General features: G+C 42.5%; 5 protein-coding genes across 5 annotated transcripts in view; all 5 read left to right on the forward strand.

Annotated features, from left to right (window-relative positions):
- The window catches only part of LOC144326813 (vomeronasal type-2 receptor 26-like), a 5,263-nt gene extending 1,172 nt beyond the window's left edge, over positions 1-4,091 (forward strand). Inside the window, exons 2-5 of the mRNA XM_077923652.1 lie at positions 1-102; positions 1,325-1,552; positions 2,236-2,362; positions 3,181-4,091. The exon at positions 1-102 is cut by the window's left edge and continues 705 nt beyond it. Coding sequence (XP_077779778.1) covers positions 1-102; positions 1,325-1,552; positions 2,236-2,362; positions 3,181-4,091 — 1,368 coding nt within the window. The remainder of the gene's footprint in view (positions 103-1,324; positions 1,553-2,235; positions 2,363-3,180) is intronic.
- Positions 4,092-8,456: 4,365 nt separating this feature from the next.
- LOC144326814 (vomeronasal type-2 receptor 26-like) lies at positions 8,457-17,184 on the forward strand. The gene is made up of 6 exons (XM_077923653.1): positions 8,457-8,668; positions 9,056-9,347; positions 9,628-10,437; positions 13,368-13,595; positions 15,555-15,681; positions 16,286-17,184. The coding sequence occupies exons 1-6, from the start codon at positions 8,457-8,459 to the stop codon at positions 17,182-17,184; spliced, it is 2,568 nt and encodes an 855-aa protein (XP_077779779.1).
- A 6,722-nt stretch (positions 17,185-23,906) lies between these two features.
- On the forward strand, positions 23,907-28,362 carry LOC144326815 (vomeronasal type-2 receptor 26-like). The gene is made up of 4 exons (XM_077923654.1): positions 23,907-24,368; positions 25,596-25,823; positions 26,507-26,633; positions 27,452-28,362. The coding sequence occupies exons 1-4, from the start codon at positions 23,907-23,909 to the stop codon at positions 28,360-28,362; spliced, it is 1,728 nt and encodes a 575-aa protein (XP_077779780.1).
- Positions 28,363-32,540: 4,178 nt separating this feature from the next.
- LOC144326816 (vomeronasal type-2 receptor 26-like) lies at positions 32,541-43,664 on the forward strand. Its single transcript, XM_077923655.1, has 6 exons — positions 32,541-32,752; positions 33,140-33,431; positions 33,712-34,521; positions 40,558-40,707; positions 42,048-42,174; positions 42,766-43,664. The coding sequence occupies exons 1-6, from the start codon at positions 32,541-32,543 to the stop codon at positions 43,662-43,664; spliced, it is 2,490 nt and encodes an 829-aa protein (XP_077779781.1).
- Positions 43,665-50,708: 7,044 nt separating this feature from the next.
- Positions 50,709-59,683, forward strand: LOC144326817 (vomeronasal type-2 receptor 26-like). Its single transcript, XM_077923656.1, has 4 exons — positions 50,709-50,893; positions 51,281-51,572; positions 51,880-51,961; positions 58,785-59,683. Exons 1-4 carry the CDS (start codon positions 50,709-50,711, stop codon positions 59,681-59,683), a joined length of 1,458 nt encoding a protein of 485 aa, XP_077779782.1.
- Positions 59,684-66,953: the final 7,270 nt, after the last annotated feature.

Consider the following 66,953-nt stretch of genomic DNA (forward strand, 5'->3'; position numbering starts at 1 on the left):
GTTGCACATGCCTTAAATTATGCCTATTCATCTAGATCAAAGTGGATGGTGATGGGAGGTGGAAGAGACTGGTTGGAACATCAAAGGCTGCAGCCATGGCAGGTAATTCTTTCCCCATTTTTTCACACCGAAATTCATTGTCCCAGCCAGGTTTTTGGTGTTTTTTAACAAAATGTGTGATGTTCTGTTGTGTTTTTGTATATTGTGTTGGAAGTTGCGGCAACCCAGTCCGATAGGCAAGGTACAATAAAATAAAATAAATAAAATAAAATAAAATAAAACAAAATAAAATACTACTAATAACTACAATAATAAATTCCAACTGCACAAGTTCCCCATCTCAACATACATAGAAAATAAAAGCCAAATGAATGGAAAGAATTGTTTCTGCTTACTTACACCCTTTATCAGTAGGAGTTACTGGTTGACATCTACTATGCAAGCCTGGACAGTGTGTTGGGAGGTCCTGGGCCGCCTAGAGCACAAGAATACCCCCCTCAGCCTCATTGGTATGGGCCAAAGGAAAGGAAAACAATATGTTGGGCACTAGGATGGATGCAGGAGTTGGCGGAAGGAGGAACACAAGATGCCCCCTAACCTGCTTTGGGACTCCAGATTTGTGTAGGGTTTACTCCTGAGCCTTTTCCTCTCCTGAAGATGCCTTACAGGGCAGCAGTTATGGGTTGTTCCTCAGGGTTTACTCCTGAAACCTTTCTCACAAATGTGCATGGCTGCAAGGCTGCATCCAAGCTTCCCTTCTCCTAGAAGGGCTGGCTTCAGGGGTGTCTTACCCATAGAGGAAAGTGATGTGGGGCACCAGGGCGTCAAGGAAGAGGTGGAGGTTGTTTGGGCCTCCCGGCATCAGCTCGCTCCCCTCACCTGTCTCGCTGCAGCAAATCCACTTTTGTGAGGCTTCTGGCAGAGGTCAAAGTTTTGTCAGAAGACCCCCACACTTTCTGGTGGTTCCTCCTTGCTGCCCACAGAGAGATCCAGCCTTCTCAGCTGGAGTTGGACCCTTCTCCTCTCTTCCTCTGTCCCTGCTGAGTCTTGAAGATGCCCATCAACAGTTAGTAGCACCTAGAAAACAGACTGCACAGGCACAAGGGATCCTGGCCATAGGATTCTACACTTGGTTGAGATGTGCTCTCTTTTCATTTTTATCTCAGCATTTATATATTGACATTTGTCAAAAGCTGCCAGGCCAGCTTACAATACAGTAAAACAAAACAAAACAGTTTTAAAAAATGATACCAAACAACTGAATATAGTATAAAACACAATACAGAATACAGGCAGGATATCTGGTGTTTCCCTGTCACTGCAGCTTCACCCTTTCTTAAGAGAAATCCAGTTTTCAAATGGCTCAATCGATGGAATGCATTTGGATGAAAATGGGAAGCTGCCAGCCGAGTTTGATATTGAGAACTGGGTGATGTTTCCCAATAAGTCTCGTGTCAGAGTGAAAATAGGGAGTATACAGAGAAGGGCATCCGTTGACATGAACTTCACCATTAGCCCAGAAGCCATTGTGTGGCCAAAACGGTTTAACCAGGTAAGGGACACTTGATTCCATGTGACATTCCTTAAGCTGCGAATATTTTTGAATAATACATCTGAGGCTTCAATTGCAATCCTTTGGACACTTAACAGGGAGTAAATCTCATTGGATATGGTGCAGGGGTTGGAACTGACAGCTCAGGGGGCCTTCATTGCCTAAAATGACTATGTGATGCAGATGGGATTTTATATCCATGGAGGAAATATATGCTTTCGTGTGCATGCAGACTTCAGCTTATACCCAGAACAAACTTAGTTGGTCTCTGAGGTGCTTCTGGACAATTTTTTTTTATTTTTTTTATTTATTTCGACTGCGTCAGACCAACACAGCTACCTACCTGAATCTATAATCATTTTTTTAGGCTACCATCTTCAGTAGCTGGTATGTTTTATTGCCTGTTTAATTGCTGTTGTTTTGTTGCTGCTGTTGTTCAGAGATTGTTACTGTATCTTTTGCCTTAAATATACTTATCTGGGATATGAATGTTGAAGGAAACACACCAAAGACATTTCCCTGCCATGTTGTTCTGCAAGAGAAGCGCTCTTGTGAACAAAGGGTTCAGAGCCAGTGGAACCAGAGATCCAGTTGGTTTGTTTCCAAACTCTATGAATAACCTCTATAGACCCAAAAACTCCTAACACTTTCCCCTTGATGTTCCTTTTTCCCTTTATGGCTAGACTGTGCCTTTCTCCAGGTGTACCAAAATCTGTCTGCCTGGATACACCAAAGTGGTTCAAGAAGGAAAGCCAATTTGCTGCTATTCTTGTGCTCCATGTGCAGAAGGGACAATCTCTACTTCTGAAGGTGGGTGACTCCAAGTTAGAAGGAGAATAGGAATAGGAATCTCTGGCCAAAAAGTGGAGAGCAAAGTGGAGAACTTTGGATGCACTGCCCACAATGCATTTATTTAGGGATATTAAATGGTGCGCTCAGTGAGTAAAGAGCCAAAACCACACGAAAAAGAAAATGAGTTAAAAAAAATTTTAAAATAGTAAATGTTCAGTTAGTGAAAGCACATTACAAAATAAAATAAATCATATGGAAATTATTACATGGAAGAAATACAAAAATGTTTGTACTACCTATCTAAAAACATATGTACAAACTTAATAGTGAGCAATTATCCTTCTAACAAAATTTCTCCAATCCAGCTAACTGAAATGTTGCTGGAGATGTTGGATAAATATTACTTATATAAAAGTAAATAATTGCAAATAGGTCAGAAGTGTAAAAGGGGGGGAACCCCAAATGATATGGGCCCCAGAAGACAAAATATGAACTGTAAAAGCTCAAAGTAAAGAGGCATGTCGTTGGTATTTGGTGAAAGCTGTACAATGTCGACACCAGACACATGTCTGTGGAGGTGAGAGTTTCTCAGCTATTCCTATATCCCAAGGTTGTTTGGGTGATAAAAAGCAAGGAAACCCCCTCTCTCCTTGAAGGAAAGGCAGGATGCTATGGTAAATGTTGAAAAAGGAAATAAACAAACTTTTGCCTCTCCCTCCCTACAATACCTTCTTCCCTGATCACCCTTGCATCAGCATTATTCTTCCTGGTATTATACAACACAGATGGTTATTCATATGGATGATGTTTGGACACTCTTTTCTCCTTCTCCTTAGATGCAGATCATTGCATCAAATGTCCAGAAGACCAACATCCAAATAAAGACCGAGATCAATGTATCCACAAGATTATCACCTTCCTGGCTTATGAAGAATACTTGGGAATCATTTTAGCTTTCCTTTCCCTATTCCTGTCTTTGACAACAGGCTTTGTCTTAGGAATCTTCATTAAATACAAGGAAACACCCATAGTCAAAGCCAACAACCGGGACCTCTCTTACATCCTCCTCATTTCTCTCCTGCTTTCCTTTTTGTCTTCCTTCCTGTTCGTTGGGGAGCCAAAGAAAGCGACTTGCCTTCTCCGGCAAACAGCTTTCAGCATCATCTTCTCCACTGCAGTTTCTTCTGTGTTGGCAAAAACCATCGCTGTGGTGCTGGCCTTTCTTGCTACTAAGCCAGGAAACAGAGTCAGGAGATGGCTGGGGAAAAGTCTGATGAACTCCATTGTCATTTCCTGTTCCAGTGTCCAAGTGGTTATCTGCACAGTCTGGTTAGGGATCTCTTCTCCATTCCCAGAGTCTGACATGCACTCCCAGTCTGGACAGATCTTTGTGCAATGCAATGAAGGGTCTGTTGCTATGTTTTACAGTGCCCTTGGCTACATGGGCTTCCTGGCTGCCATCTGCTTCACAGTGGCTTTCCTAGCCAGGAAGCTGCCTGGGGCCTTCAATGAAGCCAAGCTGATCACCTTCAGCATGCTGGTTTTCTGCAGTGTTTGGGTGTCCTTTGTGCCCACCTACCTGAGCACCAAGGGGAAACACATGGTAGCCGTGCAGATCTTCTCTATTTTAGCGTCTAGTGCTGGGTTTCTCGGTTGTATCTTCCTCCCTAAGTGCTACATTATTACACTGAGGCCTGATCTGAATACAAAGGAGCACCTAACAACTCAAATTAAAGATGCCATATGATTCTCTAAGGGCTCAGCTACACAGCTGCAAATAAAACATTTTATTTATTTTTGAATTTTATTTATTTATTAAAGTTCTTATGTTTCATCGGAAAACATAATCATATTACATCACAAGGCTTATTGTACTATGATTTGCAACATGTATACAAAGTTTATATACTAAAAGAAGAAGGAAAAACAAAAAAAAATTCCAAAATCATATATGTACCAACACATTGAACTTCCTGTCTATCCTGTTGTATATTCATTTTTTTTTTACAAATGATTGTACTCTTTTATTGTATATTTCTTTACATTTTATCTAATACATTCCTATATCAATATGTACCCTTGGTCTTATTTCTCAACGTCTCCAACGTCAATTGATTGCTAGCATAGATAGTGACCCTTTACTGTATTTTTGAACATATATCTTATATCTATCCCACTTTTGCATAAATTTCTGTTTTGAGTTGCCTCTCAGGCTATTTGACAACTGCGCCATTTCAGCAAATTCTTGTAGCTTGTTATGCCAATCCGTGCTACATTATTGTACTGAGGCCTGATCTGAATACAAAGGAGCACCTAACCACAAAAATTAAATATGTCATGTGATTCCCTAAGGACTCAGCTAAATAGCTGCAAATAAAACATTTTAAATGTGTTTTGAAGTGCAATTTACAAATGTGACAGCAGATGACAACAGCGAGCTATGCAAAATTCAATGTATTTTTCAAAAAGTTTTTTCTCTTCCTTTCCCATAAATAAGAATGATGAAAATGTATTTGTAATGTTGGGGCTCCGCTAGGGGCGCCTTGGAAGATGGCCGACAATACCATCTCTCCAGCTCACACAAGATACTTAAGGGGCTGAGATGGGAGTAAATCAGCCTCCCATTTTTCTTCCCGGTGTAAGGGAAGATGCAGCCTCGTCCGCGGTTGTCCATAAATCATCTGCGACTACGAAAGAAGGAGGGGGGGAGGGCACCGGACGCAAAGCCCTCGAGCGAGCTCAGATCTCCCGGACGCTGTCTCTGAGAGCGACCCTAGTTGCATTTCTTAAGATAAAAAATTGGATATAAGTTATTGCACATGCTTCAAGCGAAGAAAATGATACGTTAGCTGCTAATTAAGCCTGCCACTGAGAAGTTAAAAGTGATGGATTGGACTGGAAAGAAGATAACATCAAAGAATAACATCTATGCCGGTATGTTGAAATGGAATGGAAATACTTTTTCTTTTCTTATTACGATATTATCTAACAACCCACCCCCCCAGAAGAACCATCAATACGACCTATAGCAAGTGAGATTGGAAAATAAACTGTGGGGGGGGGGGAATATCAACTAAAGCTTTTGGTTTTTGAAATATCTGGAAAGAAAATAAAAGGCTCTCTTGTGACGCAGTTTTTAATCGGGATCCGCCATTATGAGACAGACTATGTTGCGAGATTACTAGTCATAGGGAGAGGCGAGCCATTACTCTGTTATCATGTTTGTATTCTAAATTTGACTTGGCAAACCTTCTCTGGAAAGGCTAATTTATGGAGCAACTTGTCTGGGAAAATTAATGAGCAAACGCCTAGATTTTATTTCATCGGAACTGAGAAAGATGGCATCTGCCACTCGAGGAGGACTTTTGGATCAGCGTGTGATTTATTGCAAACAAAAGATTTACCAGCTTTAAAAAAAGGGAGAGCCTTACAAAGTTCACACAGAAACATATTATTGCTTACTTTAACTTGCCTGTGGAAACAACTCAGAGGTTATTAAGAAGAAAAAGGATAAAAACAAGAAGATTGAAAGATGGGACTGGTGAACACTAAAAGCAGCAGAAATATGAGATGATTGGACCCTACTGAACTCGAAGCATGGGAACCCCCAACAAAAATTTATAATTCGGCAAAATATTTGGACTTTATGATATGTATTGGTATAATTTGGAATAATTAATGTGATATGATTGGTTTGTTAAATGGAAAACTTCATAAAAATTATTATAAAAAAGAAAAGAAAATGTATTTGTAATGTTGGGGTGTGTGCAGTGTGCAGTCAACTCGCCAGTGGATTGCGTAACTGAAGCCACAGCATTGTAGAAGAAAATATGTCAAACAGTTAACTAAGGTCAGCAATAGTATATTGTACTGGCACGTAGCAGAACAACTATGTACAACACAGTTCTTTTAGCATCCCTAGAGCCAAAGGAAGGTCGGTGGCCGAGCACCCACAAATTTTGGTGCCAGGGCCATGCATGCTGCATGGCACCCATGGCACCGGGCACCCCCTATTGTGCGGGCAAAATGGCACTACTGTTCATGTGAGCCATGGTTGTAAACTTACAGATAATGTTAAAAGATCCAGTCAAACTTCTTCATTTAGTCAAATGGTTGCCATTCAAACTTCCTTCTAAGCTTGTTCTGCTGCCTAATATTGATCTCAGAAAACACAGCACCTCTACTAACAACCACCATCACTAGCCTAACCCTGTTTTATCTATAGTGGCCCATTTCAAGTAAGACCTGCTCACCTCTCACTCATGAACAGGGAAGGTGGTGTTGCAGAGGCTCCCCCTAAGACTTCCTCCCTCTTAGTTGGAGTGCTAATTTGGCATCTACCAAGCTCCACTAAGCTCCTGGTTGAAGGATCTGTGTGTATTGCTGGAGCCTGAATGAAGTGGCTATATGGCTGATGTCACTGTTTGATTTATATGGGGATTTGTAATGTTTTTCTCCCATTGATACACTTTAAACCAATCTATTCCACCTTTTATACACGCCAGCATTTATTGTATTTCTTCTTCGCTTTCTTTTTGCAGTTTCTTTTATTTCTTTTTTCTAAAGATCAGTGAATAGCTGTGTGCTGGGAATCTGTTTCTATGAACCTGCACAATTTGATGCTGAGCCAAGAAGGCATCTCTCAACTCCATAAGAAAGATATATTTTCCTGCAGTACCCTATGCCTTCTTAGCCAGAATTCCCATTAAGTTCAATGGGACACACAGAACCTGGACTTATTTACCTGGGAGTAAGCCCCATGGGGCATATGCCTTAAAGAAACAAGCAGTTGATAATTCTTAATGATCTAACTGTGGGTTGGTTTTTGTGGGGATCAGAGGCTTGCATGTCTCTCAACAGGGCTGAATTTAGGTTTGATGAGGCCCCAAGCTACTGAAGATAATGGGGCCCTTTATATGTCCACCTGTCCTTTGTCAACAACAAATTGTCGCTGGATTTTGTGTTGAATATAGGCTATACTGTAATTTATGGACCTAATAGGTCCATGCACAACACAAAACACTGTTGCTGTGTGTTTATATTATTTGTTTTTTATCCTATATTTTGGAAATGTACATGCAGTTTTTTCCCCCTTTAACCTTTTTTGGGGAGAGTGGGCCGTAAGCTATGGCTTGTTTAGCTTATACGTAAATCTGGCACTGTCTCTGAATACCATTTGTTGCAGAACAAGACCACCAAAGGGCTCTTATCCCCATGCCCTGCTTGTGAGCTTCCCAAAGGTGTATGACCAGACACTTCAATATATGGGATGCTGGACTAGATGGGACTTCGTCTCATCTGGCTGCAGAGCTTTCCTAATGCTGTTGAGGCCAAACTTGCACACACACACACATCAAACTTTGGCAATTCACCTGTGATTCATTGTAAACATGTTTTTCCTCAGTTCTGCACCTGCCACCCAAACTTCGCAATGACTAAAGTTTGTTGCAGTGTCAAATTTATTCTCCTTATAATTATCAAAATCATAGCTATTTATTCCTGCCAAGATCAAGATATATTTCTGGAGGTTGCCAAGACAGCGCAATCAAGGACAGCATGAGGTTATATCTAGCTCTGTGCCTGGGGAGAAAGGCTGATGTGGAGAATAGCTGATATGTCAGAGACAGTCTGAATGAATAGCTGAGGCAAGCCTGAATGTTACCCATACTGGGAAAGTCACTGCAGCATTCCTATTGCAAGTGTTTTTGACTTCTGATTACCTGGCTGGGCAAGAGAAAGGAGCAGCCACAAGAGAAGTGTAGGTAAAGTTAAAGGGACCCCTGACCATTAGGTCCAGTCGCAAACAACTCTTGGGTTGCGGTGCTCATCTCGCTTTATTGGCCAAGGGAGTCGGAATATGCCCGCATGACTAAGCCACTTCTGGCGAACCAGAGCAGTGCACGGAAACGCAGTTTACCTTCCTGCTGGAGCGGTACCTATTTATCTACTTGCACTTTGATATGCTTTCGAACTGCTAGGTTGGCAGTAGCAGGAACTGAGCAACGGAACTTACACCGTCACGGGGATTCGAACCGCCGACCTTTTGATAGGCAAGCCCTAGGCTCTGTGGTTTAGACCACAGCACCACCCGCATGTAGGAGGTACAGGCAAAATGATTTCCCTCCTGCTTTTCTTGCTAATGACACATGGAGACTGCGAAAATCAAGGAAAAGTATGTCCCTTGAATCTGATCTGGGAAGAAAGTGAAACACAGAATTACGACCGGCCCGGGGACTTCATAATTGCTGGGATCATATCTCCAAGTATGTTGACTGTAGAAGACCCATACATTTTTTCCCAGATTCCCTCAAAAAGGCTTGGATGGTAAGTAATTAGATGGCACTGGATGTCATGCTTCTCCAACACCACTCCAACAGTTTCTGCTTAATTCAAAAAAATAAAGGCAATTTTCCACTTTGAAGGCTGTGTTTTTTCTTTCTTTCTTTGCAATGGAATTTGCAATCTCCTAGTTTTTATTTTTAAGTGATAAATAGATTTACACCTTGTAACTAGGTGATCCTCAGATGAAGAGCGGTATATAAATTTAGTACATAAATAATAAAAAATATATATTCCTTGTCTCAGCCCAAACTGCAAACATACATATCATTGTTTGGTGATGAGCTACTTTGAGAATGCCTAGAAATAACATTTGCTTTCTTTACATGGTGAATAGGTTTCTGACATTTTTTATTTGATGTTTCATTGCAGTTTTACACCTAGGTTCTACTGGCACATCTTGTCCTTCCTGTTCTCCATTCAGGAGATCAACCTGAATTCCAGGTTCTTACCCAACATCTCCTTGGGCTACAACCTCTTTGAGAACTTTTTTGATGAAAGGATGACTTCTGCTGCCATGCTAGACCTGCTTGCAGGAGGGCAAAGCAATACTCCAAACTATAACTGTGGAGAATGGAATAACCTTCTGTCTGTTCTTGAAGGGTGCAATTCTGCCATCTCGAAAGAGATTTCAGTCATGTCTGGGATCTACAAAATCCCACAGGTATGAAGGATAGGGACAAGAAATAAATTCCACTTTCTTTCCAGGAGAGTCAATATGGGAAATGAAAAAGTGAGAAAACCCTTAGTGATAGTAGATCTTTCTTCCAGCATCCACCAATCTGGCACTCTCCAAATATTTCAGACTAAAACTGCAATCAAGCGCAGCAAGCACATTTTTTTCAGACAATAACAGATAATAAATAATAACAGACAATAAATACAGTATCTATTCCTTTTCCTGAAAATCAAACAAATCACTAATCTATTTCTTTTATCAATAGATCAGTTATGGCTTTATGACTCAGACACTGGATGAGAAAACTGAAGTCCCCTTTGTCTACCAAATGGTCCCCAAGGGGGAAACTCAGTATTGGGGGATTGTCAAGTTGCTCCTGAATTTTGGATGGACATGGACTGGCCTCTTGGTTTCAGACAATGATAACGGAGAAAGGTTCTTGAGTGCCTTGACACCTCTGATGACGAACAATGGAATTTGCATTGCCATATTAAAAAGAATACCAGAATATAACTTAGATGTATATCTCATCCCAAGTGAACCATTTACCATATGGGACAAAGTCAAAATATTTGTTTACTATAAAAGCAGTCAAGGGGCATGGATTCAACTCATGATAATACAACAATTTCTTGAGAAACAAATCGGGGGGAAAGTCTGGATCTCAACAGGTCTTCTAGACATTAATTCTGCTTTTCATAGTGCTCCTGATCTTTTCCAGTACATCCATGGATCTTTGTCCTTCATAATGAAGCCCCAACTAAGGAAAAGATACCAACCCTATGATCCATCTTCCAAACTCCTTATACAGTTTTGGGATAAAGCATTTCATTGTTTATATAGAAAGAACACATTGGCTGTAAAAGGTCGGACAAGATGCACAGAGAATGAGAAACTGGAGTTGCTGCCTGAAGAGGAGCTGGAGGGAGTCCTGTCTCAAGACAGCTACATCACTTACTTCAGTGTCCAAGCTGTGGCTCAGGCTTTGAATGCTGCCTATTCATCCAGATCTAAGGTCATGCTGATGGCGAGTGGAGGAGACAGGCTGGAACGTCAAAGGCTACAGCCATGGCAGGTATTTCCTTTTCCTTGTTGCAAATTGCTACTCATTTCCCCACCTCTGGAATCAGATTTAGGACTGAGATTTTTATTTCTTTTTGCTCCTTTTGGCGGAAAATCTCATTAGTGAGTCTTGTGGCAGAAGCAGACCTTTCTGCCTATTCTGGTTATGTCAGAACAGTCCCCCCACCATCTCGTTCTTCCTCTCTGGCGAGAGATGCAGCCATCATAGCAGAAGTTGGTTCCTCCTCATCTTCCACTGTGTCTCTGCTGGGACTTGAAATTGCCCATCAACTGTAAAACAGAATGAATTTTCAATTCTATATTAATATCTAAACTTTTACATGATAAAATTTGTCTAAAGAGTGCAGGGCGGTTTAACTACTTGTATAGTATAAACACACTGTAAAACTACAGAAAGAACATGAAGGGGACTTCCGGGTTGGCGCCATCGCTGAATGGCGGACTCTGCTCGGCAGGGGCTGGGTCCTACCGCACCGGCGATGCGGAGACCCTTAGAAACCACGGCCACGGAGGCCGTGGACATGGAGACTCGGCTTGCACCGTTAGCGCCCTCCCGACTCGTGAAGGAGCCTTTTTAAAGGCTACGGATCGGGTGCCGGGGAGAAGCGTGGTGCCTTGAGTCCTCTGCTTTCCCTGCCGAGCGAAGCCGCATGCCATCCGGCGGAGAGCGCTGACTTCTTCCATTGAAAATTCGGACTTCTTAACAACAACCCGTGAGTAAATTTGGAAACCGGGTTCAAAAGGAGAAAAAAGGAAATTTTTTTCGAATTGGATACGAGCGGGGGGGATCCAAAAAGGAAGTCAGTCCCCTCCCTACTGTAAACCTTTCAAAACAAGGACGGGGAAACCATGGCCCAAAAAGGCTTGCATTGCTGATAAAAATCAAGAATTCCACGATGGGGAACTACAAGAACTGTGCTGGAGGAGGAATTGGAGAAGGGAAACGTAACCCCCCCCCCCTGGGAACCGGGGTGATTGAAGAGAGAGCCTGGTGAAGGGAGTCGGAGATTTTGACAGCTGTCAAAGTAGCTGTCAAAGTCGGAAAGTGGAGTGGATTTTATTATGAGAACTTTGCTGGTTAAATCTGATACAATTTGTTACAACTTGTTAAAATTTGGACACAAAATGGCGAATATGGATAACAATCGGACTTTTGGACTAGAGGAAACAAAGTTACAACAATCCCCCTTGAGGAGTTTCGGGACATTACAAGGACTGTGAAAGTGGAAAAACACCAATGGAATTTTACAGGACTGGTTATCTTCTGGGAAAGCTGCAAAACGGAAATAACATCTCGTCTTCAGGGTGTTTATCTAAAGGAGACAATAGAATTTTCTATTGAAGAAAGGAAGGGACTGAACGCAAGTTTTTGCCCCTGAATAACAACCATCCCTGCAGAGCTACTAAACTTTTGAATTACAACGTTTTAGCAGCGGAACAAGAGGAAATTAGACTACAACCTGGAAAGAACAATGGAGGGAGTTTTATTACAGTTTTATTAAAGAACTGAAGTTAAAGCTTTTTAAAAAAATAATAATAATAATAATAATAATAATAATAATAATAATAATAATAATTTTTAATAATTTTAATTTTAATTTTAAAAAGAAAAAGCCAGCAAGGAGTTGGGGGAAAGTTGTGATTTATGGTCTTAAAAATTCCAGGCAGACACCAGGGGCTGATGGTCAGGGGGAAATTAAACTGGGGACAGGGGGGGGTGAACTAAAACTCCAAAGGCTTGCCAACTTTTTTTTTTTTTTTCTTTTTCTGAATTGGTCTCTTTTTTTATCTCTTACTTTTTCTATTTCTATTATTTGGGGTGTTTCTATTATCAAAAAATGGAAATTGTGGAATGAATTAGGGTGGGCCCTGGGGAAAGAACATTGGATTTTTCTTTATTAAGGGTAAAACAAATTAAGTTTTAATTAGAATGGGGAACTTGTGGAGCCAACAATATGAAAAGGGAATATGGTAGGGGTGGGGGAAGGGGGGAGTCCCGTAAAGTGAATTTATATTCTTTGTATTTCTGAAAATTTTAATAAATATTATTTAAAAAAAAAAACTACAGAAAGAACATGAAAAGCAAAGAGCTTCTCAGCTTGTTGGAAAAGCTGTTGAAATAAACAGATTTTTTTTAAAAGGATTTATGTTTAAATTATATTAACTGTTAAGAAATTTACCTCTATGCCAATAAATTAGCACAACCAAATGTTAATGGGAGACGATGTCCTCTTTTGTGGCATTGTGCAAGTTCTACTGAAAGCAGCTACACTTTGAAGGGAAATTTTCAGGCTTCCACATTATCTAGAATACTGAGCAACCAAGGTTTCAACCTCATGGGAGTATGTATTTGTAAATTCAGATAATTTTTCCAGGCAGGGGGACAGCCACACATCCCACTCCTATGCTCTTGGCTGTGAGCAGATCTATGTGGCCCCTATTGACAAATAACCTTCCCTGGTGATACAGTGAGCAGCTGAGGAAATAGTGTTCTATTCATAAGGGTATAACTGTGCCCTAGGAGTGCCAATATGGCCCCTATGCCTGGGCCTGTAGGTGTCATGCAGCGTGCATGGCTCTGGCAGCAAAATTTGTGGATGCCCGACCCCTTCATGGGGAATTTTGTCAGTGCTTGCGCACCCAGGGCCCCATGGAGTTGGCATCTATGCTGTGCACTGATTTGTAGGACCATCTATGTTTAAAAAGTTTGGTATTTATGCTATTTTTATTTTTTAAGAAGTATTTTATTGTCTTTTGTATTTATCTTATTCTCCAGAAACCTTTTTTTTTTAAATACAATGAGTTGCCTACAAATGTTCTAATAACGACCCCAATTCCAAGGAGATTAGAGCTCAAAGTGTAGAGGGCTTATATTCAACTTTTCTATTTCATAAATGTTGGTGTTTTTTCCTGCTGTTCCAGCTTCACCCATTCTTAAGAGGACTCCAGTTTTTGAATACTTCCATGGGCAGCCTCAGATTGGATGAGAATGGGCAGATACCAGCCTACTATGACATTGAGAACTGGGTGATGTTTCCCAATAAGTCTCGTGTAAGAGTGCCAGTTGGGAGTATAGGGAGAGACAGATCCACTGGCACGAAGTTCACAATCAACTCACAAGCCATTGTGTGGCCCAAGTGGTCTGAGAAGGTATGGCAATCTACTTTATCCCACATCTGTAAAGCTCTAATCACTAACTGAATCATTCCAAGGGCACTTTGACTAGAGCCCTTTGCACACCTGCTGGGGAGTAAGGGCTCATTGAGACTTCCATTTGTGCCACAATGCGACTTACAGGTCCTGATCTGTTTTATGGTGTGTTTTTCTCCCAGCACTTTCCTGTGGAAACCTGATTGCCATTTGCTTTGATTCAGTGGTAAAATGTGGGTGTTCTCACGGAAAGTACTTAGACATACAGGAAGGAAGGAAGGAAGGAAGGAAGGAAGGAAGGAAGGAAGGAAGGAAGGAAGGAAGGAAGGAAGGAAGGAAGGAAGGAAGGAAGGAAGGAAGGAAGGACTGCTTTGACATGGAGCTTTAAAGCATGGACCTGTGACTAGAAAGATGGCCCAAAAGGAAGTGTGGTTGAGCCCTAATCAGTGTAGTGCAGGGTTTTCAAAAGTCAGCCCAGGGGGAGAATGAGAAGCATGTCCAGATTTCAGGATGTAAAGGGTGGAAAGGAGAGCTCTTGCTACCTGGAATCTTGATGGCATCTCCTGGCCTGAGTGCTTAGATGGTTAACAAGCATGGTGCCAGCATACTATGGTGTGGAGAGGGGTTGATTGGAAACTGAATGCCATACTATTGACAGCAAGGATTCCACCTTAAGCAATTAGCATTATTAGCAGCAGCAATGGCATTAATAGCGGGATGGGAGACAGAAGGTCAAAGTGGAAGAAGCTGTCGCAAGGGACTCATCTCTCCATTCTTTGCCAACACTCAAAACACTTCGGATAAAGAATAATAATGTAACCATAATTGAGGAGGCACTTTTTGAAATTGGAGTCTTTAGGTGGTGGATTTAACCATCTAGGGGTCCTTCATAAGTATGTTTTCTTGCTGCTCTTTTGTCTCTGTCAATCTAGGGTTTTTCATTTGCTTTTTTGATATATACTTTTTCATAGAATAGTCCGATATAATTGTCTGAACAAAAAAGGAAACACACCTGTCAGGGGTTCAGGGAGAGAGGCACAGATGAGGGAGGAGGAGCGAGGGGGAAGAATCACAGAACGACCAGGAAGAGGATGGCGATGACTGGGGGGATTCCCCGAGTCTTTCAAGTGAATCGGAGGATTCCCAAAAGGGGGCACCCGTGGTCAGGCCAAGGGGAGTTACAGGGGGGACTCGCCAGGAGCAAAGGAGCAGCAGGGGAACCCCAAGTGGGAGTTGGGAATCGGGACCAGCGTCTCCGCCGGAACGGAGTGAAGGGGGTGGAGTTTCCAGTGTGACAGGCGAAGCAGAGCAGGAAGCCGAGAGGGGAAGGAGATCGGGGCAAGGCGTCCTCCCGGAAGGGGCGGAGAGTAGTACAGGGAGTAGTGTACCTGTCAAGAGGAAGGTCAGAGGTAGCGAACGCGCGCCAAGTTCAAATGTGGAGGCGCGCGGAAATGCAGAGAGCCCGGGGGAGGAGCCTGGTCCCAAAGCACGCAGGAGGGGGGAGCAGTTGTCTGGGGATTCAGCGTCAGGGGAATCCAGGAGGAGCGAAACCCCAGGGGGCAGAAAGACCCTGCGGAAAAGGAAGGACAGGAAGAGGTGGACCAGCACAAGCCTCTTAAACTGGTGCAGGGGAGTTACTGACTCAGAGGGGACTTCAGCGGTCTAAGCGTAACAGACGTGGGGCTGCGCGCCTCGGCTGTGAAACTGTACAATGTACTGCAATAAAGACTTTTGTATATAAAGTGGAGTTGGCGTTGGTCTCTTGTGAGCTGGGACCTGAGGCGGCCCTGACAACACCAAAGAGTTTTCTCTGCCATGCATCAAAATGCTTCCCTGGAAAAGTGCCTGGGATCAGTGGGAATAGGGACCCTGTTTGGTCCTTTCCAAGTTCCATAAATGAATTACAGAGACACAAATAGTCCTGACACTTTCTGTTTGATGCATGTTCTCCATGTTTAGACTGTTCCTAGCTCCAGGTGTACCAAGAGCTGTCAACCTGGATACGCCAAAGTGGTTCAAGAAGGAAAGCCCGTTTGCTGCTATGCTTGTGCCCCATGTGCAGAAGGGACCATCTCTGCTCAGGAAGGTGGGTGAATATAAAGGGCAGCTCTTGGGAGAATATAGATTGTGGAAACATTCACTTGGAGACACTTTCTGTGAAGAGTCAAAAGAGATTTTTGAATGTGTCTCCTTTTTTGGCTTCTCTATTTTTATTCACCTACGTTAATTCTAGGAAGTGGGTTGAAACAAAGAATGAAAAGGAAGCAATTGGTGGACTACAAATTAACAATCATGGTGAGGACACTGAGGGCAACCTTAGTGGTCAAATATACTATTTATGTAAAGTAAAACCATTTCCCATGGAACAGGACAGTATAAATTCAGCAAAAGCTGTACAAGAAGCAGATCTGTGGGAGGTCACTGCCTCTCAGCTTTACCTATATCGCAAGGTTGTTTTGGTGATAAAACTGAGAAATTTTTAAAAACCACCTCTATCACCATGGAAGAAGGCAACAGTATAAGCACAAATATTAAATAAGCAAAGGAACACACCAATTTTGTCTACTCCTTTTTTAGACATTCTTTTCTCCTGGCCCTCCCTTCTATGAACATCTTTCCCCCTAAAACGTCATAGAACATAGGTGGTTATGGATTTAAATGATGCTAAATCACTCCTTTTCCCTCCTTAGATGCAAAGAATTGTACCAAATGCCCCGAAGATCAGCATCCAAACAAGGGTCAAGTTCAATGCATTCCCAAAAGTATCTCCTTCCTGACCTATGCAGAAACTTTGGGGAGTGTTCTAGCTTCCATTGCTATCTTCCTGCTGTTAATGACAAGCATTATTTTAGGAATCTTCCTTAAATACAAAGAAACGTCCATAGTCAAAGCCAATAACCGGGACCTCTCCTACATCCTCCTCGTCTCCCTCCTGCTCTCTTTTTCGTCCTCCTTCCTCTTCATTGGCCGGCCAAGGAAGGAGACCTGCCTTCTCCGACAAATGGTCTTCAGCATCATCTTCTCAGTTGCGGTCTCTTCTTTGTTGGCTAAAACCATCACTGTGGTCCTGGCCTTCATGGCCACAAAGCCAGGGAACAGAGTGAGGAGATGGCTGGGGAAAAGTCTGGCCAACGCTGTTGTCATTTCCTGTTCCAGTGTCCAAGTTCTCATCTGCACCACCTGGCTGAGTACCTCTCCCCCATTCCCAGAGTCTGACATGCACTCCCAGCCTGCAGAGATTATTCTGCAATGCAATGAAGGGTCTGTGGCCATGTTTTATGGTGCCCTGGGCTACATGGGCTTCCTGGCTGCTATCTGCTTCATGGTGGCTTTCCTAGCCAGGAAGCTGCCTGGGGCCTTCAATGAGGCCAAGCTGATCACCTTCAGCATGCTGGTCTTCTGCAGTGTTTGGGTGTCCTTTGTGCCCACCTACCTGAGCACCAAGGGGAAGTACATGGTAGCCGTGCAGGTCTTCTCCATGTTGGTCTCCAGTGCTGGGCTTCTGGGCTGCATCTTCATCCCAAAGTGCTACATCATTATACTGAGACCTGATCTGAACACAAAGGAGCACTTGACAACAAAATCCTAAAGATGGCATCTGATTCTCCAGGCTATATAAAGGGATAGGTTCTGCTTAGAACAGAATATTAATCAGAAACAGTTGGTGTGAACTTAATTCAGGTGTGATACAGGACCGTGGGACATGTAGTGTGCTTCAGGTTTCCTGTTATCATTCTACAATAGGTACTTACATACATTTGCATAGCCTTTATCCTTTTCATTTTTGCCAGGAGAAGGTTCGCTATATATATATATATATTAAAGCTTGCTTACTTGCTAAAAGTTAGTGATGATGCTTTGATGTGCTTGAGCTGCCTGAAGATGCTTCCCTGGTGGCTTTTGAGGGCTAAGATTCTTGGACGAGTCAAGATGCAATGTGGCCACCCAAGGAGGAGGAACATCTGAGCTTTATTGCAATATAAAAGAGGGACACTGTTTTATCCTTTCTGGGTTATTAAAAGGGCAGCAATAACATGGTGTGGTATTTTCCTGTTTCTTTCCCATTAAACATTCATTGGTGGGATGCAAAGTGTGGGTTCCACCAAATGCTCTTTTCAGAATTGAAGCATTTATCAGGTTTTTCTTCCATGAGGATATTCTGATGAAAAGTAACACTTGAGCTAAACCTGAAGTGACTTTCACAGTTGAAACATGAATACATTATTAAAGCAGTGTGACTATAATCAATAAGTTTTTGAAAGTTACATCTCATTGGTTTATGTCACTTTATTTTCTTTAAAATAAACCCATGCCTGCACACGTGGGTTGCGATTTGCTGAGAGAGGATGTATATTTCTTTGCTGTCTGTGTAGCTTAGAAATAAAAGTCTTTGCAATGTAGTCCAAACCTCTTGTCTCTTTCCTGTGCTGGAAACTCTGCTGAAGGGGGGAATGTGACTTGGAGCCTCTTCAAAGGCTCAGGTCGTTAATTATTCGTCGGGAGGGCAATTCCGGAAGATGAGATTTATCAGCTTGGCCGAGCAGAGATCCCAACAATGGCAACCCGAACAGGGCTCCCTGGACATCTGCACCATGGTCCAATCCTGAAGGTGTAACAGCTTTATGTTCTGTGTTCCTGCTGCTTAGGGCTTCAGTGAATTGGTCTTAGAACACAACTAGTGGCAACTTAAATTAATAAGTTAACTTTTAACTGGCATGTCAATGACCAATAAAAGCAGTGCCATCTATGACTTGATCATGGATGGGGGAATTGACCTGGCATGAGTAACCCAGGTTTGGTTGGACACAGCAGCTTGCCCTGTTCTTGCCACTGCTTGTCCGGCAGGTTTCTCTTACGCACAGCAACTCAGGTCATGTTGGCGGGGAGTGGGGTTGCAGTGATTTTTTAGGAAGTCCTTAGTTTTCACCAAGCGACCTATTAGGAGGACACAGTTTTCTGAGTGCATGTTCTGGAACTCTGGCAATAGGGGCAGTGCATGATTCCTGTTGGTGTACCAGCCTCCCTGCTGCACCAAGGACTCCCTGCTTGAGATGCTTCAGGTTGTGCCAGATGTTCTCCTGGAAACACCTCATCTGGAGGTCCAAGGGAATTTTAACATGCATGCCGACACACTCTTACAAGGGACTGCTCAGGACTTCGTGGAAAGCATGGCCTCCATGGGGCTGTCCCTGAATAAATCTGGCCTGTGTCATCGCTGTAGATGTGGTGTTTCCCTCTGTGGATGCGGGTGATCTGACACTTCGAATGACCCAGCTCCCCTTCTCCACGGATCCTCACAAAAATGTTTGTGTTGACACCCTAAAATAGCCCATTTGAGGATTCCTAAAGACAAGCACAATCCTAACAAGGGGTGAGACTTGCAGTGAGGAGCACTGGTTGCTTTTTGTTTGTGATACAGAGCATGTACTTTATTTTTCTTTCTAGCATAACTACTGAGGATATGATGGGACAAAATTTGGAAATAAAGAAGACTTCTCATCCCAATGCATCTGAAAAGAAATATCAAAACTCAAAGTCTAGACCTCAGATGCTCAAACATGATCATTCATGGCACTGGGGAATGGACAAGACAGACTCTCAGCAGCATAGGAGCTATTTAACACACCAGGAGTTTCAGACACAATGCAATGAATTATCTTATCTTGCCTTTGATTCTGATATTGGGCTAATTTGTCTCACAGGCAATCTTTGGCTCAATCCCTAGAGCTTTGGCTAGAGTAAGGATAATTATACGAGAGGAAACGTCACCTTGGCAACACCATAGATTTTCTATGTGGCTTGAGGCGCAGGTGCAGAGGTGAAGGAAAACATGTTTATGAGAGTTCACAGAAGTAGCTCCCTGGTTTTGACATGGGTCAGTGTGGGGAAAAGGTCAGCTTGGCCTTGAACTCACCAAGTACCTTCATAAGCGCCAGGACCAAGATATTCCTTTAGGATGTAAGTGAACACACAGACACACACAACATGGAGTAGCTACTTTGAGCGCATGAAACCAGGCCACAGTCCCTTCTGGGCAACCTTATGGGGGCGCATATGCCAATGGCGGGTATTGCTAGAGGTAAAAGTGGAAAGCACAATGAATACACCCCCACATTTGCCCTTTCCTGCTGCAGCCTAGTTCCTACATACCGTACATATGCACACCCCTCTCTATCCTCTATCCAGACAAGCAAGGAGCAATATAAGAGTTCAAGGCAGCACTTCAGTCATGCAAAAACACACAAGAATGTCACAAAGCAGGACCAGTAAGGGGCATGGCTAGGGAGGGGTATGTGGCCTACAGAGGACCAGATAGAGGGGCTTGCAGGACCACCTTGGCCAGTGGTTCCACAGCCCTGCTTTCCTGGAACCATCAAGAATCAATATTATCTGTTCTGACGAACAGGAGGTACCTCAGATCTCAAGCTGAGAAGGATCTCCCCCAACTTCTCTCCCATACTTGACCTCTTCAATTACACCTCCATTTCTGGATGAACAGATTTCACTAGCAAATCACAAATGGGGGATTCAGGTACAGGTGTGACAGAATAATCTGCTCAGCTATGGATTACCGATACTTAACATGGAATATAAAGGGTGCAAATGCTTCTCAAAAGAGAAAAGAGATACAGTGGTACCTCAAGTTAAGTATTTAATTCGTTCTGGAGGTCTGTACTTAACCTGAAACTGTTCTTAACCTGAAGCACCATTTCAGCTAATGGGGCCTCCTGCTGCCGCTGCGCCGCCGGAGCACAATTTCTGTTCTCATCCTGAAGCAAAGTTCTTAACCTGAAGCACTATTTCTGGGTTAGCAGAGTCTGTAACCTGAAGCCTATGTAACCTGAGGTACCACTGTATTTCGTGTGTTTTTTGGGAGGGACACTGAAATTGGATCAAATTTGTTTACAAGAAACACACATTAGGAAAAAGGGTATCAGATATTTGATTAAAAAAGATTAGGTGTGGAATTTATCTTTGCAGGACTGAAGGGGCTAAATGGAGATGTTCTAAGGATTACACAAACATCAGAAGCAAGGGTAGCACAAGGTTACTTATTGCACTGTACTGCTGGGAGCAGGAAGATTATTGCCCAGAATAAAAGTGTGATTGAGTCAAGATAGATATGCATGTAGTTTAATGGTTCTGAAGAAGAACCGTATTGGTGAAACCACAGCAGATTGGGTGGTGTAAGAACTCTTTTTCTCTTTTGCTGATTGGCTAGCTCTAGAGGAGAGAGGAGCCACTCACAGGGGAGGTCCAGGAGGCAGAGCCAAAATGAGAGTCCTGCTGCTGCTGCTGCTGCTGCTGCTGCTTCTGCTGATGCCCTTTCGAGTCTGTGAGAACCCAGAGGCAAAATGCCCCTTGAATCTGATCAAGGATGAAAATAAAGCACACAATTATTACCGGCCTGGAGACTTCCTCATCAGCGGAATCATATCCCCAAGAAATTTTCATAGGCAACTTCCATATGTATTTTCCGACACCCCGCTAACCAGACTTGAGGGGTAAGTAAGTATTTGCTGGTGGATGTCATGTTTCTGCATCTCCACTCCATGGGTTCCTATTTACTAGGGAAATAGCCCCTATTTCAGGGCTGAAGAGCCTGTGGCCTTCCAAAAATTATTGTAACAAACTTGAACAAACTATACGAATTTTGCCAATCGGAGCAACTCAGAATTAATTACGCAAGATCAAAGGTGACTATTTTTGGCAAACGCACCCCCAAGTTTAATAGGAAAATAGCTGGAAAGAAAATGGATCAAGTTCCCTCAGGTACCCAGACAGTGTTGGTAGGTGTAAGAACTTGGGTGACAGTTACAAATATTTTCTCCTGATATTTGGGTGAGCATTAGATTCTTTGTCATTCTTTCCCCCTTCCGCCTTCTGGAGCTTACTCCTGGAAGCTGTTGGCAAAATTAGTGTAAAACTATAATGAGATTGAGAAGAGAACAGTTTCCTCAGGGATTAAAAAATGAATTACAAGGCAACTTTCCTTCTGTGGGTCCCTCCTTTATAGTTGAAAGCAATGTTAGTCGTGTTAGTGTCATTTAAATATGGGTGTTAATTGCATCAATTGTGCTTGGGCGTGTCTCTTGCCTATCCTCTGATTTCTGTTCAGGGTTAGAAGGCCAGCTGAGGTGGACCTCCTGAAAACAGGTCAAGGATATAGACATCTGTCATGACTCATTATGAAAGGGTCCCTCCCCCCAGCTTTTTCTCGTTGAAGGATCTCTCTCTGTGTGTGGGTGGGGGTGGGGGTGTGTCTGTGGGTGTCTGTGGGTGTGTGGGTGTGTTGGCTGATTTATAGCCTGCTGCATCCATTAGCCTTTCAGCCTTCAGACTGAGTCAAGCTTCCATTTTGACTACAAAATCCTCATTGACTGCAGACTCTAATACAGACTTAGACAAGGGTTAATCTACTTGACTTAGTTTATAGTGTGTAGCTCATGATATGACAGTAGCTTCTAACTTTATGCATATACTGTTAATAGTTGTCTTCTTAGAATCATAGAAACATAGTATTGTAGAGTTAGAAGGGACCCCAAGGGCCATCTAGTCCTACCCCCTGCAATGCAGGAATTATCACCTGAGGCAATAAAAAAACACATGTAAATAGAACTGTATGGGAAAGGAATTTTCTTCATTGTCAACCCAGAAATGGCCGGGAATGGTAAAGAGTAATGATGTTGAAGTTCTGCTGCAGGAATCTACTGGTTACACAGCTACTATATATGTGCTCTTAAAGCATTATCAAATCTAAAAGAACTCCCCCCCCCCACTGGAATGACACGAACACCCCCCCATCCCCCGATACAAAGTAATGTATGCAGTCAAGTGCAATGCATCTTCGGACTCAATTTGGTTCTGGGCATGGACCCATATTCCTAAGGATCCTTCCTCACTGCTGTGTCTGCCAGCTAATCTCATGGACCCAAGAGCTGCCCTGCCCATCATTAGTGGGGCTAAAAGGGACTTTTGTTGACAGTGTAATCCATGACTACTGAAAAGAAAATGCTATGGATGCAGTAGATAAGCAGGGTGGGGATTGCAGCCTTATATCCCCTATTCCACAGACAAGAGTTCTCTGTTTCAGGAAAGGGGCATTTCCCACTCCCTTTGAAGCAGCCAAGACTACTGCAGCATTCACAGCCTTTTGGTGTGCTTGTGTGTTTGTGTGTGTGTTGTGTTTTGTTATTTGAAGGCTGTGTGCTTCTATTCTACAATGAAGTGTGAATTTCCCCTTTTTTTGCAATAAGGATATGTCTCACACAAGCATACAGACCAGTATTTGGAGTTCATATAGTGTTTAGTTTTATTAAATGCTGAACAGCAGTTTGACAATTAATGATTATCATTGAATTGCAGGTTCCCCCCTGTTTCCTACTGGTATGCCTTGTCCTTCTTGTTCACCATTCAAGAGATCAACCAGGATCCTAGGCTCTTACCCAACATCACCCTGGGCTACAACCTCTATGAGAACTATTTTGATGCCCGGAGGACATCTGAGGCCATGCTAGACCTGCTTGCAGGCAGGGAAGGCAATATTCCCAACTATCACTGTGGAAAACAAAGCAAACTCCTGGCTGTTCTTGAAGGAGCAAATTCTGACATCTCGAAAGAGATTTCAGTCTTGTCAGGCATCTACAAAATCCCTCAGGTATTTGCAGGGGTGGGGTGCAGGAATGGAGGGACAGTGGAGAAGTTCAGCAATATAACAAGAATATCCAAAAATGAGAAAATCCTGAGCCATGGCTCCATGGCTTTTCTTCAAAGCTTGATTGATTGATTGATTGATTGATTTAATAAAACCAAGCCCCCACCACCTCACACACTCCCAATGCTTCAGAATAAAACTCTCAGCTTCAGCCAGCACACATTTTGTTAGATATTGATCATTCCAGGTTAGTATCTGGTCTTTTCTTCTGAAAGCAAAGTAAAACACCAAACTCTTCCATTCCCCACTAGATCAGTTATGGCTTTATTGCTCAGGCACTTGAAGAAGTTCAGTTCCCTTTTGTCTACCGGATCGTCCCCAAAGAAGAAACTCAGCACCAAGGGATTGTTGAGTTGCTCCTGCATTTTGGATGGACGTGGATTGGCCTCATTGCTCCAGACAATGACAATGGAGAAAGGTTCACAAGTGCCTTGAGGTCTTTAATGATCGAAAAAGGAATTTGCATTGCATTATCAAAAAGATTTCCAGAAAAGAATGGTCATCAAATGCTTGATCTAATTGAACCATTCATTATCTGGACACAAGTCAGTGTCATTGTTTACCATGAAATAAATCGAATGGGATGGATTCCAATCATGACACTACAAGGGACATTTGGGAAAGAAATTGGGGCAAAAATCTGGATTGCGGCAGCTTTTCAGGACACCAATACCTATATGTCTTCTCCTCCTGTTCTGTTCCAGTACATCCATGGTTCTTTATCCTTTGTACTGAAGGCTCAAAGAAGGACCAGCTGTGGCTACAAGAGTCCATACTCATCTGCTCTCCAACAATTTTGGAACACAGCATTTCATTGTTCATATTCAAAGCATGTGTTGGCTGCAAAAGGCGAGACCAGATGCACAGAGGAGGAGAAACTGGAGATTCTGCCCAAAGAAGAGATGGAGACAGCCCTGTCTCAAGATAGCTACAACACTTACTTCAACGTCCAAGTTGTTGCACATGCCTTAAATTATGCCTATTCATCTAGATCAAAGTGGATGGTGATGGGAGGTGGAAGAGACTGGTTGGAACATCAAAGGCTGCAGCCATGGCAGGTAATTCTTTCCCCATTTTTTCACACCGAAATTCATTGTCCCAGCCAGGTTTTTGGTGTTTTTTAACAAAATGTGTGATGTTCTGTTGTGTTTTTGTATATTGTGTTGGAAGTTGCGGCAACCCAGTCCGATAGGCAAGGTACAATAAAATAAAATAAAATAAATAAAATAAAATAAAATAAAACAAAATAAAATACTACTAATAACTACAATAATAAATTCCAACTGCACAAGTTCCCCATCTCAACATACATAGAAAATAAAAGCCAAATGAATGGAAAGAATTGTTTCTGCTTACTTACACCCTTTATCAGTAGGAGTTACTGGTTGACATCTACTATGCAAGCCTGGACAGTGTGTTGGGAGGTCCTGGGCCGCCTAGAGCACAAGAATACCCCCCTCAGCCTCATTGGTATGGTCCAAAGGAAAGGAAAACAATATGTTGGGCACTAGGATGGATGCAGGAGTTGGCGGAAGGAGGAACACAAGATGCCCCCTAACCTGCTTTGGGACTCCAGATTTGTGTAGGGTTTACTCCTGAGCCTTTTCCTCTCCTGAAGATGCCTTACAGGGCAGCAGTTATGGGTTGTTCCTCAGGGTTTACTCCTGAAACCTTTCTCACAAATGTGCATGGCTGCAAGGCTGCATCCAAGCTTCCCTTCTCCTAGAAGGGCTGGCTTCAGGGGTGTCTTACCCATAGAGGAAAGTGATGTGGGGCACCAGGGCGTCAAGGAAGAGGTGGAGGTTGTTTGGGCCTCCCGGCATCAGCTCGCTCCCCTCACCTGTCTCGCTGCAGCAAATCCACTTTTGTGAGGCTTCTGGCAGAGGTCAAAGTTTTGTCAGAAGACCCCCACACTTTCTGGTGGTTCCTCCTTGCTGCCCACAGAGAGATCCAGCCTTCTCAGCTGGAGTTGGACCCTTCTCCTCTCTTCCTCTGTCCCTGCTGAGTCTTGAAGATGCCCATCAACAGTTAGTAGCACCTAGAAAACAGACTGCACAGGCACAAGGGATCCTGGCCATAGGATTCTACACTTGGTTGAGATGTGCTCTCTTTTCATTTTTATCTCAGCATTTATATATTGACATTTGTCAAAAGCTGCCAGGCCAGCTTACAATACAGTAAAACAAAACAAAACAGTTTTAAAAAATGATACCAAACAACTGAATATAGTATAAAACACAATACAGAATACAGGCAGGATATCTGGTGTTTCCCTGTCACTGCAGCTTCACCCTTTCTTAAGAGAAATCCAGTTTTCAAATGGCTCAATCGATGGAATGCATTTGGATGAAAATGGGAAGCTGCCAGCCGAGTTTGATATTGAGAACTGGGTGATGTTTCCCAATAAGTCTCGTGTCAGAGTGAAAATAGGGAGTATACAGAGAAGGGCATCCGTTGACATGAACTTCACCATTAGCCCAGAAGCCATTGTGTGGCCAAAACGGTTTAACCAGGTAAGGGACACTTGATTCCATGTGACATTCCTTAAGCTGCGAATATTTTTGAATAATACATCTGAGGCTTCAATTGCAATCCTTTGGACACTTAACAGGGAGTAAATCTCATTGGATATGGTGCAGGGGTTGGAACTGACAGCTCAGGGGGCCTTCATTGCCTAAAATGACTATGTGATGCAGATGGGATTTTATATCCATGGAGGAAATATATGCTTTCGTGTGCATGCAGACTTCAGCTTATACCCAGAACAAACTTAGTTGGTCTCTGAGGTGCTACTGGACAATTTTTTTTTATTTTTTTTATTTATTTCGACTGCGTCAGACCAACACAGCTACCTACCTGAATCTATAATCATTTTTTTAGGCTACCATCTTCAGTAGCTGGTGTGTTTTATTGCCTGTTTAATTGCTGTTGTTTTGTTGCTGCTGTTGTTCAGAGATTGTTACTGTATCTTTTGCCTTAAATATACTTATCTGGGATATGAATGTTGAAGGAAACACACCAAAGACATTTCCCTGCCATGTTGTTCTGCAAGAGAAGCGCTCTTGTGAACAAAGGGTTCGGAGCCAGTGGAACCAGAGATCCAGTTGGTTTGTTTCCAAACTCTATGAATAACCTCTATAGACCCCAAAACTCCTAACAATTTCCCCTTGATGTTCCTTTTTCTCTTTATGGCTAGACTGTGCCTTTCTCCAGGTGTACCAAAATCTGTCTACCTGGATCCACCAAAGTGGTTCAAGAAGGAAAGCCGATTTGCTGCTATTCTTGTGCTCCATGTGCAGAAGGGACAATCTCTACTTCTGAAGGTGGGTGACTCCAAGTTAGAAGGAGAATAGGAATAGGAATCTCTGGCCAAAATGTGGAGAGCAAAATGGAGAACTTTGGATGCACTGCCCACAATGCATTTATTTAGGGATGTTAAACGGTGCGCTCAGTGAGCAAAGAACTAAAACCACATGAAAAAGGAAATGAGTTTTTTTTAAAAAATTAACTTAGTAAATGTTCAGTTAGTGAAAGCACATTACAAAATAAAATAAATCATATGGAAATTGTTACATGGAAGAAATACAAAAATGTTTGTACTACCTATCTAAAAACATATGTACAAACTTAATAGTGAGCAATTATCCTTCTAACAAAATTTCTCCAATCCAGCTAACTGAAATGTTGCTGGAGATGTTGGATAAATATTACTTATATAAAAGTAAATAATTGCAAATAGGTCAGAAGTGTAAAGGGGGGGACCCCAAATGATATGGGCCCCAGAAGACAAAATATGAACTGTAAAAGCTCAAGGTAAAGAGGCATGTCGTTGGTATTTGGTGAAAGCTGTACAATGTCGACACCAGACACATGTCTGTGGAGGTGAGAGTTTCTCAGCTATTCCTATATCCCAAGGTTGTTTGGGTGATAAAAAGCAAGGAAACCCCCTCTCTCCTTGAAGGAAAGGCAGGATGCTATGGTAAATGTTGAAAAAGGAAATAAACAAACTTTTGCCTCTCCCTCCCTACAATACCTTCTTCCCTGATCACCCTTGCATCCGCATTATTCTTCCTGGTATTATAGAACACAGATGGTTATTCATATGGATGATGTTTGGACACTCTTTTCTCCTTCTCCTTAGATGCAGATCATTGCATCAAATGTCCAGAAGATCAACATCCAAATAAAGACCGAGATCAATGTATCCACAAGATTATCACCTTCCTGGCTTATGAAGACTACTTGGGAATCGTCTTAGCTTTCCTTTCCCTATTCCTGTCTTTGACAACAGGCTTTGTCTTAGGAATCTTCATTAAATACAAGGAAACACCCATAGTCAAAGCCAACAACCGGGACCTCTCTTACATCCTCCTCATTTCTCTCCTGCTTTCCTTTTTGTCTTCCTTCCTGTTCGTTGGGGAGCCAAAGAAAGCGACTTGCCTTCTCCGGCAAACAGCTTTCAGCATCATCTTCTCCACTGCAGTTTCTTCTGTGTTGGCAAAAACCATCGCTGTGGTGCTGGCCTTTCTTGCTACTAAGCCAGGAAACAGAGTCAGGAGATGGCTGGGGAAAAGTCTGATGAACTCCATTGTCATTTCCTGTTCCAGTGTCCAAGTGGTTATCTGCACCGTCTGGTTAGGGATCTCTTCTCCATTCCCAGAGTCTGACATGCACTCCCAGTCTGGACAGATCTTTGTGCAATGCAATGAAGGGTCTGTTGCTATGTTTTACAGTGCCCTTGGCTACATGGGCTTCCTGGCTGCCATCTGTTTTATGGTGGCTTTCCTAGCCAGGAAGCTGCCTGGGGCCTTCAATGAAGCCAAGCTGATCACCTTCAGCATGCTGGTTTTCTGCAGTGTTTGGGTGTCCTTTGTGCCCACCTACCTGAGCACCAAGGGGAAACACATGGTAGCCGTGCAGATCTTCTCTATTTTAGCGTCTAGTGCTGGGCTTCTCGGTTGTATCTTCCTACCTAAGTGCTACATTATTGTACTGAGGCCTGATCTGAATACAAAGGAGCACCTAACAACTCAAATTAAAGATGCCATATGATTCTCTAAGGGCTCAGCTACACAGCTGCAAATAAAACATTTTATTTATTTTTGAATTTTATTTATTTATTAAAGTTCTTATGTTTCATCGGTAAACATGATCATATTACATCACAAGGCTTATTGTACTATAATTTGCAACATGTATACAAAGTTTATATACTAAAAGAAGAAGGAAAAACATTTTTTTTTCCAAAATCATATATGTACCAACACATTGGACTTCCTGTCTATCCTGTTGTATATTCATTTTTTTTACAAGTGATTGTACTCTTTTATTGTATATTTCTTTACATTTTATCTAATACATTCCTTTATCAATATGTACCCTTGGTCTTATTTCTCAACGTCTCCAATGTCAATTGAATGCTAGGATAGAAAGTGACCCTTTACTGTATTTTTGAACATATATCTTATATCTATCCCACTTTTGCATAAATTTTTGTTTTGAGTTGCCTCTCAGGCTATTTGTCAACTGCGCCATTTCAGCAAATTCTTGTAGCTTGTTATGCCAATCCGTGCTACATTATTGTACTGAGGCCTGATCTGAATACAAAGGAGCACCTAACCACAAAAATTAAATATGTCATGTGATTCCCTAAGGACTCAGCTAAATAGCTGCAAATAAAACATTTTAAATGTGTTTTGAAGTGCAATTTACAAATGTGACAGCAGATGACAACAGCGAGCTATGCAAAATTCAATGTATTTTTCAAAAAGTTTTTTCTCTTCCTTTCCCATAAATAAGAATGATGAAAATGTATTTGTAATGTTGGGGCTCCGCTAGGGGTGCCTTGGAAGATGGCCGACAATACCATCTCTCCAGCTCACACAAGATACTTAAGGGGCTGAGATGGGAGTAAATCAGCCTCCCATTTTTCTTCCCGGTGTAAGGGAAGATGCAGCCTCATCCGCGGTTGCCCATAAATCATCCCCGAGTACGAAAGAAGGAGGATTGGACTGGAAAGAAGATAACATCAAAGAATAACATCTATGCCGGTATGTTGAAATGGAATGGAAAGACTTTTTCTTTTCTTATTACGATATTATCTAACAACCCACCCACCCCCCAGAAGAACCGTCAATACGACCTATAGCAAGTGAGATTGGAAAATAAACTGTGTGGAAATAAAAATATCAACTAAAGCTTTTGTTTTTTGAAATATCTGGAAAGAAAATAAAAGGCTCTCTTGTGACGCAGTTTTTAATCAGGATCCGCCATTATGAGACAGACCATGTTGCGAGATTAATAGTCATAGGGGGAGGCGAGCCATTACTCTGTTATCATGTTTGTATTCTAAGTTTGACTTGGCAAATCTTCTCTGGAAAGGCTAATTTATGGATCAACTTGTCTGGGAAAATTAATGAGCAAACGCCTAGATTTTATTTCATCGGAACTGAGAAAGATGGTGTCTGCCGCTCGAGGAGGACTTTTGGATCAGCGTGTGATTTATTGCAAACAAAAGATTTACCAGCTTTTTAAAAAGGGAGAGCCTTACAAAGTTCACACAGAAACATATTATTGCTTACTTTAACTTGCCTGTGGAAACAACTCAGAGGTTATTAAGAAGAAAAAGGATAAAAACAAGAAGATTGAAAGATGGGACTGGTGAACACTAAAAGCAGCAGAAATATGAGATGATTGGACCCTACTGAACTCGAAGCATGGGAACGCCCAACAAAAATTTATAATTCGGCAAAATATTTGGACTTTATGATATGTATTGGTATAATTTGGAATAATTAATGTGATATGATTGGTTTGTTAAATGGAAAACTTCATAAAAATTATTATAAAAAAGAAAAGAAAATGTATTTGTAACGTTGGGATGTGTGCAGTGTGCTGTCAGCTCGCCAGTGGATTGCGTAACTGAAGCCACAGCATTGTAGAAGAAATATGTCAGACAGTTAACCAAGGTCAGCAATAGTATATTGTACTGGCACGTAGTAGAACAATTATGTACAACACAGTTCTTTGAGCATCCCTAGAGCCCAAGGAAGGTCGGTGGCCGAGCACCCACAAATTTTGGTGCCAGGGCCATGCATGCTGCATGGCACCCATGGCACCGGGCACCCCCTATTGTGCGGGCAAAATGGCACTACTGTTCATGTGAGCCATGGTTGTAAACTTACAGATAATGTTAAAAGATCCAGTCAAACTTCTTCATTTAGTCAAATGGTTGCCATTCAAACTTCCTTCTAAGCTTGTTCTGCTGCCTAATATTGATCTCAGAGAACACAGCACCTCTACTAACAACCACCATCACTAGCCTAACCCTGTTTTGTCTATAGTGGCCCATTTCAAGTAAGACCTGCTCACCTCTCACTCATGAACAGGGAAGGTGGTGTTGCAGAGGCTCCCCCTAAGACTTCCTCCCTCTTAGTTGGAGTGCTAATTTGGCATCTACCAAGCTCCACTAAGCTCCTGGTTGAAGGATCTGTGTGTATTGCTGGAGCCTGAATGAAGTGGCTATATGGCTGATGTCACTGTTTGATTTATATGGGGATTTGTAATGTTTTTCTCCCATTGATACACTTTAAACCAATCTATTCCACCTTTTATACACGCCAGCATTTATTGTATTTCTTCTTCGCTTTCTTTTTGCAGTTTCTTTTATTTCTTTTTTCTAAAGATCAGTTAATAGCTGTGTGCTGGGAATCTGTTTCTATGAACCTGCACAATTTGATGCTGAGCCAAGAAGGCATCTCTCAACTCCATAAGAAAGATATATTTTCCTGCAGTACCCTATGCCTTCTTAGCCAGAATTCCCATTAAGTTCAATGGGACACACAGAACCTGGACTTATTTACCTGGGAGTAAGCCCCATGGGGCATATGCCTTAAAGAAACAAGCAGTTGATAATTCTTAATGATCTAACTGTGGGTTGGTTTTTGTGGGGATCAGAGGCTTGCATGTCTCTCAACAGGGCTGAATTTAGGTTTGATGAGGCCCCAAGCTACTGAAGATAATGGGGCCCTTTATATGTCCACCTGTCCTTTGTCAACAACAAATTGTTGCTGGATTTTGTGTTGAATATAGGCTATACTGTAATTTATGGACCTAATAGGTCCATGCACAACACAAAACACTGTTGCTGTGTGTTTATATTATTTGTTTTTTATCCTATATTTTGGAAATGTACATGCAGTTTTTCCCCCCTTTAACCTTTTTTGGGGAGAGTGGGCCGTAAGCTATGGCTTGTTTAGCTTATACGTAAATCTGGCACTGTCTCTGAATACCATTTGTTGCAGAACAAGACCACCAAAGGGCTCTTATCCCCATGCCCTGCTTGTGAGCTTCCCAAAGGTGTATGACCAGACACTTCAATATATGGGATGCTGGACTAGATGGGACTTCGTCTCATCTGGCTGCAGAGCTTTCCTAATGCTGTTGAGGCCAAACTTGCACACACACACACATCAAACTTTGGCAATTCACCTGTGATTCATTGTAAACATGTTTTTCCTCAGTTCTGCACCTGCCACCCAAACTTCGCAATGACTAAAGTTTGTTGCAGTGTCAAATTTATTCTCCTTATAATTATCAAAATCATAGCTATTTATTCCTGCCAAGATCAAGATATATTTCTGGAGGTTGCCAAGACAGCGCAATCAAGGACAGCATGAGGTTATATCTAGCTCTGTGCCTGGGGAGAAAGGCTGATGTGGAGAATAGCTGATATGTCAGAGACAGTCTGAATGAATAGCTGAGGCAAGCCTGAATGTTACCCATACTGGGAAAGTCACTGCAGCATTCCTATTGCAAGTGTTTTTGACTTCTGATTACCTGGCTGGGCAAGAGAAAGGAGCAGCCACAAGAGAAGTGTAGGTAAAGGTAAAGGGACCCCTGACCATTAGGTCCAGTCGCAAACAACTCTTGGGTTGCGGTGCTCATCTCGCTTTATTGGCCGAGGGAGTCGGAATATGCCCGCATGACTAAGCCACTTCTGGCGAACCAGAGCAGTGCACGGAAACGCAGTTTACCTTCCTGCTGGAGCGGTACCTATTTATCTACTTGCACTTTGATATGCTTTCGAACTGCTAGGTTGGCAGTAGCAGGAACTGAGCAACGGAACTTACACCGTCACGGGGATTCGAACCGCCGACCTTTTGATAGGCAAGCCCTAGGCTCTGTGGTTTAGACCACAGCACCACCCGCATGTAGGAGGTACAGGCAAAATGATTTCCCTCCTGCTTTTCTTGCTAATGACACATGGAGACTGCGAAAATCAAGGAAAAGTATGTCCCTTGAATCTGATCTGGGAAGAAAGTGAAACACAGAATTACGACCGGCCCGGGGACTTCATAATTGCTGGGATCATATCTCCAAGTATGTTGACTGTAGAAGACCCATACATTTTTTCCCAGAATCCCTCAAAAAGGCTTGGATGGTAAGTAATTAGATGGCACTGGATGTCATGCTTCTCCAACACCACTCCAACAGTTTCTGCTTAATTCAAAAAAATAAAGGCAATTTTCCACTTTGAAGGCTGTGTTTTTTCTTTCTTTCTTTGCAATGGAATTTGCAATCTCCTAGTTTTTATTTTTAAGTGATAAATAGATTTACACCTTGTAACTAGGTGATCCTCAGATGAAGAGCGGTATATAAATTTAGTACATAAATAATAAAAAATATATATTCCTTGTCTCAGCCCAAACTGCAAACATACATATCATTGTTTGGTGATGAGCTACTTTGAGAATGCCTAGAAATAACATTTGCTTTCTTTACATGGTGAATAGGTTTCTGACATTTTTTATTTGATGTTTCATTGCAGTTTTACACCTAGGTTCTACTGGCACATCTTGTCCTTCCTGTTCTCCATTCAGGAGATCAACCTGAATTCCAGGTTCTTACCCAACATCTCCTTGGGCTACAACCTCTTTGAGAACTTTTTTGATGAAAGGATGACTTCTGCTGCCATGCTAGACCTGCTTGCAGGAGGGCAAAGCAATACTCCAAACTATAACTGTGGAGAAAGGAATAACCTGCTGTCTGTTCTTGAAGGGGGCAATTCTGCCATCTCGAAAGAGATTTCAGTCATGTCTGGGATCTACAAAATCCCACAGGTATGAAGGATAGGGACAAGAAATAAATTCCACTTTCTTTCCAGGAGAGTCAATATGGGAAATGAAAAAGTGAGAAAACCCTTAGTGATAGTAGATCTTTCTTCCAGAACCCACCAATCTGGCACTCTCCAAATATTTCAGACTAAAACTGCAATCAAGCGCAGCAAGCACATTTTTTTCAGACAATAACAGATAATAAATAATAACAGACAATAAATACAGTATCTATTCCTTTTCCTGAAAATCAAACAAATCACTAATCTATTTCTTTTATCAATAGATCAGTTATGGCTTTATGACTCAGACACTGGATGAGAAAACTGAAGTCCCCTTTGTCTACCAAATGGTCCCCAAGGGGGAAACTCAGTATTGGGGGATTGTCAAGTTGCTCCTGAATTTTGGATGGACATGGACTGGCCTCTTGGTTTCAGACAATGATAACGGAGAAAGGTTCTTGAGTGCCTTGACACCTCTGATGACGAACAATGGAATTTGCATTGCCATATTAAAAAGAATACCAGAATATAACTTAGATGTATATCTCATCCCAAGTGAACCATTTACCATATGGGACAAAGTCAAAATATTTGTTTACTATAAAAGCAGTCAAGGGGCATGGATTCAACTCATGATAATACAACAATTTCTTGAGAAACAAATCGGGGGGAAAGTCTGGATCTCAACAGGTCTTCTAGACATTAATTCTGCTTTTCATAGTGCTCCTGATCTTTTCCAGTACATCCATGGATCTTTGTCCTTCATAATGAAGCCCCAACTAAGGAAAAGATACCAACCCTATGATCCATCTTCCAAACTCCTTATACAGTTTTGGGATAAAGCATTTCATTGTTTATATAGAAAGAACACATTGGCTGTAAAAGGTCGGACAAGATGCACAGAGAATGAGAAACTGGAGTTGCTGCCTGAAGAGGAGCTGGAGGGAGTCCTGGATCAAGACAGCTACATCACTTACTTCAGTGTCCAAGCTGTGGCTCAGGCTTTGAATGCTGCCTATTCATCCAGATCAAAGGTCATGCTGATGGCGAGTGGAGGAGACAGGCTGGAACGTCAAAGGCTACAGCCATGGCAGGTATTTCCTTTTCCTTGTTGCAAGTTGCTACTCATTTCCCCACCACTGGAATCAGATTTAGGGCTGAGATTTTTATTTCTTTTTGCTCCTTTTGGCGGAAAATCTCATTAGTGAGTCTTGTGGCAGAAGCAGACCTTTCTGCCTATTCTGGTTATGTCAGAACAGTCCCCCACCATCTTGTTCTTCCTCTCTGGCACCCTGAGAGAGATGCAGCCATCATAGCAGAAGTTGGTTCCTTCTCATCTTCCACTGTGTCTCTGCTGGGACTTGAAGCTGCTCATCAACTGTAGAACAGAAGGAATTTTTATTTCTATATTAATATCTAAACTTTTACATGATAAAATTGGCCTTTGTCAAAAGAGTGCAGGGCAGTTTAACAACTTGGATAGTATGAAACACACTGTAAAACTACAGAAAGAACATGAAAAGCAAAGAGCTTCTCAGCTTGTTGGAAAAGCTGTCGAAAGAAACAGATATTTTTTTTTTTCTAGCGGAATGGATGGGTATATCAGTGGAAGAAATGGCCAATACTGTACTGAACGCATTTAGAATGCGGGTCAATGCAACAAAAGCAAAGAGATTCACAGGTGACTGTTTGATTACTTTCAAAAATAAAGAAATGAGAGACAGGATCCTTCAAAGGAACAGAGAAAAGAGATTGAATATAGATGGGAATTACATAATTTTGTTTAAAGATATCCCAATTAGATTACTTAAAAAGAGAGACTCTTATAAACCCCTGGTGCAGACATTGAGGAAAAATAAGATTGAGTTCAGGTGGGAATTCCCGGAAGGGATATCATTTACATACAGAGGTAAAAGACATAAGCTTATAAACCAAGAAGAAACTGGGAAATTCCTTAGGAAATACAAGGAGCTAAAAACGGAGGAGCAAGAATTAGGGAGAGGAGAGAGGGCCCCATCAGGAGAACCAAGAGTGCTAGAGGAGGGAGAAGAGGAGGGGAGTGGGTCGGGAGAGGAAGAAGAAGAGGAAGTGGAAGATTCTGAGAATATATAACTGATAGGAAGATTCTAAAGAGTAACGAAAGGAAAAGCTAAGCATTATGGGATTAAAAATTTGGAATTGGAACATAAATGGGATGAACGACAAAAAAAAGAGAAATAAAATTGAACAATGTTTGAAAAGGAAAAATTTGGACATTATCTGTCTTCAGGAGACGCATGTGGCCAGAAAGCATAGAAAGGTGTTGATTAATAAACGGCTAGGAAATGAGTTTGAAACCCTGGATAGGGTAAAGAAAAGAGGTGTGGTACTGTATATTAGTAGTAAAATAGAAGCTAAAACAATGTTCAAAGATGAGGAAGGGAGGATGATAGGGGTTAATATCAACTGGCAAGGAGAAAAGATGCTGGTAGTAGGGATCTATGCCCCGAACGGTAGTAAAAATGAATTTTTTAAAAGATTAGAAGAAAAACTAATGGAGTATGTCGATCAAAAAATAATCCTAATGGGGGATATGAATGCAGTCGTCTCGCCTGATATGGATAGACTTAGAGACGGAACAAACAGAGAGGGAAAACTACCAAAATCTTTTTTCGCCTTAGCGGAAAACTGCAGTTTAGTGGACATCTGGTGCCTCAGACACCCACTCGAGAAACAATTCACTTTCTATTCAGAACCTAACCAATCACTCTCACGAATAGACCAGATTTGGATCTCAAAAGATCTATGTCCAAGAGTTAAACTTATAGAAATAAGACCGAAAGTAATATCAGATCACAATCCATTAGAGATAGAACTAGAAAGCTTAGAGAAGAGACCCTTTAGATGGAGATTAAAGGACTATTTGTTAGATGATCAGAAAGTGGTGGAAACGGCAAAGGAAAAATTGACAGAGTACTTTAAGGATAACTGTGATAAAGGAACAAAAGAGAGCGTAATTTGGGATGCAAGTAAGGCAGTAATAAGAGGGTACTTCATACAACAGAATGCAATTAAAAATAGAAATAGAGAGAAAAATAAAGAAGAGATCCTCAGACAGATAATGGCAAATGAACAAAAGTTAGTCCAGAAGCCTAACTGCCCAAAGACAAAAGAAAAAATAAAAATACTGCAAACCCAGTTTGCCACAATAATAAACAGAGAGGTAGAGTGGAACATTAAAAGATTTAGACAAAGAAACTTTGAATTTGCGAACAAACCAGGGAAATGGCTTGCCTGGCAAATCAAAAAAAGGAAAGAGCAAGGGACAATCAATAAAATAATAACAGACGGGGAAGAAAGAACTGATCCCAGAGGAATAAGGAGTGAGTTTCTTAATTATTATAGAAATTTGTATAAAGATCAAGAGAGAGTTGCCCCAAGGAAGATAGAAAGATTCTTAAAGGAAAAAGGGGGACAAAAAATTCCAGCAGAAGGGAAACAAAGACTGAATACCCCAATTGAAAATGAGGAAATAGAGGAGGTAATTAGAGACCTAAAGAGGGGCAAAGCACCAGGCCCTGACGGATTTACTGCAGGATATTACAAAGAAATGAAATCTATTTTGGTGGGACCTTTGAAAAAGACTATGAACATCATCTTAAAGGAAGGAGAAATCCCAGAGACCTGGAAGGAAGCATACATCACGTTCCTCCCCAAACAAGACGCGGATTTAACCCAGGTTAAAAACTATAGACCAATCTCACTGCTGAACACGGATTATAAGATATTCGCAGGAATCCTGGCAAAAAGGTTAAAAAATGTGTTAGTAGATATTATTCATACGGACCAGGCAGGATTCCTGCCAGGTCGGCAGATGAGGGATAATACAAGATATATTATTGATATGTTAGAATTTTTGTCTGTTAGGATTGATAAGCAAGTCACAATGATGTTTATTGACGCCAAAAAGGCGTTCGATAATGTGATATGGAACTTTATGTTGAGAAATCTAGAATATATGGATGTAGGTAACAACTTCTTCAACGGGGTAAGGGCAATATATACTGAACAAAAGGCCAAACTGATTGTAAATGGTACGGTTACGGAAGAGATAAAAATAAGGAAGGGCACAAGACAGGGCTGTCCGCTCTCCCCGTTACTATTTATAACAGTGTTAGAAGTACTCTTAAACTCGATAAGACAAAATGGAAATATAAAAGGAGTAACGTTAGGAAAGAATGTGTATAAAACTAAGGCCTTTGCCGATGATTTGATAGTGATGACAGAAGACCCTATAACCTCAGTAGAAGAAATCTTGAAGGAAATAGAATCATTTGGAGAAGTGGCTGGGTTTAAACTAAATAAGAAAAAAACAAAAATGATATATAAAAACGTAGATTCAAGGACAATAGAGGCAATCCAACAGCAATCACAGATAGAGACGGTCAAAAAGGTCAAGTACCTCGGCATCTGGCTAACACCTAAAAATATAGACCTATATAAAAATAACTACGAGCCGATGTGGAGGGAAGTAAAGAGAGACTTAGAAAAATGGGGACGGTTAAAATTGTCAATGTGGGGAAGGATGAATATGATCAAGATGAATGTTTTATCAAGACTAATGTTCCTATTCCAGTCTATCCCTATAATAAAAGGGTGCAGGATTTTCAAAGAATGGCAAAGGACAATTTCGAGGTTTATATGGCAGGGCAAAAAACCCAGGATTCAATTTAAATTACTAACAGATGTAAAGGAAAGGGGGGGCTTTGCCCTGCCAGACCTGAAATTATACTATGAGGCATCTTGCCTAAGTTGGTTAAAAGATTGGGTTAAATTGGAAAATACGGAGCTCCTCGATCTGGAGGGCTTCGATAACTACTTTGGATGGCATGCCTATTTATGGAAGAACAAAATGAAAGCACATAAGGGGTTTGGTAATCATATATTTAGAGGACCGCTAATCGAAGTGTGGGAAAGATATAAAAATGTGTTAGAACCGAAAACACCACACTGGTTATCACCCCTTGAAATAACAAGCATAAAAACGATCAATATGAGAAGCAACTGGGCAACATATAACCAGTTAGTTATCAAAGTGGATGGGAAATGGAGAACAAAACCTTATGAACAGATAAAAGAGTATGTTTACGATTGGCTTCATCACCAACAGATTAACCAGATGCTTAGCAGAGACATCAAGGAAAGAGGTTATGCGGACAATGACTCGAAATTTCAGACGGAAATAATAAATAATAAAGTGAAAAACATATCCAAGTTGTATAGGATGCTGCTAGACTGGAATTTAGCAGACGAGGAAGTTAAATCAGTGATGATCCGCTGGGCAAAAGATATAGGGCATAGTATACAATTCGAGGACTGGGAAAGATTATGGAGAGACGGGTTGAATTTTACGGCGTGTACTGTGATAAAGGAAAATGTCATGAAGATGGTTTACAGGTGGCACCTGACACCCATGAAACTTTCAAAGATGTATAAGGTGGATAATAAGTGCTGGAGGTGTAAAGATGCAGTGGGCTCCTTTTACCACATGTGGTGGGAGTGTGGAAGGGTAAAGCTGTTTTGGGAGAAGGTTTATACCGAATTAAAAAAGATACTAAAGTACACGTTTGTAAAGAAACCAGAAATTTTCTTATTAGGGATGCTAAGACAAGAAATAAAAAAGGAGGATCGCAGATTGGTATACTATGCGGTAACAGCAGCAAGGGTTTTAATAGCTCAGAGGTGGAAACAGCAGGAAATCCCAACAACGGAGGAGTGGAGATCTAAACTATCGGAGTATGCAGAACTCGATAAATTAACAGGGAAAATTAGATATATAAAAGACCAAGTGTTCATTAAGGATTGGGGAAAGTACGCAGATTATCTGGAAGGTATTAGTGATGGACAAATAACGCTAAAGGAATTTAAAGATGCACTGTGATAGACTACGGGTTATTGGGTAAGGAAAAGAGAGAACAAAATTGGAGACAATGACAATAACAATATAGAAGATGAAACGTGTAACTTTATTTATTGCTTCGAACGACTTGTGGCCAAGCTGAAGGAAGTCCTGAAAGAAACAGCTATGTTATAGGAGATTGTAAAAACAATAATTATGTGTACCTTTTACTTGTTTCTTTTGTTTTTTCTGTATGTTCTTTCTTTTTTGTGTTGTTGTCTTTGTTATATGTGTGTTATCTTTGTTTTTCTTTTTATGGAATAATCAATAAAAAAGAATTTTTTAAAAAAAAGAAAGAAAGAAACAGATATTTTTTTAAAGGATTTATATTTAAATTATATTAACTGTTAAGAAATTTACCTCTATGCCAATAAATTAGCACAACCAAATGATAATGGGAGACGATGTCCTCCTTTGTGGCATTGTGCAAGTTCTACTGAGAGCGGCTACACTTTGAACGGAAAGGAGAAGTCTTCAATTTGCAGGCTTCCACATTATCTAGAATACTGAGCAACAAAAGTTTCAATCTCATGGGAGTATGTATGTGCAAATTCCCCCTACTTTCAGATAATTTTACCAGGCAGGGGGACTACTCTGAACAGCCACACATCCCACTCCTACGCTCTTGGCTGTGAGGAGACCTGAGCAGCCCCTATTGACAAATAACCTTCCCTGGTGATACAGTGAGCAGCTGAGGAAATAGTGTTCTATTCATAAGGTAAGGGTCTAACTGTGCCCTAGGAGTGCCAACTTGGCCCCCGTGCCTGGGCCTGTAGGTGTCATGCAGCGTGCATGGCTCTGGCACCAAAATTTGTGGATGCCCGACCCCTTCATGGGGAATTTTGTAGGTGCTTGGACAACCAGGGCCCCATGGAGTTGGCATCTATGCTGTGCACTGATTTGTAGGACCATCTATGTTTAAAAAGTTTGGTATTTGTGCTATTTATTTTTTTTAAGAAGTATTTTCATTGTCTTTTGTATGTATCTTATTCCCGGGAAACCTTGTTATTTTATACAGTGAGTTGCCTACAAATGTTCTAATAAAGAAAAAGGAATGGCTGCAAAAGGCTCACGAGTCCAGATGAAATATGCACAGACCCCAATTCCTAGGCGATTAGAGCTCAAAGTGTAGAGGTCTGATATTCAACTTTTCTATTTTATAAATGCTGGTGTTTTTTAACTGCTCTTCCAGCTCCACCCTTTCTTAGGAGGACTCCAGTTTTTGAATACTTCCATGGGCAGCCTCAGATTGGATGAGAATGGGCAGATACCAGCCTACTATGACATTGAGAACTGGGTGATGTTTCCCAATAAGTCTCGTGTAAGAGTGCCGGTTGGGAGTGTAAGGAGAGACGGATCCACTGACATGAATTTCACAATCAACTCACAAGCCATTGTGTGGCCCAAGTGGTCTGAGAAGGTACGGCATACTACTTTATCCCACATTACATCTGTAATGGTCTAATCACTTACTGAATAATTCCAAGGGCACTTTGACTACAGCCCCTTGCACACCTGCTGGGGAGTAAGGGCTCATTGACACTTCCATTTGTGCCACAATGTGACTTACAAGTCCTGATCTGTGTCTGAGCAGGATTTTTGTTTTATGGTGTGTTTTTCTGCCAGCACTTTCCTGTGGAAACCTGAATTGCCATTTGCTTTGATTCACTGCTAAAATGTGGGTTTTCTTAGGAGAAGCACTGAGACAGACGGAAGGAAGGAAGGAAGGAAGGAAGGAAGGAAGGAAGGAAGGAAGGAAGGAAGGAAGGAAGGACTGCTTTGACATGGAGCTTTAAAGCATGGACCTGTGACTAGAAAGATGGCCCAAAAGGAAGTGTGGATAAGTCCTAATCAGTGTAATGCAAGGTTTTCAAAAGTCAGCCCAGGGGGTGAATGAGAATCACGTCCAGACTTCAGGAAGTAAAGAGTGGAAAGGAGAGCTTTTGCTCCCTGGATATGGATGGCATCTCCTGACCTCAGTGCTTGGACAGTTAACAAGCATGGTGTTAGCTTTGGAAAAAGAATAATAAAGTAACCATAATTTAGGAGGCAGTTTTTGAAGTTGGAGTCTACAGGTGGTGGTATGTTTAACTGCTTTTCCCGTTGCTCTGTCCCAGCTGCTGCCAACCTAGCAGTTCAAAACCATATGAGTGCAAGTAGATTAATAAGTACCATTGCAGTGGGAATGTAAATAGTGTTTCTGTGCACTCTGGCACTCATCACAGTGTCCTATTGCTCCAGAAGCGGTTTAGTCATGCTGCCACATGACCCAGAAAGCTGCCTGAGGACGAATGCCGGCTCCCTTGGCCTGAAAGTGGAGATGAGCGCCACATCCCATAGTCAAATTTCACTGGACTTAACCATCTAGGGGTCCTTTGATTTTAACTTCATAAGTATGTTTTATTGCTGCTGTTTTGTTATCACTGTCATTCTAGGATTTGTCATTTGCTTTTTGAATACTTTTGTATAGAATATGCAGACATAATTGTCTGAATAAGAAAGGAAACACACCAAAGATTTTTCCCTGCCATGTTGTCCTGCATCAAAATGCTTCCCTGGAAAAGTGCCTGGGGTCAGTGGGAATAGGGACCCTTGTTAGGTCCATTCCAAACTCCATAAAGGAATTACAGAGACACAAATAGTCTTGACACTTTCTGTTTGATGCATGTTCTCTATGTTTAGACTGTACCTAGCTCCAGGTGTACCAAAAGCTGTCAACCTGGATACGCCAAAGTGGTTCACGAAGGAAAGCCCGTTTGCTGCTATGCTTGTGCCCCATGTGCAGAAGGGACCATCTCTGCTCAGGAAGGTGGGTGAATATAAACGGGAGCCCTTTTGAGAATAGAAATTGTGGAAACATTCACTTGGAGACACTTTCTGTGAAGAGTCAAAAGACATTTTTGAATGTGTCTCTTTTTTTGGCTTCTCTATTCATCTATGTTCATTGTAGGAAGTGGGTTGAAACAAAGAATGAAAAGGAACCAATTGGTGGTCTACAAATTAATGATCATGGTGAGGGCATCCTCAGTGGTCAAATATATTATTTATATAAGGTAAAACCATTTATATAAGGTAAAACCATGGAACAGGACAGTATAAATTCAGCAAAAGCTGTACAAGAAGCACCTCTGTGGGAGGTCACTGCCTCTCAGCTTTACCTACATCGCAAGGTTGCTTGGGTGATAAAACTGAGAAACTTTTGAAAACCACCTCTATCATCATGGAGGAAGGCAACAGTATAAGCAGAAATAAGCAAATGAAATAACCAATTTTGTCCACTCCTTTTTTAGACATTCCCCCCCGACCCTCCCTTATATGGAGACCTTTAACCCTAAAATGTCATAGAACATAGATGGTTATGGATTTAAATGACGCTAAAGCACTCCTTTTCCCTCCTTAGATGCAAAGAATTGCACCAAATGTCCCGAAGATCAACATCCAAACAAGGGTCAAGTTCAATGCGTTCCCAAAAGTATCACCTTCCTGACCTATGAAGAAACTTTGGGGAGGGTTCTAGCTTCCATTGCTATCTTGCTGCTATTAATGACAAGCATTGTTTTAGGAATCTTCCTTAAATACAAAGAAACGTCCATAGTCAAGGCCAATAACCGGGACCTCTCCTACATCCTCCTTGTATCTCTCCTGCTGTCTTTTTCATCCTCCTTCCTATTCATTGGCCGGCCAAGGAAGGAGACCTGCCTTCTCCGACAAATGGTCTTCAGCATCATCTTCTCTCTTGCAGTCTCTTCTTTGTTGGCTAAAACCATCACTGTGGTGCTGGCCTTCATGGCCACAAAGCCAGGGAACAGAGTGAGGAGATGGCTGGGGAAAAGTCTGGCCAACGCTGTTGTCATTTCCTGTTCCAGTGTCCAAGTTCTCATCTGCACCACCTGGCTGAGTACCTCTCCCCCATTCCCAGAGTCTGACATGCACTCCCAGCCTGCAGAGATTATCCTGCAATGCAATGAAGGGTCTGTGGCCATGTTTTATGGTTCCCTCAGCTACATGGGCTTCCTGGCTGCTATCTGCTTCGTGGTGGCTTTCCTAGCCAGGAAGCTGCCTGGGGCCTTCAATGAGGCCAAGCTGATCACCTTCAGCATGCTGGTCTTCTGCAGTGTTTGGGTGTCTTTTGTGCCCACCTACCTGAGCACCAAGGGGAAATACATGGTAGCTGTGCAGGTCTTCTCTATGTTGGCCTCCAGTGCTGGGCTTCTGGGCTGCATCTTCATCCCAAAGTGCTACATCATTATACTGAGACCTGATCTGAACACAAAGGAGCACTTGACAACAAAAACCTAAAGATGGCATCTGATTCTCCAGGCTATATAAAGGGATGGGTTCTGCTTCAAACAGAATATTAATCAAAAACAGTTAGTGTGAACTTAATTCAGGTGTGATACAGGACCTTGCGACATGTAGTGGACTTCAGGGTCCCTGTTATTATTCTAAAGTAGGAACTTACATACATTTACATAGCCTTTATCCTTTTCTCTTTTGCCAGGAGAAGGTTCACTATATATATATTTTAAAGCTTGTATACTTGCTAAAAGTTAGTGATGATGCTTTGATGTTGCTTGAGTTGCCTGAAGATGCTTCCCTGGTGGCTTTTGAGGGCTCAGAGTCTTGGAGTGTGTATCGCACTGAGAGCGATACACATTAGAGACACTGCTGGCAGCAAAATTACTCTAATGAGAGCTCTGTACCGAGCCAGACTAAGTGAGGGTGAATGTGTTTCAACACACCTCCAAATAATGCATGATTTATTTTCACAGTTAAATGAACTTGGGGAACATTTTTCTGAACAGAGAAAGGTTTATATTGTGCTGTCTTCACTTCCTGAGTCATGGGACAATTTAGTGATGACTTTGGAGGCAATCCCAGAAAGCCAATTAACAATGCATTTCTTAACTGGGCGTTTGCTTGATGAGGAGGAAAGACGCCATGAGAGAAAGGCCACAACCCCTCACCGTAACTCCAGAAATGGGAGGCAGTCCAGTAAAAGATATGCAACTGATGGGGAGTGGCAGCCTAAAGACGCTGTTGACCAAACAAAGGAAGCAGCTTTCACAGTCAGGAGATGCTATCGTTGTGGGTCAACCAAGTATTTAGTACCTCAGTGCACTGTGTCTGTGGGAGAAAACAAAAGAAAAGGGCGGCCTGCGTTTGCTGGGAAGCGAGGAGACAGGAAGAGTCGAGTCCAGTCTGCAGCAGTTCGAGGCACCAGTCACGACGTTGGACAAGACTGGATTTTAGACTCAGCAGCGACAAACATTTTTGTTAAGTCTGCACAAACCCTTGTAGAAAAGCAGCCTTGTAAGTCTGTAAATGTAGTACTAGCTGATGGAACAGTGCATGAGTCAGCTGGAAAGGGTGGTGTGAATATCAACTGTTTAAGTACCAAGTTTACCAATGTTTTATGTGTACCAAGTTTAGAAAATAATTTGCTTTCAGTTACAAGTCTTGTTAAGCAGGGATTTAAGGTAACCTTCTCTGGTTCAGGCTGTAGAATAGAGAAAGCTGGAAAAGTGGTTACAGCGTCACTACAAAATGGTTTGTTTGTTTTGAAAGACCAGCTAGTAAATGAGTCTGGGGCATGTGTTAAAGCCTGTAATAGAGCCTTGCATGATGAGTGCCAGCATCTGTGGCATCGTCGTTTGGGGCATGCCAATTTCCGCAGTATTGCAAAAATGCCAGAATTAAGTAAGGGAATTAAAATGAAAAAATGCTCAGTTTTTCTGGACTGCATTACCTGCAAGGAGTCTAAAAGTAAGCGGGGGTCCTATCCTGAAAGTAATAGAATTAGCAAGAGGCCATTTGCTTTAGTACATTCAGACCTTTGTGGGCCATTTGCAGAGTCTGAAGGGGGAGCAAAGTTTTTGTTTTGTTTTGTTTTGTTCTTGTGGATGATTAGAGCCGATATACTTGGGTATACTTGTTAAAACACAAAAGTGAAACTGGTCAACTGATTAAAAATTGGGTCAACTATATAGAAAGGCAGTTTCCCTACAAAGTTACCCAGTTGCAGAGTGACCGTGGAGGCAAGTTCATGTCTGAAGACCTCCAGGTCTGGTTGAAAAAGCATGGTATTAGTCATGGTAAATCGTGTCCTTTTTCGCCTGAAGAAAATTCAGTTGCAGAACGCAAGATAAGGTCTTTGCAAACAATGCTAGATTCTATGCTATGTAATTCTGGCTTATCCAGGAAGTATTGGGGGGAAGGAATTCTCTGTGCTAACTACATACAGAACAGATTGCTTCATTCTACCATAAACAATACCCCTCATTTTTTCCTTTATGGAAAAAAAAACCTTTTTAGACCATGTTAAAACTTTTGGCTGCTGGGCTTGGGTTCACATCCCAAAAGGACAGAGAAGGAAAGGAGAACCCAAGGCAAAGAAACTTAGGTTTGTTGGCTATCAAACTTGGTCAAAGGGGTATCGTTTTGCACTAGGGCATGGCAGAGTTGTGATATCAAGACATGCAGAGTTTTGTGAGCAAGATGGTTGGGCTCGTTTACATGGAAATTCAGAAGTTGTCTTATCTTCAGATGATACAGATAAATTTGTGAAATCTGAGGAAGAAAAGCCACAAATTCAAGAAAGTTCTGAAAGTGATAGTGATGAGGACTCAGGGGATGAGGGTCCCAGTACACAATCTCCTAAAGCTGAACCAATTTCTCCTGAGCAAGATGAATCAGAAGGGGAAGATAGTTCAGAGGGGGAGAGTGTTCAAGTTAGAAGATCACAAAGAAGCAATAAATGAGTACCTCCAGAAAGGTTTACTATACAAGAAGTTAAAACTGTTGCTGTGAAGAAAGAACCTTGTGATTATGAGGAGGTTTTAAAGTTACCACACCAGGAAATAGTAAGGTGGAAAAATGCAATGAAAGCAGAAATGAAATCTTTAGCAGAACATAATGTGTTTACCTTTGATCCATTGCCAGAAGGAAAAAAGGCAGTGGGCTGTAGATGGGTGTATAAAATAAAACACTTGGCAGATGGTAGTGTTAAGTACAAAGCTAGGCTGGTAGCATGAGGCTTTACTCAAAAAAAAGGTGAAAGCTTTGATGAAACCTTTTCTCCTACTGCAAGGAGTGAAAGTGTATGTTTATTGCTAGCTCTTGCAGCACAACGTGGGTTTAAGGTAAACTATTTTGATATCTTAACGCAAATCTGCAAGAATAATTTTTTATGAATCAAGCGCCAGGTTTTGAGGCAGGCGAACAGAATTCTGTATATAGGCTAAACAAAGCAATTTATGGGCTCAAACAGACAGCCAGAAATTGGAACGAGTGTCTTGATAATGCTTTAAAAAATCTTGGCTTTAAAAGAAGCTTAGCTGATAACTGCTTGTACACTAAAGGAAAGGGTGATAAACAAGAATTATGTTTGTCTTATGTAGATGATTTGCTATTTTGTACAAAAAATGACAAGCAAGTGGAAAAGTTTGCAGAACAACTAAGAAAGGAATTTAAAGTAAGAGATTTGGGTCCAGTAAAAATTTATCTCGGTCTAGAAATTCAAAGAACAAACGATGGAAGTTTTTTGTTGAGTCAAAAAGATAAAATAATGGAGTTACTTGAAAGAAACAATATGCAAAACTGCAAGGGAGTAAAAACCCCAATGGAAATAGGTTTTTTCAAGAATGAAGGAGAATGCACAGAACCTGAAAATCCTGAAATGTACCATTCAATAGTTGGAAGTTTACTATACATTTCATTGTGGAGCAGACCAGATTTGAGTTATGCAGTTGGAATACTGAGCAGACTGGTAAGCTGTCCCACAGAAAATGCCTGGAAAGGTTTAAAACGTATTTTAAACGTATTTAAAACAAACACTTGATTATTGTTTAAGACTACCATCTTCAGGGTCTACAAAACTGCAGTGTTACATTGGCAGTGAGTGGGCCAACTTGCCTGATAGAAAATCAATTTCTGGAATGGTATTTCAATTTGGGGATTCCTTGATATGTTGGAAGTCCAAAAGGCAAGGTATCGTGGCCACATCTTCAACAGAGGCTGAATACTGTGCTTTATCAGAGTTGTGTAATGAAATAAAATTTTATGTTCAGATCCTCAAGGATTTAGATATACAATGTGATTATCCAGTTCAAATATGGGAAGACAATCAAGCTGTAATAACTTTGGCTGGGTCTGAGCAGTTTAAAAACAAATCCAAACATTTAGAAATTAAATATCAAAATGTGGCTGAAAATGTGAAGCAAAACATGATAATGCTGAAATATTGTGAGAGCATGCAAAATGTGGCTGATATATTTACGAAAGCACTAACTTTTGAGAAACATGCACAACTAGTGACAAAATTAGGAATTGTTGTGCGTGATGTGTAAATATGTTCTGTATATGTTTAAAGTACTGTTTCTGTTTCTGTTTGAATGAGAGGGGGTGTTGGGAGACATTCTGCACAGAAACATGTGTGTGTGCCTTTAAGAAGTTTCTGGGTTAATTGGCTGCAGCTGGCTGTGGCTACAAAAGGAAAAAGCTGTGTTTTGTGCCCTGCCTGCAGGAATAACACCCACCAGAGTTTCTGTTTGTTGTTTTGTAATAAAGTCTTCGTTTTAGTTTGGTTTTAAACCTATGTCTCCTGGAGTCACTATCTGTCCTCTGCCACCAGTTGAAAATCCCCCTCCAATATAGTCCAGCATGCTGTTCTCACATTGGCCAAGTAAACACATATGGGAACCCCACAATCAGGGGTCTTAGCCAGCCCTAAAGAACTCACTCCTGGATTCAAGCTTCATAGGGTCTTAGATATCAGCACCAGAAACCATCTGGTGATTTTGGTGAGCAGTCTTCACAGTGAGGTTTTTGTTTTTTTAAAGAGCATTTTCACTGCATTTTTTTCTATGTGTGTAGATTTCGCCTATGGATTCTTTTCAGTTTTGATGTTTGATGTCCCGCACAACAGTTATAAAAGCTACACACTTGTCATGCCAGCCTAGCAGTTCGAAAGCACGTCAAAGTGCAAGTAGATAAATAGGTACTGCTCCGGTGGGAAGGTAAAGGGCGTTTCCATGCATTGCTCTGGTTCGCCAGAAGCGGCTTAGTCATGCTGGCCACATGACCCGGAAGCTGTACGCCGGCTCCCTCGGCCAGTAAAGCGAGATGAGCGCCACAACCCCAGAGTTGGCCACGACTGGACTTAGTGGTCAGGGGTCCCTTTACCTTTACCTTTTAAGCTCCACTAGCCTCCAGTCTTGGTTGAAGTGTCTGTGTTTATTGCTGGAGCCTGAATGAAGTGTCTGGGTGGCTGGTGTTAATCTTTGATTTATATGGAGATTTGAAATGTTTTTGTCCCATTGATACACTTTAAACCAAACTATTCCACCTTTTATACACGCCAGCATTTATTGTATTTCTTCTTCACTTTCTTTTTGCAATTTATTTTATTTCTTTTTTCTAAAGATCAGTTAATAGCTGTGTGCTGGGAATCCGTTTCTATGAACCTGCACAATTTGATGCTGAGCCAAGAAGGCATCTCTCAACTCCATAACAAAGATCTATTTTCCTGCAGTACCCTATGCCTTGTTAGCCAGAATTCGCATTAAGTTCAATGGGACACACAGAACCTGGACTTATTTACCTGGGAGTAAGTCCCATGGGGCCATATGCCTCAATGAAACAGTTCCTAAATCTTAATGATTTCACTGTGTGTTGGTTTCAGTGGGGATCAGAGGCTTGCATGTCTCTGAACAGGGCTGGATTTAGGTTTGATGAGGCCCCAAGCAACTGAAGGTAATGGGGCCCTTTATATGTCCAGCTGTCCTTTGTCAACAACAAAATGTCACTGGTTTTTGTGTTGAATATAGGCTATACTGTAATTTATGGACCTAATAGGTCCATGCACAACACAAAACACTGTTGCTGTGTGTTTATATTATTTGTTTTTTATCCTATATTTTGGAAATGTACATGCAGTTTTTTTTCCCTTTAACCTTTTTTGTGGCCCCCTAAGAGAGTGGGCCCTAAGCTATAGCTTGTTTAGCTTATACGTAAATCTGGCACTATCCTCAGCGCCTAGGGCTTGCCGATCGAAAGGTTGGCGGTTCGAATCCCCGCGGTGGGGTGCGCTCCCGTTGCTCGGTCCCAGCGCCTGCCAACCTAGCAGTTTGAAAGCACCCCCAGGTGCAAGTAGATAAATAGGGACCGCTTATTGGCGGGAAGGTAAACGGCGTTTCCGTGCGCTGCGCTGGCTCGCCAGATGCAGCTTTGTCACGCTGGCCACGTGTCCCGGAAGTGTCTCTGGACAGCGCTGGCCCCCGGCCTCTTGAGTGAGATGGGCGCACAACCCCAGAGTCTGTCAAGACTGGCCCGTACGGGCAGGGGTACCTTTACCTTTAAATCTGGCACTGTCTCTGAAGACCATTTGTTGCAGAACAAGACCACCAAAGGGCTCTTATCCCCATGCCCTGCTTGTGAGCTTCCCAAAGGTGTATGATCAGACACTGCAATATATGGGATGCTGGACTAGATGGGACTTCGTCTCATCTGGCTGCAGAGCTTTCCTAATGCTGTTGAGGCCAAACTTGCACACACACACACACATCAAACTTTGGCAGAGCACCTGTGATTTCTTATAAACATGGATTTTCCCCGCTCTGCACCTGCCACCCAAACTTCACAATGACTAAAGTTTGTTGCAGTGTCAAATTTATTCTCCTTATAATTATCAAAATCATACCTATTTATTCCTGCCAAGATCAAGATATATTTCTGGAGGTTGCCTAGACAACGCAATCAAGGGCAGCGTGAGGTTATATCTAGCTCTGTGCCTGGGGAGAAAGGTTGATGCAGAGAATAGCATATATGTCAGAGACAGTCTGAATGAACAGCTGAGGCAAGCCTGAATGTTGCTTTCCTCTTGCAAGTGTTTTTGACTTCTGATTACCTGGCTGGGCAGGAGAAAGGAGCAGCCACAAGAGAAGTGTAGGTAAAGGTAAAGCGACCCCTGACCATTAGGTCCAGTCACGAACAACTCTGGGGTTGCGGTGCTGATCTCGCTTTATTTGCCGAGGGACCCGGCATACAGCTTCCAGGTCATGTGGCCAGCATGACTAAGCCGCTTCTGGTGAACCAGAGCAGTGCATGGAAATGCCATTTACCTTCCTGCTGGAGCGGTACCTATTTATCTACTTGCACTTTGAGGTGCTTTCGAACTGCAAGGTTGGCAGGAGCAGGGACCGAGCAACGGGAGCTCACCCGATCTTGGGGATTGAAACCACTGACCTTTTGATCAGCAAGCCCTAGGCTCTGTGGTTTAACCCACAGCGCCACCCGCATGTAGGAGGTACAGGCAAAATGATTTCCCTCCTGCTTTTCCTGCTAATGACACATGGAGACTGCGAAAATCAAGGAAAAGAATGTCCCTTGAATCTGATCTGGGAAGAAAGTCGAACACAGAATTACTACCGGCCCGGGGACTTCATAATTGCTGGGATCATATCTCCAAGTATGTTGACTCTAGAAGACCCATACATTTTTTCCCAGATTCCCTCAAAGAGGCTTGGATGGTAAGTAATTAGATGCCACTGGGTGTCATGCTTCTCCAACACCACTCCAACAGTTTCTACTTAATTCAAAATAAGAAAGGCAATTTTCCACTTTGAAGGCTGTGTGTTTTCTTTCTTTCTTTGCAATTGAATTTGCAATCTCATAGTTTTTATTTTTAAGTGGTAAATAGATTTACACCTTGTAACTAGATGATCCTCACAGGAAGAGCGGTATATAAATTTAGTATATTAATAATAATAAAAATATATTCCTTATCTCAGCCCAAACTGCAAACATACATATCATTGTTTGGGGATGAGCTACTTTGAGATTGTCTAAAAATAACATTTGCTTTCTTTACATGGTGAATAGGTTTCTGACATTGTTAATTTGATGTTTCATTGCAGTTTTTCACCTAGGTTCTACTGGCACATCTTGGCCTTCTTGTTCTCCGTTCAGAAGATCAACCTGAATTTCAGCTTCTTACCCAACATCTCCTTGGGCTACAACCTCTTTGAGAACTTTTTGGATGCAAGGATGACTTCTGTTGCCATGCTAGACCTGCTTGCAGGGGGGCAAAGCAATACTCCAAACTATAACTGTGGAGAATGGAATAACCTGCTGTCTGTTCTTGAAGGGTGCAATTCTGCCATCTCGAAAGAGATTTCAGCCATGTCTGACATCTACAAAATCCCACAGGTATGAAGGATAGGGACAAGAAGGGTCTGAGGAGAACCTCAGCTGCATAAATTCCACTTTCTGTCCAGGAGAGTCAATAAGGGAAATGAAAAAGTGAGAAAATCTTTGGTGATAGTAGATCTTTCTTTCAGCATCCACCAACCTGGCACTCTCCAAATGTTTCAGACTAAAACTCCAATCAACGCCAGCCAACACTCCCCCCCCCCCCGATAATAAGAGATAATAAGTAATAACAGACAATAAATACAGTATGTATTCCTTTTCCTGAAAATCAAACAAATCACTAATCTCTTCCTTTCCTCACTAGATCAGTTATGGCATTATGACTCAGACACTGAATGAGAAAACTGAAGTCCCCTTTGTCTACCAAATGGTCCCCAAGGGGGAAAGTCAGTATTGGGGGATTGTGAAGTTGCTCCTGAATTTTGGGTGGACGTGGACTGGCCTCTTGGTTTCAGACAATGATAATGGAGAAAGGTTCTTGAGTGGCTTGACACCTCTGATGATCAACCATGGAATTTGCATTGCCTTATTAAAAAGAATACCAGAACATAACGTAGATCCATATCTCATCCCAAGTGAACCATTTACCATATGGGACCAAGTCAAAATATTTGTTTACTATAAAAGCAGTCAAGGGGCATGGACTGAACTCATGATAATACAACAATTTCTTGAGAAACAAATCGGGGGGAAAGTCTGGATCTCAACACATCTTCAAGATGTTAATTTTAATTTGAATATAGATCCTCATCTCTTCCAGTACATCCATGGATCTTTCTCCTTCATAATGAAGCCCCAACTAAGGAACAAATACCAATCCAACAAAGGTTTTGACCAAAAATTTGACATCTACAGAAACAGAGGGGTTCCAGAGAGAAACAGAACTAAATGTGGTGAAAAAAGTGAAATACCTAGGGATTCATTTGTCTTCCAAAAACTTGAATTTATTTAAAGATAATTATGAAAAATGTTGGTTGGAAATTAAAAAGGACTTAGAAATTTGGTCAAGATTGAAACTTTCCTTGTTGGGTAGAATCGCAGCTATAAAAATGAATGTATTGCCGAAAATGTTATTTTTGTTCCAAACCCTACAGATCGTGGACAGAGTGGAATGTTTTGGAAAATGGCAGAAGGACATATCTAAGTTTGTCTGGCAGGGCAAAAAGCCTCGAATAAAGTTCAAAATATTAACTGACTCGAAAGAAAGAGGAGGGTTTGCCCTGCCGGACTTGAGGTTATACTACGAAGCTGCAGCCTTCTGCTGGTTGAAGGATTGGTTTTTGTTGGAAAACACTGATGTCCTAGATCTGGAAGGTTTTGATAATGCTTTTGGTTGGCATGCATATTTGTGGTATGACAAGGTCAAAGTTCATAAACTGTTCAAAAACCATATTGTCAGAAAAGCAATTTTTGCAGTCTGGATGAAATATAAAGACTTATTAGAAAGTAAAACCCCGAGGTGGCTATCACCGATGGAGGCCAAGGCCCGAAAAAGGCCCAATATGGAGGCTCATTGGCCGAAGTATTGGGAAATAATTGAAAAAACTGGAGACAATTGGAAGTTGCAGAGCCAGGACAAATTAAAAAATAAGGTGCGAGACTGGCTACACTATGCTCAAATTCAAGAGGTTTTTAAAATGGATAAAAAAGTTGGGTTCCAAGTGGAAAAATCGAATTTGGAGATAGAATTGTTAGAACCAAAAACTAAGATATTATCAAGAATGTATAACTTGCTGCTTAAATGGAACACACAGGATGAGACAGTTAAATCTGCTATGATAAAATGGGCACAGGATGTTGGACACAACATTATGTTTGAAGACTGGGAAAAGTTATGGAACACCGGAACAAAATTCACGGCATGTACTGCCCTGAAAGAAAACATTATGAAAATGGTATACCGGTGGTACATGACCCCAGTCAAACTTGCTAAGATATATCACCTGTCAGATAACAAATGTTGGAAATGTAAGGAAGCAGAAGGTACTTTTTTTCATCTCTGGTGGACCTGCCCAAAAGTGAAGGCTTTCTGGGAAATGATTTATAATGAATTGAAAAAGGTATTTAGGTATACCTTTCCCAAGAATCCAGAGGCCTTCCTGCTGGGCATGGTGGACCAGAAAGTGCATAAGAAAGACAGAACGTTTTTTATGTATGCTACTACAGCAGCAAGAATTCTCATCGCTAAGAACTGGAAGACACAAGATTTACCCACTTTGGAAGAATGGCAGACGCAGTTGATGGACTACATGGAATTAGCTGAAATGACCGGCAGAATCCGAGATTTGGATGAAGAATCGGTTGAGGCGGATTGGAAAAAACTTAAAGACTATTTGCAAAAACATTACAAATTGTATGAATCTTAAGATTGTGCATGTTATTGGAAATGTTATGCTTTAGCAAATATGATTAAGCAAATGGCAAAATAAGTGATAAAAGAGGGGGGGAAAAAGACAAAGTGAACCAAACATATTATATTTATTTTTAAGGTAACAAATTTGAGATACAATGTATTGAATACGGGTACATAATAATTGAAAGTTGTAACAAGGTTTGAAATAAGGTAACAAATTGCTGATATTGTCATTACAAAGAATGCAGATCTGGAAGGTGTGGGGAAGTACAATGTTGTTGTTTTTTGTAAAAAATTCAAAAATTGTTTCTTGTATTTGATTTATTCTGTATGGTTTGGAATCTACAAAATTATGAAAAGGAACGCAATAAAAATATTAAAAAAAAAAAGGAACAAATACCAATCCTATGTGCCAGTTTCCAAACTTCTTGAACAGTTTTGGGATAAAGCATTCCATTGTTTATATAGAAAGAACACATTGGCTGTAAAAGGTCAGACAAGATGCACAGAGAATGAGAAACTGGAGTTGCTGCCTGAAGAGGAGCTGGAGAGAGCCCTGTCTCAAGACAGCTACATCACTTACTTAAGTGTCCAAGCTGTGGCTCAGGCTTTGAATGCTGCCTATTCATCCAGATCAAAGGTCATGCTGATGGCAAGTGGAGGAGACAGGCTGGAACGTCAAAGGCTACAGCCATGGCAGGTAATTCCTTTTCCTTGTTGCAAATTGCAACTCATTTTCCCACCACTGGATTCAGATTTAGGACTGAGATTTTTATTTCTTTTTCTCCTTTTGGTGGAAAATCTCATGAGTGAGTCTTGTGGCAGAAGCAGACCTTTCTGCCTATTCTGGTTATGTCAGAATAGTCCCCCACCATCTCGTTCTTCCTCTCTGGCACCCTGAGAGAGATGCAGCCATCATAGCAGAAGTTGGTTCCTTCTCATCTTCCACTGTGTCTCTGCTGGGACTTGAAGCTGCCCATCAACTGTAGAACAAAAGGAATTTTTAATTCTATATTAATATCTAAACTTTTACATTATAAAATTGGCCATTGTCGAAAAATTGCAGGGTGGTTTAACGACTTGGATAGTATGATAGACACTGTAAAAGTACAGAAAGAACATGAAAAGCAAAGAGTTTCTCAGTTTGCTGGAAAAGCTGTTGAAATAAACATATTTTTAAAAAAGGATAATAGAAGACGATGTCCTCCTTTGTGGCATTGTGCAAGTTCTACACAGAGCAGCTACACTTTGAACAGAAAGGAGAAGTCTTCAATTTGCAGGCTTCCACATTATCTAGAGTCCTGAGGAACCAAGGTTTCAACCTCATGGGAGTATGAATGTGCAAATTCCGCCTACTTTCAGACAATTTTACCAGGTAGGAGGACTACTCTGAACAGCCACACATCCCACACATATGCTCTTGGCTGTGAGCAGACCTGTGCACTCCATCTTGACAAATAACCTTCTCTAGTGATCCAGTGAGCAGCTGAGGAAATGGTGTTCTGTTCATAAGGGTATAACTGTGCACTAGGAGTGCCAACTTGGCCCCCGTGCCTGGGCCTGTAGGTGTCATGCAGCGTGCATGGCTCTGGCACCAAAATTTGTGGATGCCCGACCCCTCCATGGGGAATTTGGTCGGTGCTCGGGCACACGGGGCCCCAGGGAGGTGGCATCTACGCTGTGCACTCATCTGTTGGGTTTCTATTCCTCTCACTGTGCAGATATTGTGCAGATATATGTGTTCATCACATGTCTGTGTTATGCACTCCAGGACCGACTGCTGGAATCCAGGGAGTGGATGTGCACTTCACTCTCTTCCGTTTGCTTTCCTTCCACTTCTGACTTCTCTCCAAGGAAGATGAGGGAAAGGAGACATGTTTTCTTTTGTTCTGACTTATAAATGTAGCTTAGTGCTTACAAACCCCAGCCTAGTTCTGACTATGCTTTATCTCTGCTGGATGTGTGCTCGGTGTCTTCAAGACACGAGTCCCTATAAATCTTTGGGGAAGAGGTTCGGAACTCCCTAGCTGCAGGCTGATGGGAGAGACAGGCTGGAAACGTTCCTGTCGTATGGCTGGGGGTTGTCTTAGCCCCCAGCCAACCCAATACCATCTGTATGGTAGGCCTGTAGGTGTCATGCAGCGTGCATGGCTCTGGCACCAAAATTTGTGGATGCCCGACCCCTTCATGGGGAATTTTGTAGGTGCTTGGGCAACCAGGGCCCCATGGAGTTGGCATCTATGCTGTGCACTGATTTGTGGGAGCATCTATGTTTAAAAAGTTTGGTATTTGTACAATTTCAATTTTTTAAGAAGTATTTTTATTGTCTTTTGTATTTCTCTTATTCCCGGGAAACCTTGTTATTTTATACAATGAGTTGCCTACAAATGTTCTAATAAAGAAAAAGGAATGGCTGCAAAAGGCTCACGAGTCCAGATGAAATGTGCACAGACCCCAATTCCTAGGAGATTAGAGCTCAAAGTGTAGAGGTCTGATATTCAACTTTTCTATTTTATAAATGCTGGTGTTTTTTAACTGCTCTTCCAGCTCCACCCTTTCTTAAGAGGAATCCAGTTTTTGAATACTTCCATGGGCAGCCTCAGATTGGATGAGAATGGGCAGATACCAGCCTACTATGACATTGAGAACTGGGTGATGTTTCCCAATAAGTCTCGTATAAGAGTGCCGGTTGGGAGTATAGGGAGAGACGGATCCACTGACATGAAGTTCACAATCAATTCACAAGCCATTGTGTGGCCCAAGTGGTCTGAGAAGGTATGGCATACTACTTTATCCCACATGACATCTGTAAAGCTCTAATCACTTACTGAATAATTCCAGGGGCACTTTGACTAGAGCCCTTTGCACACCTGCTGGGGAGTAAGGGCTCATTGAGACTTCCATTTGTGCCACAATGCGACTTACAGGTCCTGATCTGTTTTTTGGTGTGTTTTTCTCCCATCACTTTCCTGTGGAAACCTGATTGGCATTTGCTTTGATTCAGTGGTAAAATGTGGGTGTTCTCACGGAAAGTACTGAGACAGAAGGAAGGAAGGAAGGAAGGAAGGAAGGAAGGAAGGAAGGAAGGAAGGAAGGAAGGAAGGAAGGAAGGAAGGACTGCTTTGACATGGAGCTTTAAAGCATGGACCTGTCACTAGAAAGATGGCCCAAAAGGAAGTGTGGTTGAGCCAGAATCAGTGGAGTGCAGGGTTTTTAAAAGTCAGCCCAGGGGGTGAATGAGAATCATGTCCAGATTTCAGGAAGTAAAGAGTGGAAAGGAGAGCTCTTGCTACTTGGAATCTTGATGGCATCTCCTGGCCTGAGTGCTTAGATGGTTAACAAGCATGGTGCCAGCATACTATGGTGTGGAGAGGGGTTGATTGGAAACTGCATGCCATAATCTTGACACCAGGGATGCCCCCGTTAAGGAATTAGCATTATTACCAGCAGCAATGGCATTAATAGAGGGATGGGAGACTGAAGGTCTAAGTGGAAGAAGCTGTCGCAAGAGGCTCATCTCCCCATTCTTTGCCAAGACTCAAAACACTTTCGAAAAAGAATAATAATGTAACCATAATTGAGGAGGCACTTTTTGAAATTGGAGTCTTTAGGTGGTGGTATGTTTAACTGCTGCTCCCATTGCTCTGTCTCAGCTGCTTCCAACCTAGCAGTTCAAAAGCATACCAGTACAAGTAGATAAATAAGTACCGCTGCAGCAGGAAGGTAAATAGTGTTTCTGTGCACTTTGGCACTCATCACAGTGTCCTATTGCACCGGAAGCCATTTAGTCATGCTGGCCACGTGACCAGGAAAGCTGTCTCAGGACGGACACCTGCTCCCTTGGCCTGAAAGTGGGGATGAGCACCGCATGCCACAGTCAACTTTCACTGGATTTAACCATCTAGGGGTCTTTCATAAGTATGTTTTATTGCTGCTCTTCTGTCTCTGTCATTCTAGGGTTTCTCATTTGCTTTTTTAATATATACTTTTTCATAGAAGAGACCGATATTCTTCCCTGGAAAAGTGCCTGGGGTCAGTGGGAATAGGGACCCTGTTAGGTCCATTCCAAACTCCATAAAGGAATTACAGAGACACAAATAGTCCTGACACTTTCTGTTTGATTCATGTTCTCTATGTTTAGACTGTACCTAGCTCCAGGTGTACCAAAAGCTGTCAACCTGGATATGCCAAAGTGGTTCAAGAAGGAAAGCCCGTTTGCTGCTATGCTTGTGCCCCATGTGCAGAAGGGACCATCTCTGCTCAGGAAGGTGAATTGTGGAAACATTCACTTAGGGACAATTGTGGAAACATTCACTTAGGGACACTTTCTGTGAAGAGTCAAAAGACATTTTTGAATGTATCTCCTTTTTTGGCTTCTCTATTTTTATTCACCTACGTTAATTCTAGGAAGTGGGTTGAAACAAAGAATGAAAAGGAAGCAATTGGTGGACTACAAATCAATGATCATTGTGAGGGCATCCTCAGTGATCAAATATATTATTTATATTAGGTAAAACGATTTCACATGGGACAGGAAAGTATAAATTCAGCAAAAGCTGAACAAGAAGCACTTCTGTGGGAGGTCACTGCCTCTCAGCTTTAACCTATATCGCATGGTTGTTTTGATGATAAAACTGCGAAATTTTTGAAAACCACCTCTATCACCATGGAGGAAGGCAACAGTATAAGCACAAATATTAAATAAGCAAATGAACACACCAATTTTGTCTACTCCTTTTTTAGACATTCTTTTCTCCTGGCCCTCCCTTCTATGGACATCTTCCCTCCTAAAAAGTAATAGAACATAGGTGGTTATCGATTTAAATGATGCTAAATCACTCCTTTTCCCTCCTTAGATGCAAAGAATTGTACAAAATGTCCAGAAGATCAGCATCCAAATAAGGGTCAAGTTCAATGCATTCCTAAAAGTATCTCCTTCCTGAACTATGCAGAAACTTTGGGGAGTGTTCTAGCTTCCATTGCTATCTTGCTGCTATTAATGACAAGCATTGTTTTAGGAATCTTCCTTAAATTCAAAGAAACGTCCATAGTCAAAGCCAATAACCGGGACCTCTCCTACATCCTCCTTGTCTCCCTCCTGCTCTCTTTTTCGTCCTCCTTCCTATTCATTGGCCGGCCAAGGAAGGAGACCTGCCTTCTCCAACAAATGGTCTTCAGCATCATCTTCTCAGCTGCCGTCTCTTCTTTGTTGGCTAAAACCATCACTGTGGTGCTGGCCTTCATGGCCACCAAGCCAGGGAACAGAGTGAGGAGATGGCTGGGGAAAAGTCTGGCCAACGCTGTTGTCATTTCCTGTTCCAGTGTCCAAGTTCTCATTTGCACCACCTGGCTGAGTACCTCTCCCCCATTCCCAGAGTCTGACATGCACTCCCAGCCTGCAGAGATTATCCTGCAATGCAATGAAGGGTCTTCTGCCATGTTTTATGGTGCTCTTGGCTACATGGGCTTCCTGGCTGCTATCTGCTTCGTGGTGGCTTTCCTAGCCAGGAAGCTGCCCGGGGCCTTCAATGAGGCCAAGCTGATCACCTTCAGCATGCTGGTCTTCTGCAGTGTTTGGGTGTCCTTTGTGCCCACCTACCTGAGCACCAAGGGGAAATACATGGTAGCCGTGCAGGTCTTCTCTATGCTGGCCTCCAGTGCTGGGCTTCTGGGCTGCATCTTCATCCCAAAGTGCTACATCATTATACTGAGACCTGATCTGAACACAAAGGAGCACTTGACAACAAAAGCCTAAAGATGGCATCTGATTCTCCAGGCTATATAAAGGGATAGGTTCTGCTTAAAACAGAATATTAATCAGAAACAGTTGGTGTGAACTTAATTCAGGTGTGATACAGGACCGTGGGACATGTAGTGGGCTTCAGGTTCCCTGTTATTATTCTACAATAGGTACTTACATACATTTGCATAGCCTTTATCCTTTTCTCTTTTGCCAGGAGAAGGTTCACTATATATATATATTAAAGCTTGTTTACTTGCTAAAAGTTAGTGATGATGCTTTGATGTTGCTTGAGCTGCCTGAAGATGCTTCCCTGGTGGCTTTTGAGGGCTTAGATTCTTGGACGAGTCAAGATGCAATGTGGCCACCCAAGGAGGAGAAACTTCTGAGCTTTATTGCAATATAAAAGAGGGACACTATTTTATCCTTTCTGGATTATTAAAAGGGCAGCAAGGCTTGAAGTAATATAAGTACTTCTAACATGGTGTGGTATTTTCCTGTTTCTTTCCCATTAAACATTCATTGGTGGGATGCAAAGTGTGGGTTTCACCAAACGCTCTTTTCAGAGTTCAAGCATTTATCAGGTTTTTCTTCCATGAGGATTTTCTGATGAAAAGTAACACTTGAGATAAACCTGAAGTGGCTTTCACAGTTGAAACATGAATACATGAAACATGATTTTGCAAAGTTTTTTGCAGATAAAATCACTCATATTCGGAAGGAGCTAGACACCACCGTGGGAGCAGGGCTGGGGCGGGAGAGTGCTGGAGCTCTGTCTGGTCAAGTTGCATGGAACCAATTTCAATCCGTTACCCCCGAGGATGTGGACAGGCTGCTTGGACGCGTGAAACCAACCACCTGTCTTTTTGATCCTTGCCCATCCTGGCTAATAAAAGCAAGCCGGGAAGGGCTGGGTGATGGGCTCTGCGGGGTGGTGAATGCTTCCCTCTGTGAGGGAACATTCCCAGATCCGCTGAAAGAGGCGGTCATTAAACCGCTTCTTAAAAAACCATCTTTAGACCCGGCCAGTATGGCCAACTATCGCCCAGTCTCAAATCTTCCATTCTTGGGCAAGGTGATTGAGCGTGTGGTTGCTGAACAACTCCAGGCACGCCTGGAAGAAGCGGACCATTTGGATCCCTTCCAGTCGGGATTCAGGCCTCACCATGGGACTGAAACTGCCTTGGTCGCACTGGTTGATGATCTCCGGCGAGCTAGGGACAAAGGTGAGAGCTGTTTCCTAGTTCTGCTGGATCTCTCAGCGGCCTTTGATACAATCGACCATAACATCCTTCTGGACCGTCTAGAGGGGTTGGGAGCTGGGGGCACTGTTATACAGTGGTTCCGCTCCTTCCTCCTGGGCCGTGTTCAGAAAGTGGTGGGGGGGGATGAGTGTTCAGACCCTTGGGCCCTCACTTGTGGGGTACCTCAGGGTTCCGTCCTCTCCCCCATGCTTTTTAACATCTATATGAAGCCGCTGGGAGAGATCATCAGGGGGTTTGGACTGGGTGTCCATCAATATGCAGATGATACCCAGCTCTACCTCTCTTTCAAATCAGAGCCAGTGAAGGCGGTGAAGGTCCTGTGTGAGTGCCTGGAGGCGGTTGGAGGATGGATGGCGGCTAATGGGTTGAAGTTGAATCCTGACAAGACAGAAGTACTGTTTTTGGGGGACAGGGGGCGGGCTGGTGTGGAGGACTCCCTGGTCCTGAATGGGGTAACTGTGCCCCTGAAGGACCAGGTGCGTAGCCTGGGAGTCATTTTGGACTCACAGCTGTCCATGGAGGCGCAGGTCAATTCTGTATCCAGGGCAGCTGTCTACCAACTCCACCTGGTACGCAGGCTGAGACCCTACCTGCCCGCGGACTGTCTCGCCAGAGTGGTGCATGCTCTAGTTATCTCCCGCTTGGACTACTGCAATGCGCTCTACGTGGGGCTACCTTTGAAGGTGACTCGGAAACTACAGCTAATCCAGAATGCGGCAGCTAGACTGGTGACTGGGGGCAGCCGCCGAGACCACATAACACCGGTCTTGAAAGACCTACATTGGCTCCCAGTACGTTTCCGAGCACAATTCAAAGTGTTGGTGTTGACCTTTAAAGCCCTAAATGGCCTCGGCCCAGTATACCTGAAGGAGCGTCTCCACCCCCATCGTTCTGCCCGGACGCTGAGGTCCAGCGCCGAGGGCCTTCTGGCGGTTCCCTCATTGCGAGAAGCAAAGCTACAGGGAACCAGGCAGAGGGCCTTTTCGGTAGTGGCGCCTGCCCTGTGGAATGCCCTCCCATCAGATGTCAAAACGATAAACAACTACCTGACATTCAGAAGACATCTTAAGGCAGCCCTGTTCAGGGAAGTTTTTAATGTATGATATTTTAGTGGGGTTTTTGGTTTCTATGGAAGCCGCCCAAAGTGGCTGGGGAAACCCAGCCAGATGGGCGGGGTACAAATAATAAATTATTATTATTATTATTATTATTATACATTATTATAGCAGTGTGACTATCATCAATAAATTTTTGCAAGTTACATCTCAATTCTTTATGTCACTTTATTTTCTTGGAATGTACCATATTTTCTCATTTACAAGATGCCCCCATGCAATAATAATAGTATAGTGGACGATTGGGTTGCGAACGTGATCCCTGTGGGAAACGCATTTCAACGCACAGTGTTATCAACCCACAGCGCCGCGTCTGCGCACGCGTGGGTTCCGATTTGGTGCTTCTGCCCATGTGCAAAGAGCGATTTAGTGTTTCTGCACATGCACAAGTGCCAAAACCCGGAAGTAACCTGTTCTGGTACTTTCGCGTTCAGTGAGGTGCACAACCTGAAATCGTGCAACACAAAGCGTCTGTAACCCAAGGTATGACTGTAATAATTTAGAGGGCAGGCTGTACCGAATAGGCCCTCTGCCTGGTTCCCTTTAACCTCACTTCTTGTAGTGATGGAACTGCCAGAAGACCCTTGGAGCTGAACATCAGTGTCCAGGCTGAATGAAGGAGATGGAGATAATCCTTCAGTTATAAGATGACACCTTTTTTTTTTTAATCCAAAGAGATCACCCAAAGTTGTTGAGTCGCTTGTATGGCTCTGCAGCACTGCCACCATGACCCAACAAGGGAAGTCCGCTGCTGGTACTCTTACTTCAGTTTGTGGTCTATTCACTGTGAGAGGGGTAGAGGCATGGGGAGCACATTGTTGGTGCTTAATGCCAGGGTGTTTAAAAGTCCAACAACCTATGTTTTCCACACTTTGCAAAAGCTGCAGATATTTCAGTCTTAAACTCCACTGGGGCTCTTTTAGCTAGAGAATGAGTCAAACCCAATACTTTTCAAAGTTTTCCTTAGATCTGTTTTCCCCCTCTGCCATATTTTGAAGAGCAAAAAAGAGGACACATTTGCCGACTTCTACTTTTATCACTATGACAACTCTCATTTTTAAAAAGTGGACTTGCTCTGGAAAAAGAGGACATGTGGCAACCCTAACAGGGCTCCCTGGACATCTGCACCATGGTCCAATCCTGAAGGTGTAACTGCTTTATGTTCTGTGTTCCTGCTGCTTAGGGCTTCAGTGAATTGGTCTTAGAACACAACTAGTGGTAACTTAAATTAATAAATTAACTTTTAACTGCAGGGTCAATGACCAATAAAAGCAGTGCCATCTATGACTTGATCATGGATGGGGGAATTGACCTGGCATGAGTAACCCAGGTTTGGTTGGACACAGCAGCTTGCCCTGTTCTTGCCACTGCTTGTCCGGCAGGTTTCTCTTACGCACAGCAACTCAGGTCATGTTGGTGGGGAGTGGGGTTGCAGTGATTTTTTAGGAAGTCTTCAGTTTTCACCAAGTGACCTATTAGGAGGACACAGCTTTCTGAGTGCATGTTCTGGAACTCTGGCAATAGGGGCAGTGCAGGATTCCTGTTGGTGTACCAGCCTCCCTGCTGCACCAAGGACTCCCTGCTTGAGATGCTTCAGGTTGCGCCAGATGTTCTCCTGGAAACACCTCATCTGGAGGTCCAAGGGAATTTTAACATGCATGCCGACACGCTCTTACAAGGGACTGCTCAGGACTTCGTAGAAAGCATGACCTCCATGGGGCTGTCCCTGAATAAATTTGGCCTGTGTCATAGCTGTGGACATTCCTTAGATGTGGTGTTTCCCTCTGTGGATGTGGGTGATCTGACACTTTGAATGACCCAGCTCCCCTTCTTCATGGATCCCTCCAAAATGTTTGTGTTGACACCCTAAAATAGCCCATTTGAGGATTCCTAAAGACAAGCACAATCCTAACAAGGGGTGAGACTTGCAGTGAGGAGCACTGGTTGCTTTTTGTTTGTGATACAGTGCATATACTTTATTTTTCTTAGTAGCATAACTACTATTGGAAATAAAGAAAACTTCTCATCCCAATGTATCTGAAAAGAAATATTACAACTCAAAGTCTAGACCTCAGATGCTCAAACATGATCATTCATGGCACTGGGGAATGGACAAGACAGACTCTCAGCAGCATAGGGGCTATTTAACACACAATGAATTACCTTACCATGCCTTTGATTCTGATATTGGGCTGGCTTGTCTCACAGGCAATCTTTGGCTCAATCCCTAGAGCTTTGGTTAGAGTAAGGATAATTATACGAGAGGAAACGTCACCTTGGCAACACCATAGATTTTCGATGTGGCTTGAGGCGCAGGTGCAGAGGTGAAGGAAAACATGTTTATGAGAATTCACAGAAGTAGCTCCCTGGTTTTGACATGGGTCAGTGTGGGGAAAAGGTCAGCTTGGCCTTGAACTAACCAAGTACCTTCATAAGCGCCAGGACCAAGATATTCCTTTAGGATGTAAGTGAACACACAGACACACACAACATGGAGTAGCTACTTTCATGAGCGCATGAAACCAGGCCACAGTCCCTTCTGGGCAACCTTATGGGGGGGAGGGCATATGCCACTGGCAGGTATTGCTAGAGGTAAAAGTGGAAAGCACAATGAATACACCCCCACATTTGCCCTTTTCTGCTGCAGCCTAGTTCCTACATACCGTACATATGCACACCCCTCTCTATCCTCTATCCAGACAAGCAAGGAGCAATATAAGAGTTCAAGGCAGCACTTCAGTCATGCAAAAACACACAAGAATGTCACAAAGCAGGACCAGTAAGGGGCATGGCTAGGGAGGGGTATGTGGCCTACAGAGGACCAGATAGAGAGGCTTGCAGGACCACCTTTGGCCAGTGGTTCCACAGCCCTGCTTTCTTGAGTAAGAACATGGAACCCTCAAGAATCAATATTGGCTGCTCTGACCAACAGGAGCTACCTGACATCTCAAGCTGAGAAGCATTTCCCCCAACTTCTCTCCCATACTTGACCTCCTCAATTACACCTCCATTACTGGATGGACAGATTTCACTAGCAAATCACAAATGGGGGGTGCAGGTACAGGTGTGACAAAAAATTCTGCTCAGCTATGGATTACCAAGACTTAACATGGAATATAAATAATGCAAATGCTCCTCAAAAGAGAAAAGAGATACAGTGGTACCTCAAGTTAAGTATTTAGCACCATTTCAGCTAATGGGGCCTCCTGCTGCCGCTGCACCAACGGAGCACAATTTCTGTTCTCATCCTGAAGCAAAGTTCTTAACCTGAAGCACTATTTCTGGGTTAGCAGAGTCTGTAACCTGAAGCGTATGTAACCTGAGGTACCACTGTATTTCGTGTGTTTATTTGGGGGGGACACTAAAATTGGATCAAATTTGTTTACAAGAAACACACATTAGGAAAAAGGGTATCAGATATTTGATTAAAAAAAGATTAGGTGAGGAATTTATCTTTGCAGGACTGAAGATGGTAAATGGAGTTGTGCTTTATATACACATTCCCAGTTCTGCCCCAAATGGATATTCTCTGATGAACAAAGTAGATATGATGAGATGGAAGTTAATATCCAAGGAAATTAAATTTTGGTTGTAGGCGTATATGCCCCCAAGGAAGACAAACCAGTATTTTATAAGGGACTTATGGAAAGGTTGACAGATTTTGCATATGAAAATAGGTGCCTCATGGAAGTCAGGAATGGAGTGGACTCTTCAATGCAGGACAGAACTTCACATAAAAATATCAAAACTTCTCAGGATAAAATAAAGAAATCCACTGGGAGCAGTCAAATAAAACATTCCTTGTTTTGCTAGAGTGGACATGCAAAAGAATGTTTGGTCCAGCCAGTCAAAACTTCCTGTTCCACCTGGCCTGGAGCATCCTTCCTTGCATGTGACTAGTGGGTGGCCATGACCTTTCCAGACCTGGTAAAAGGCCAAGGAATGTCGCCACTCTCTCTCTTTTCGATCTTCCTTTTGTCCTGCAAACTTCCCGGACCGCTAACTGCAGTCACTAGGTCAACCCACATATGGGGTAAACCTGTTTGTATAGGCTTGTAACATTAAGCCTCAATCCTGCCTTCAGGGAGCACTCTGTGCTCTGCCTGATCATGAGTAAACTTTCTTTTTATTGCTTACGAATAAGACTGTTGTTATGTGTGCCGGTGTGGTTGCTCGAGAGCAAACAGGTAAGACTCCCCATGGTCTTTTCAAGGCTTTATTGTCTGTCCAAAACGTTCACAATGCAGATCGACTCAATTCCATGTCTGCTCACTCGCTAGCAGAATCTGGGAGTGGGCGGTCCTTAAACTTTCCCCAGCAGAGTAGTCTCTTGACCCCCATCCTACGCCTCCCGTCTCTGTGCGTAAACCGACTGTGCAGAGAGGGCGTGGGCAGAGGGGGACCTGCCTCCCCCCCCCCCCCGCTTTGTTCATGCTCTGGTTCTCTCTTGCATCCTCCTAGCCCTGCACCCCGTGGCTTCCCTCCTCTGCGGAGGAAGTGCTGCTTCTCATGATCTTTGGAGGCTCCCTGTAACCCAGCTGCCCTTCCACCTCTCGCCTCTGAGCTGAGGCAGTTCCCTGACATCCGTGGTGTCCTTATTTTGGGGGGAGGGATTTGAAAAGGGATCTTACCAGGAACATACAATTCAATCTGAGGGAGATTGAATTGCATAATAGTAAGAGGTAGTAGTAGTAAGTAGTAGTAGTAGTAGTAGTAGTAGTAAGGGGACGCGGGTGGCGCATGGGGACACGGGTGGCGCTGTGGGTAAAATTCTCAGCGCCTAGGGCTTGCCGATCGAAAGGTCGGCGGTTCGAATCCCCGCGGCGGGGTGCGCTCCCGTTGCTCGGTCCCAGCCCCTGCCAACCTAGCAGTTCGAAAGCACCCCCAGGTGCAAGTAGATAAATA

This window comes from Podarcis muralis, chromosome 2 (genome assembly GCF_964188315.1).
Source record: "Podarcis muralis chromosome 2, rPodMur119.hap1.1, whole genome shotgun sequence".
In the NCBI taxonomy this organism is placed as follows: Eukaryota; Metazoa; Chordata; class Lepidosauria; order Squamata; family Lacertidae; genus Podarcis; species Podarcis muralis.

Excerpts from the sequence above, each read along its gene's own strand:
- LOC144326816 (XM_077923655.1), top strand. The coding sequence starts at position 32,541 with ATGATTTCCCTCCTGCTTTTCTTGCTAATGACACATGGAGACTGCGAA. Across the intron at positions 32,753-33,139 it reads CCCTCAAAAAGGCTTGGATG|TTTTACACCTAGGTTCTACT; the intron begins GTAAGTAATTAG and ends GTTTCATTGCAG. Across the intron at positions 40,708-42,047 it reads TAAGAGTGCCGGTTGGGAGT|ACTGTACCTAGCTCCAGGTG; the intron begins GTAAGGAGAGAC and ends CTCTATGTTTAG.
- LOC144326815 (XM_077923654.1), top strand. The coding sequence starts at position 23,907 with ATGACACTACAAGGGACATTTGGGAAAGAAATTGGGGCAAAAATCTGG. Across the intron at positions 25,824-26,506 it reads GGCCAAAACGGTTTAACCAG|ACTGTGCCTTTCTCCAGGTG; the intron begins GTAAGGGACACT and ends CTTTATGGCTAG. Across the intron at positions 26,634-27,451 it reads GACAATCTCTACTTCTGAAG|ATGCAGATCATTGCATCAAA; the intron begins GTGGGTGACTCC and ends CCTTCTCCTTAG.
- LOC144326817 (XM_077923656.1), top strand. The coding sequence starts at position 50,709 with ATGACACATGGAGACTGCGAAAATCAAGGAAAAGAATGTCCCTTGAAT. Across the intron at positions 50,894-51,280 it reads CCCTCAAAGAGGCTTGGATG|TTTTTCACCTAGGTTCTACT; the intron begins GTAAGTAATTAG and ends GTTTCATTGCAG. Across the intron at positions 51,962-58,784 it reads AATGGTCCCCAAGGGGGAAA|ATGCAAAGAATTGTACAAAA; the intron begins GTCAGTATTGGG and ends TTCCCTCCTTAG.
- LOC144326814 (XM_077923653.1), top strand. The coding sequence starts at position 8,457 with ATGATTTCCCTCCTGCTTTTCTTGCTAATGACACATGGAGACTGCGAA. Across the intron at positions 8,669-9,055 it reads CCCTCAAAAAGGCTTGGATG|TTTTACACCTAGGTTCTACT; the intron begins GTAAGTAATTAG and ends GTTTCATTGCAG. Across the intron at positions 10,438-13,367 it reads AAAGGCTACAGCCATGGCAG|CTTCACCCATTCTTAAGAGG; the intron begins GTATTTCCTTTT and ends CTGCTGTTCCAG.